This window comes from Heptranchias perlo, chromosome 12, assembly GCF_035084215.1.
Source record: "Heptranchias perlo isolate sHepPer1 chromosome 12, sHepPer1.hap1, whole genome shotgun sequence".
Classification (NCBI taxonomy): Eukaryota; Metazoa; Chordata; class Chondrichthyes; order Hexanchiformes; family Hexanchidae; genus Heptranchias; species Heptranchias perlo.
Genome location: NC_090336.1, coordinates 40,395,738 through 40,460,035, shown reverse-complemented (window position 1 = coordinate 40,460,035; position 64,298 = coordinate 40,395,738). Strand labels below are relative to the sequence as shown.

The window sequence follows — 64,298 nt, the reverse complement described above, 5'->3', positions numbered from 1 at the left end:
ATCTGTAGCTGTGGAATGCAGATGTATCGAAAAATCCTACGGTACATTTCATTAATTACTTCAATAATTTGAAAAGTTTTTTGCCCTAAATGTTCGCTATCCCAATTATAGTATTGTTGTACGCAACATGAAAGATACATTAGCAATGAGAGAGATCACAATTGGGGCTGACTGGAGACACACATCAAGGTCACAATTACAGTCAGCCTTATACTAGAGATATTTATTATAGCCCATTATTAACCATGGCACATGTAGTATATTTTCAACAGGAGAAAATTAATTATAAAGAGTACTATTGTCATATTATTTAGTTCCAAAAAATCAGAGTAAATAGGCTATGGGTGTCATTGTAAAAGCTTAGCAGTGAAAATATGATTCTCATTTCTGCTGAGTTTTTCTCCTTGCAAATATTATAAATGAAATGTATTTTTATTTTTGCAGAACAAATCCTGGAATTATCCAAACTTAACGGTCAGTCAGGGAACGGGAGAGTATGAGGCATTTTGTACTAATTCAGTGAGTTTATCAGCAGTATAAATGGTTTATTATTCACCTTGAGCATGCTATGCTGACAAATACTTAACAAATGCAAAATTTCATGCTTTAGTTAATAGGAAGTGAGAGTTCATTTATAGAGTGGTCTTTTAGTGCTTGACACAAGAAAAGGTACATGACAGTGCCAGAATCATAAAAGGGGGATAGATTTTGCTGTCAGTGGCAAATCGGCGGGAGGTGGGCAAAGAAAGAGCAACAGTCGATCCAGAGGAGTCAGCACCTTAAACCAGGAAGTACACTTACATCGAATTTATGATCCGATGCTTCCTTTTCTTTGCTGTTTCAAATTAAAGTTGTGCCTAGGTCAATAGACCCTGAAGCAAGTAAGTGAAGTTGTTATTTCAATTTTGTTTTTGTTTTAATCACTCTAACGAGGTAGCTAATATATTTGAAGAAATAATCATTTTAAAAATGGCTCCAAAGTCCAGTCATTTTATCCAATTATGATTGGATTCTAACTCCATCATGGAGGTGGGGTGGTAACAGTTTGTTTTTGTTTATTTTATGTTTAGTGGTTTATGGATATTGCTAAATTTTTCATAGTGGTTTAGTGGAGAGAACTCAAAAATAATAAGGTCTTTGTTTTCAAAAGATAAGATGACTGCGTCAATCAGAGATATCAGTTAACATGCAGAAAAGGTTAAATTTTACCAAGTGGTTGCCTCAGTGTTGCTGATAGTACTGCATCATGCAGTGCTGAGTCATACAGCCCAGTAGGTAAACACATTGAACAGTATATTATTCAGCCATCCAGATCAATGGGTAAATACACTGCAAGGTGTAGTACTGAGCCATACAGCCCAGTGGATATAATTGGTTACATTTGCAGATGATACCAAACTAGATCCAGTGGAATTGAAGGAGGCAGGCAAAAACTATAGAATGAGCTAAACAAAATATGAGAGTGGGCTAAACAATGGCAGATTAAATTTAACGGTGACACGAGTAACGTACTGCACACTGGAAGGAAAAATTGCCAACACACATACTTCATGAATAGTTTTGAAATAGGTCTGGATGAAATTGTAGAGGCCTAGGAGTCCAGGTAGGTTCAATGCTCAACATGTCCAACCAATGCAAAGCAGCAATCAACAAAACCAGTAAAATGTAGAATTACATAGCCAAAGCAATAGGAGACAATTCAGAGGTAGTCAACAACAACAACAACAACAACAACAACAACAACCTGCATTTATATAGTGCCTTTACCGTGGTGAAACATTCCAAGGCATTTCACAAAATTTGACACCAAGCCACATAAAGAGATATTAGGACAGGTGACCAAAAGCTTGGTCAAAGAGGTAGGTTTTAAGGAACGTCTTAAAGGAGGAGAGAGAGGTAGAAACATGGAGAGGTTTAGGGAGGGAATTCCAGAGCTTAGGGCCTTGGCAGCTGAAGGCACGGCTGCCAATGGTAGAGCTATTAAAATCGGGGATGCGCAAGAAGCCTGAATTGGAGGAGCGCAGAGATCTCGGGGGGGTTGTAGGGCTGGAGGAGGTCACAGAGATATGGAGGGACAAGGCCATGGAGGGATTTGAAAACAAGGATGAGAATTTTAAAATCGGGGCGTTCCCAGACCGGGAGCCAATGTAGGTCAGCGAGCACAGGGGTGATGGGTGAACAGGACTTGGTGCGAGTTAGGATACGGGCAGCAGAGTTTTGGATGAGCTCAAGTTTATGGAGGGTGGAAGATGGGAGGCTGGCCAGGAGAACATTGGAATAGTCAAGTCTAGAGGTAACAAAGGCATTGTTGAGGGTTTCAGCAGCAGAGGAGCTGAGGCAGCGGTGGACGGGAGATATTATGAAGGTGGAAGTAGACGGCATTGGTAATGGAGTGGATATGTGGGCGAAAGCTCATCTCAGGGTCAAATAGGACGGCAAGGTTGCGAAAGGCCTGGTTCATCCTCAGACAGGAAGAGGGATGGAGTCGACAATGGCTTCGGTCTTCCCAATATTTAGTTGGAGGAAATTTTTGCTCATCCAGTACTGGATGTCGGACAAGCAATCTGACAAATGAGAGACAGTGGAGGGGTCGAGGGAGGTGGTGGTGAGGTAGAGCAGGGTGTCATCAGCATACATGTGGAACTTAATGTTGTGTTTTCCTTTGATGTCACCAAGGGGCAGCCTGTAGATGAGAAATAGAAGGGGGCCGAGGATAGATCCTTGGGGGACTCCAGATGTAACAATGCGGGAGTGATAAGAGAAGCCAGTGCAGGTGATTCTCTGGCTACGACTGGATAGATAGGCATGGAACCAAGCAATGACAGTCCCACTCAGCTAGACGACGGAGGAGAGGCGTTGGAGGAGGACGGTGTGGTCAACCGTGTCAAAGGCTGCAGACAGATCGAGAAGGATGAGAAGGGATAGATTACCACAATCACAGACACATAGGATGTCATTTGTGACTTAGATAAGTCATGATCAAACTGTACCATATTCTGGTCAAACCACATCTTGAGTACTGTATGCAGTCAGGTCACCAAGAAACAAGGCAGTCATTCAAGCATTGGAGGCAGTGTAGAGAAGAACCATAAAGCTAATCCATAGTGTTAGTGGTCTGAATTATGAGGAAAGATTGAGCAGACTTGGGCTTTTCAGCCTGACAAGGGGGTATTTGAGAGGAGATATTAGAGGAAAATAAGATAATAAATGGTACATAAAAGGTTAATCTGGAATACGTCTTTAAAATAAACAGTGGGAGTAGGACAAGGGGCTACAGTAAAAGGTAATGTTAGGACTTATATCAGTAGACTCTCCTCCACACAGAAAATGATCAACACTTGGAATGAATTTCCAGGCAGTGGGGGAAACAAAAAACCCTAGAATAATTTTAGCAACAACTAAATGGAGCAATGGAGTGTAGGGTTATACTGGATGGATTAATTAAAATTGGCTGGATGGCTTTCCTCATCTATAAGTATCTTATGACCTTGTGAGTCAAAGCCCTCAATAATGATAGGTGTTATAGTCTCTGCTGGTATGGTTCTACAGCTTTGTGACTTTGATAAGTCATGAGCATGGATTTGTGAAAGGTAGGTCATGCCTGACAAATCTGATTGAATTTTTTGAAGAGGTGACTAAAGTAGTGGACAGGGGAATGTCAATGAATGTTATTTATATGGACTTCCAGAAGGCATTTGATAGGGTCCCACATAAGAAACTGTTAGCTAAGATAGAAGCCCATGGAATCGAGGGGAAAGTACAGACTTGGTTAGGAAGTTGGCTGAGCGAAAGGCGACAGACAGTAGGGATAATGGGTAGGTACTCACATTGGTAGGATGTGACTAGTGGAGTCCTGCAGGGATCTGTCTTGGGGCCTCAATTATTCACAATATTTATTAACGACTTAGATGAAGGCATAGAAAGTCTCATATCTAAGTTTGCCGATGACACAAAGATTGGTGGCATTGTAAGCAGTGTAGATGAAAACATAAAATCACAAAGCGATATTGATAGATTAGGTGAATGGGCAAAACTGTGGCAAATGGAATTCAATGTAGACAAATGTGAGGTCATCCACTTTGGATCAAAAAAGAATAGAACAGGGTACTTTCTAAATGGTAAAAAGTTAAAAACAGTGGATGTCCAAAGGGACCTAGTGGTACAGGTACATAGATCATTGAAGTGTTATGAACAGGTGCAGAAAATAATCAATAAGGCTAATGGAATGCTGGCCTTTATATCTAGAGGACTAGAGTGCAAGGGGGCAGAAGTTATGCTGCAGCTATACAAAACCCTGGTTAGACCGCACCTGGAGTACTGTGAGCAGTTCTGGCCACCTCACCTTCGGAAGGACATATTGGCCTTGGAGGGAGTGCAGCGTAGGTTTACTAGAATGATACCCAGACTTCAAGGGTTAAGTTACGAGGAGAGATTACACAAATTGGGGTTGTATACTCTGGAGTTTCGAAGGTTAAGGGGTGATCTGATCGAAGTTTATAAGATATTAAGGGGAACAGATAGGGTGGATAGAGAGAAACTATTTCCACTGGTTGGGGATTTTAGGAGTAGGGGGCACAGTCTAAAAATTAGAGCCAGACCTTTCAGGAGCAAGATTAGAAAACATTTCTACACACAAAGGGTTGTAGAAGTTTGGAACTCTCTTCCGCAAACGGCAATTGATACTAGCTCAATTGCTAAATTTAAATCTGAGATAGATAGCTTTTTGGCAACCAAAGGTATTAAGGGATATGGGCCAAAGGCAGGTATATGGAGTTAGATCACAGATCAGCCATGATCTTATCAAATGGCAGAGCAGGCACGAGGGGCTGAATGGCCTATGTTCCTATGATCAAACTGTACAGTATCCTGGTCAAACCACACCTTGGAAGCCTTGGCAGGTTGTTATGCATTTCTTGCCATCATCTCAGTCCTTTTCACATTGGCTTTCCCTGTACTAATCAGCTGGTTCTCTTTTGCTTTCTTGCTCTCCTTTGCTGGAGTCTTAGCTGTGATCTTTGCCTTTACTTGTGCGATTGTTCTCCACTATTAGTCAAACCAGTCAAACTAGTTGCGTCTCTAATCCGATGAATCTCTCTGCAAAGATCATCTCCACCTCCTCATAGTGTCTGATCTATATCTCTCTATCAGGATCTTGTATGCAATTTGGGTGTGTACAAATGCTGGTTCTATACAAATAATTCAAACCTTAACTGTGAGAATATTTAAACAATTTTACAACACCAAGTTATAGTCCAGCAATTTTATTTTAAATTCACAAGCTTTCGGAGGCTTCCTCCTTCCTCAGGTGAACGATGTGGAAGGAGGAAGCCTCCGAAAGCTTGTGAATTTAAAATAAAATTGCTGGACTATAACTTGGTGTTGTAAAATTGTTTACAATTGTCAACCCCAGTCCATCACCGGCATCTCCACATCATGTGAGAATATGTGTAATAGCTCTTTAATACCACATTCCTCAGCAGACACAAAACACCCAGAAGCTTTTAGTGCCTCATTAACAGCAGATCTTCCTGGCTGTTTATCAGTTCCAAATACATTGAAACAAAAAGCAAAAACTGGACTGACCCCATGGGCTTCCAACCCAGTATGCACATTGATGCAGATCTGCTGCTGTTTTAGTGGATTATAATATTTTACATACTTCCCTCCAACAGGCCACCAACCTCCTCTGATTAGGGTTGTCCTTAGCCCTATTACCAAGCACCTCGCACTGTAATGCTATAACAACTGTATAATTATGCATGACCTTCACTTCATCTGCAAGTAATGTTAACTGTGTACTATACCATGTATTCTTAATCAACCCATATCCTGAGAAAATATGTAAACTTTTTATACAACACTTTATAAAAAAATTTTAGAAACTATTTAACAGAACATCTCGTCACCGGAACTGACCAACAGACACCAGGATGTAGCCTGGATGATGGTGTGAAAGGCCGTCCCAGTCCGGTCTTTCCAACACGCACGGAATCTCAGCGCCACCGTGAGCTGCCCTAGAGGCTGCAACAGGGACGAGACCGCTATCCACCTCCTGGTGGACTGCCCCTTCATGCAGAAGGTGTGCAGAGAGATGTGTTGGTATCTGTCCCAGTTCATCCCCAACAGCTCAGTAATACAGGTCGCTGTGCTCTACAGGCTGTTCCCCGGGATGCACTCGGAGGCAGATATCAACTGCTGCTGGAAGACCATCAACTCGGTGAAGGAGGCTGTTTAGTCCGCCCGAAATCTGCTAGTCTTCTAGCTGAAGGATCTGTTCACAACTGAGTGTTGCCGAATGGCACACTCCAAGGTCCAGGAGTACGTGCTGCGGGACGCACTGAAGTGAAGTGCGGCCTACGCAAAGGCTTTATGGGGAAAGGCAATTTCACCTTGTAATGTACAGCATGTATTAGAAGATATGTACTGTGCTTTAAATTGTAATAATGGAATCGTATTGTGTATGATCTGTATTGCATTGTTTTATGAATTGTAATTGTGACATCTACATTGAACTGTGTGGATCCTTAAACTTTATGAAGTATATTTTGAAATTTAAAAAATTATAAAGGCTATTTTAATTCCTTGTGCTCTGATCCTGTCTTCATTGTTTTAAGAATTGTACTACTAGTTTTTTTGTGTGCTTTACTGATTCTGTTTAATTATCTTACTTGTAAATAATTGTAACTACTAGTTTTGGTCTGAATGTAATTTCTTTTTATTCGTTCATGGGATGTGTGCATCGCTGGCAAGGCTGGCATTTATTGCCCATCCCTAATTGCCTTTGAGAAGGTGGTGGTGAGCCGCCTTCTTGAACCGCTGCAGTCCGTGTGGTGACGGTTCTCCCACAGTGCTGTTAGGAAGGGAGTTCCAGGATTTTGACCCAGTGACGATGAAGGAACGGCGATATATTTCCAAGGCGGGATAGAGTGTGACTTGGAGGGGAATGTGCAGGTGGTGTTGTTCCCATGTACCTGCTGCTCTTGTCCTTCCTGGTGGTAGAGGCCGCAGGTTTGGGAGGTGCTGTCGAAGAAGCTTGGTGAGTTGCTGCAGTGCATCCTGTGGATGATACACACTGCAGCCACAGTGCGCCGGTGGTGAAGGGAGTGAATGTTTAGGGTGGTGGATGGGGTGCCAATCAAGCAGGCTGCTTTATCTTGGATGGTGTCGAGCTTCTTGAGTGTTGTTGGAGCTGCACTCATTCAGGCAAGTGGAGAGTATTCCATCACAATCCTGACTTGTGCCTTGTAGATGGTGGAAAGGCTTTGGGGAGTCAGGAGGTGAGTCACTCACCGCAGAATACCCAGCCTCTGACCTGCTCTCGTAGCCACAGTATTTAAAATGGCTGGTCCAGTTAAGTTTCTGGTCAATGGTGACCCCCAGGATGTTGATGGTGGGGGATTCGGCGATGGTAATGCCGTTGAATGTCAAGGGGAGGTGGTTAGACTCTCTCTTGTTGGAGATGGTCATTGCCTGGCACTTGTCTGGCGTGAATGTTACTTGCCACTTATAGCCCAAGCCTGGATGTTGTCCAGGTGTTGCTGCATGCGGGCTCGGACTGCTTCATTATTTGAGGGGTTGCGAATGGAACTGAACACTGTGCAATCATCAGCGAACATCCCCATTTCTGACCTTATGATGGAGGGAAGGTCATTGATGAAGCAGCTGAAGATGGTTGGGCCAAGGACACTGCCCTGAGGAACTCCTGCAGCAATGCCCTGGGACTGAGATGATTAGCCTCCAACAACCACCACCATCTTCCTTTGTGCTAGTTATGACTCCAGCCACTGGAGAGTTTTCCCCTGATTCCCATTGACTTCAATTTTACTAGGGCTCCTTGGTGCCACACTCGGTCAAATGCTGCCTTGATGTCAAGGGCAGTCACTCTCACCTCACCTCTGGAATTCAGCTCTTTTGTCCATGTTTGGACCAAGGCTGTAATGAGGTCTGGAGCCGAGTGGTCCTGGCGGAACCCAAACTGAGCATTGGTGAGCAGGTTATTGGTGAGTAAGTGCCGCTTGATAGCACTGTCTATGACACCTTCCATCACTTTGCTGATGATTGAGAGTAGGCTGATTGGCCAGATTGGATTTGTCCTGATTTTTGTGGACAGAACATACCTGGGCAATTTTCCACATTGTCGGGTAGATACCAGTGTGGTAGCTGTACTGGAACAGTTTGGCTAGAGGCGCAGCTAGTTCTGGAGCACAAGTCTTCAGCACTACAGCTGGGATGTTGTCGGGGCCCATAGCCTTTGCTGTATCCAGTGCACTCAGCCGTTTCTTGATATCACGTGAAGTGAATTGAATTGGCTGAAGACTGGCTTCTGTGATGGTGGGGATATCGGGAGGAGGCCGAGATGGATCGTCCACTCGGCACTTCTGGCTGAAGAATGGTCTGATGGGGTGGTAATTACCACCTTCAAAGTAGACTGTGAATGTTATGACACTCCATTGGTTTCTGGTGTAATATACTGCAGTTAAGGTGTAATTGCTAATCCAATGACATGCTACCCAAGCTACGGCATGCATAAAGTGTGAAGGTTTCAGTCTGTTTATGGAAACTGTCTTTTTGCTGTCAACCTGAGTTAAGTGCTGGGAGAAAACCTGAATAAACAACAACCAACAACAACAACTTGCATTTATATAGCGCCTTTAATCTAGTGAAACGTCCCACAGCGCTTCACAGGAGCGTTATCAAACAAAATTTCACACCGAGCCACATAAGGAGATATTAGGACAGGCGACCAAAAGCTTGGTCAAAGAGGTAGGTTTTAAGGAGCGACAAAGGAGGAAAGAGAGGCAGAGAGGCGGAGAGGTTTAGGGAGGGAATTAAAGAGCTTAGGGCCTAAGCACGGCCATCAATGGTAAAGCGATTAAAATCATGGATGCACAAGAGGCAAGAATTGGAGGAGCACAGAGATCTCAGAGGGTTGTAGGGCTGGAGGAGGTTACAGAGATAGGGAGGGGTAAGGCCATGGAGGGATTTGAAAACAAGGATGAGAATTTTAAAATCAAGGCGTTCCCGGACCAGGCGCCAATGCATGTCAGCAAGGGGTGATGGGAGAACGGGACTTGATGCGAGTTAGGATATGAGCAGCAGAGTTTTGGATGAGCTCAAGTTTATGAATGGTGGAAAATGGGAGGCTGGCCAGGAGACTATTGGAATAGTCCAGTCTGGAGGTAACAAAGGCATGGATGAGTGTTTCAGCAGCAGATGAGTTGAGGCAGGGGCGGAGACGGTTGATGTTATGGAGGTGGAAGTAGGCGGTCTTGGTGATGGAGTGGATCTGTGGTCGGAAGCTCATCTCAGGAAAAATAGGACAACAAGGTTGCGAACGGTCTGGTTCAGCCTCAGACAGTAGCCAGGGAGAGGGGTGGAGTTGGTGGCTAGGGAATGGAGTTTGAAGCGGGGACAAAAGACAATGGCTTCGGCCTTCCCAATATTTAGTTGGAGGAAATTTTTGCTCATCCAGTACTGGATGTCGGACAAGCAATCTGACAAATGAGAGACAGTGGAGGGGTCGAGGGAGGTGGTCGTGAGGTAGAGCTGGGTGTCGTCAGCGTACATGTGGAATCAGACGTCGTGTTTTCGGATGATGTCGCCAAGGGGCAGCATGTTGATGAGAAATAGGAGGGAGCTAAGGATAGATCCTTGGGGGACTCCAGATGTAACGGTGCGGGAGCAGGAAAAGAAGCCACTGCAGGTGATTCACTGGCTACGACTGGACAGATAAGAATGGAACCAGGCGAGCGCAGTCCCACCCAGTCAAATAGAATACAAGTAAAAAGTGGATGTAATATTGGTCGAAAGTGCTAACAAACTATTGAATAACATAGGGATTTTTTACTGCTCTAAAATGGCTTAAGTAAAATTAGCAAAAAGTGAGTAAAACTTGTTTTTCCTGATTAAGATTTTGTTCAGGTCATTAATGATGAACTTGTGCAACATTCCGTAGCTACACAATCACTAGGACTAGACAAACTAGATGCAGGGAGGATGTTCCCGATGGCTGGGGAGTCCAGAACCAGGGGTCACAGTCTCAGGATACGGGGTATGCCATTTAGAACTGAGATGAGGAGAAATTTCTTCACTCAGAGGGTGGTGAACCTGTGGAATTCTCTACCACAGAAGGCAGTGGAGGCCAAGTCATTAGATGTATTCAAGAAGGAGATAGATATATTTCTTAATGCTAAAAGGATCAAGGGATGTGGGGAAAAAGCAGGAACAGGGTCCTGAGTCAGATGATCAGCCATGATCATTTTGAATGGTGGAGCAGGCCCGAAGGGCCAAATGGCCTTCTCTTGCTCCTATTTTCTATGTTTCTATCAAATTCAAAAAGTGAGTATTTTATTCCAGGTCAGATCGAGCTTCAGTGAGTTTATGACAGAAAAGATTTGCAATTATGTAACACCTTATCGCTTCTCTCAGAAACATCTTAAACATTTCACATAGAAAAGAATTTTCATTTAGATAGCATCTGTCACATCCTCAGGACATCCTAACGTGCTTCACAGAAAATGAATTAGTTTTTGAAGTGTAGTCACTGCTGTTTGACATGCAAAAGTAGCCAATTTGCGTACAAGGCTCTTCAACAAGTACCATGGGATCTTTTACATGTACCTGACAGGGCTCCACTTTAACATCTCATTCAAAGGATGGCAGTGCCAACGTGACACTTTCATATGATGAATTGCTTTGAACTGATATGCAGAAAAGGGTGTCACTGCACAGCAAGATCCCACATCAAGTAATGAGATTAATGTCCAGTTAGTCTGTTGATTGAGGGATGAATGTTGACGAGGGCACTGGAAGAACTCCCTGATGTTCTTCTCACCATCTCATTGTTCCATTCCCAAATTCTATAGACAGTTGATCTCAAATCTGATAAATGGTCCTATTCTTCTAGCAGATTCCTGCACTATTAGTTTCACAGCTCTGCCAGCGTGTAAGATACAGTATGTGTGCAGAATGGAACAAATTAAGCAGCCTTTTCAACCCATTAACTGTTTTCACACCACTACCAGAGGATTAAATAGGCAAAAGCAAAATACTGCAGATGCTGGAAATTTGAAATAAAAACAGAAAACACTGGAAATACTCAGCAAGTCAGGCAGCATCTGTGGAGAAAGAAACAGAGTCAACAGTTCAGGTCAATGACCTTTCGTCAGAACTGGAAGAAGTGACGATTTAACAGTTTTTAAGCAAGTACAGAGCCAGGGAAAGGGAGGAGGGAGGAAGGGAAGAACAAAAGGGAAGGTCTGTGATAGGATGGTGGGTAGGAGTGATTACATGACAAAAGGGGTGATGGAGCGAGGCAAAGGGGGTGGTAATGGGAGAAGTAAAGAAACAAAAGATGTGTCTAGAGGAGGTGCAAATGGCAATAGCAAAACCATTACCATCATCTGCTGTCCAAAAAAATGGGCATGATGTGGAGATGCCGGTGATGGGCTGGGGTTGACAATTGTAAACAATTTTACAACACCAAGTTATAGTCCAACAATTTTATTTGAAAATCACAAGCTTTCGGAGGCTTCCTCCTTCCTCAGGTGAATGTCGAGAAATCCTCGAACCTTTCGCATTTATAAATCACAGAACAATACCTGGTGATTACAGATAGTTTTTCCAACTGCCCGTTGCCAAGGCAATCAAAGTGTTCAGACAGAGAGGTGTTGCCTACAGGGCCACCGAATATACAAACAACCAAAAAAAAAACAGAGAGAGAAAGGCAGAAACATAGAAACATCCGGAAGGAAGAGAAAGACAGCAAATGACCCGCTATATTAAAAACAGATAACTTTTGTTCGCTGGTGGGGTTACGTGTAGCGTGACATGAACCCAAGATCCCGGTTGAGGCCGTCCTCATGGGTACGGAACTTGGCTATCAATTTCTGCTCGACGATTTTGCGTTGTCGTGTGTCTCGAAGGCCGCCTTGGAGTACGCTTACCCGAAGGTTGGTGGCTGAATGTCCTTGACTGCTGAAGTGTTCCCCGACTGGGAGGGAACCCTCCTGTTTGGCGATTGTTGCGCGGTGTCCGTTCATCCGTTGACGCAGCGTCTGCATGGTCTCGCCAATGTACCATGCTCTGGGGCATCCTTTCCTGCAACGTATGAGGTAGACAACGTTGGCCGAGTCACAGGAGTATGAACCATGCACCTGGTGGGTGGTGTCCTCTCGTGTGATGGTGGTATCTGTGTCGATGATCTGGCATGTCTTGCAGAGGTTACCGTGGCAGGGTTGTGTGGTGTCGTGGATGCTGTTCTCCTGAAAGCTGGGTAATTTGCTGCGAACGATGGTCTGTTTGAGGTTGGGTGGCTGTTTAAAGGCGAGTAGTGGAGGTGTGGGGATGGCCATAGCGAGGTGCTCGTCGTCACTTATGACATGTTGAAGGCTGTGGAGAACATGGCGTGGTTTCTCCGCTCCGGGGAAGTACTGGACGATGAAGGGTACTCTGTTGGTTGCGTCCCGTGTTAGTCTTCTGAGGAGGTCTATGCGATTATTCGCTGTGGCCCGTCGGAACTGTCGATCGATGAGTCGAGCGTCATATCCCGTTCTTACAAGGGTGTCTTTCAGCGTCTGTAGATGTCCATCGCGTTCCTCCTCGTCTGAGCAGACCCTGTGTATTCGCAGGGCCTGTCCATAGGGGATGGCCTCTTTGACGTGGTTAGGGTGGAAGCTGGAAAAGTAGAGCATCGTGAGGTTGTCTGTGGGCTTGCGGTAGAGTGAGGTGCTGAGGTGCCCGTCTTTGATGGAGATTCGTGTGTCCAAGAAAGAAACCGATTCTGAGGAGTAGTCCATGGTGAGCTTGATGGTGGGATGGAACTTGTTGATGTTATCGTGTAGTCTCTTTAGTGATTCTTCGCCGTGGGTCCATAGAAAGAAAATGTCGTCGATGTATCTGGTGTAGCGCATTGGTTTGAGGTCCTGTGCAGTGAAGAAGTCCTGCTCGAACTTGTGCATGAAAAATGGGAGCAGTGGTCATGATCTGAAGTTATTGAAATCAATGTTGAGTCCAGCGAAACCAACGAACCCTCCGTGAGAGAACCGGTCAGCCAGACCTGCAAGCGCAAAGGATTGGTGAGCCTCGACCATACGTGTATGCGTGTGATAGGTGTCTCCAGGGTCCCCACCAACCTCTTAGTTTAGCGGGATAATGATGTGGAGATGCCGGTGATGGACTGGGGTTGACAATTGTAAACAATTTTACAACACCAAGTTATAGTCCAGCAAAAAGCTTGTGAATTTAAAATAAAATTGCTGGACTATAACTTGGTGTTGTAAAATTGTTTACAATTAGCGGGATAAAGTACTGTAATGGGTGGTGTATAACTCAATGTACTGTGTAGGACCGTTTGTATCATTATTTTCTTCGTGTTGACAGTATAATAAAACCAACATTCCAATTCAATTCAAACACTGAGTTTGTTGTTCTCTGTGCTATTCGGCTATGTGATCCATCACTGGGTGCGTTAGCATAAGTCCCGCTTTCCTGAACTCCGATCCGTGAGGTATAAGTGTTCCTTGGCTAGACCGGGGACCAGATATCTGCACTGATCAATAGGGTGAGATCAATGCCAAAACACCCTTCAGTCACAAGTTTTAACTATTTTAAAACTACTGAGGTAGAATAGTCGGTATCTATTTTCAATTTGTCTATTCACAATTCCTCAAATAATGAAGCAGTTCATGCCCACATGCAGCAAGACGGGACAAATTCCAGGCTGGAGCTGATGAGTGGCAAGTAACATTCGTGCCACACAAGTGTCAGTCAAAGACCATCTCCAACAAGACAGAGCCTAATCAACTCCCCTTGACCTTCAACGGCACCACCATCAGCAAATTCCCCAGTATCAACATCCTGGGTATCACCATTGACCAGAAATTTAATTGGACCAGCCACATAAATGCTGTGGCCACTGGAGCAGGTCAGAGGCTGGTTCACCTCCTGATACCCCAAAGCCTCTCGATCAGCTATCAGGCACAAGTCAGGAGTGTGATGGAATACACTCCATTTGCCTGGATGGGGGCAGCTGCAACAACAATCAAGAAGCTCCCCAACACCATTCCGGACAAAGCAGTTCGCTTGAACGGCATCCAATCCACTGGCTTAAACATCCACTTCCTCCACCACCAGCATACCATGGTTGAAATGTGTACTATCAACAGGATGCAATGCAGCAAGTCACCAAGGCTTCTTCGGCAGCACCTCCCAAACCCGCAACCTCCGCCACCTAGAAGGACAAAGGCAGCAGGTGCATGGGGACAACACCACCGCCAAGTTCTCCTCCATCCCAACATATATCGCTGTATCTTAGTCGTTGGGATGGAGGGGAACTCCCTACCCAACAGCATTGTAGGAGTACCTTCACCCCATGGAATGCAACAGTTTAAGAAGAATGGCCACCACCAACTTCTCAAGCACAACTAGACAATAAATGACAACGCCCATATCACAAGAACAAATTTTGAAAAATTTAATCTTTTATCAGGAAATAAAGTATTGTACTACACGAGAAGTTTAATACATTTACAATGTCATGTCATATTATTGTTGTTAGTAAAATAGTGCATGCCAATTAAATACACGAGAATTTTATTATTTTAAGACCTTGTTTTAAATCTGGGCTGCACCCCAATCGCTGGTTTAATTCTGGCTCAGTCTCACGCTGCTAAATCTCTACCTTTAGAAGATATATATTTTTAAATTCCTCACATACACCAAATTTTCTCATCTTTCCCCCACTTTTTGATGTGAACAATTGCACATATGAACCAGGATTGCTTAAAAATAACTTTAAACATTAAACCCTTACCAGCCGCACCCCATCATTCACTCGCATCTTAACGAGAACTAACTTAAGGATGCCCTCTGGTGGGTAAAGTTTTTATTTTAAAAATACTGTTTTGTGCCTATTCAAGTGGGCCCTGGGAAATGGCAAAAGTGGAAAGGTGTTCCAAGTGTCAGAGTACTTCAAGATTATGTATACTGCAGCCACCTGAAGAGCGAAGTCAGAAGAGCATACCTGACTGCACCAGAGTTAATTTTTCCATTTCACATAGCCATACTTGTCTCCTGAGTGCAGCTACCAAATATAGTGCCAGTTCCTGTGTAACTTTGTGCTACGGGCCTATATACACTAGGAAGCACTAACAAAAATAAATCATTTTTCATCCATTATGTATCATGAGATTAAGAGGTAGATTTTCAATTTGCCACCCAGATGTCAAACTGATGTTGCAGATTGGCCGCTAGTTATAAAAAGCACTCGATTTTCATTTCCATTGAAAACATGGAAACGAAAATTGGGCGGTTCCTATAACAGGCGCCAATCTACACTGCCAATTTTATGCCAAGGTGGCAAGTTGAATGTGTACCCCTAGAAGTCAGAAAATGGCATAGTTTGTTTTGATGTACAATCAAAACAAGAACTAAGGTATAGATGTCGTGCCTGGCCAAATGCAGAAGAGGCCAAGCCATTCAATTAAAATACAAGTATCTTGTCAGTTTTATTTCTATATATGCTTGATTGGAAGCTTTTTTTTTAGTTGAAATGACACATACTTGAATTTCATTGGTCCTGGTCTACCTTATTCAAATTGGGGAGTTCATCTGAAACCAGAGAGAGAGAGATACAGGGGCGGGGGGGAAGGGGTGAAATTCGACTCGGGCAGTAGCACAAAACAGGCAAGAGCCAACCAGCAGCCCGTTTTACAGCTCAGATGGAAGCCATTTGGCCCATCTTGTCTGTGCCAGCTCTCTCAAAGAGTTGTTCTCCTAGTCTCATTCTCCTGTCCTTTCCTCATACCCTTTAAATTTTTTCTTCTTCCAAATATTTATCTACTTCCCTTAATAGGCAGGTAAAGACACACCGGTTCATTGGGAGAGAGAGCTTGCTTATGAGAGTGGCCCAAGATGCTGTACTCAAGAAAAATGTGTAAAGATATGCAAAAATATAATTCCATGGCACTATTCAAAGAGGCAGGGGAGTTCTCCCACAGACCTGGTCAACATCTATTTCTCAAACACCACCACTAAAAGAGTTTAATTTGTCATTTATCTCATTGCTGTTTGTGAGACCTTGCTGTGCGCAAATTGGCCAATGCATGTCCTTACATTACAACAGTGACTACACTTAAAAAGTAATTCAGTGACTGTGAAGTTCTTTGGGACGCCCTGAGGTCGCGGAAGGCAAATGCAAGTTCTTTCTTTCTATAACAATAACCTTATTACATGTAGGACCCTCACAGAGAGCAGAAAAAGATCCAACTTCGCACTACACTTCCCACAGGTGAAAGAGCAATGTTGTAGCTCACAACATCAAACATTTCCAACATCCATGCCTAACTACTTACTAAAACCCAGAATCCTATTTTCCACTTGCACTCCCAATTTTTAAAGACCCATATATTCACATCCCATGGCTCTCTTCTTCCCTCGAAAGAGTTTTACCATTTAGGATATATTTTCACTTTTCCTTTTCTTCCTGCAATTTCTTGCATTTTTCTTCAGTTTGTATGTCCCCTAATTTGGTATCAGCAAATTTCAATATCTTGTGTCTATGCCCAAACCATTCATATAAATAGAAAAAAAATCGCAACACAGATATCTGGGGCACACCACTTTGCATATCACATTAATCCAAAAACATGCATTTATCCCTAATCTTTTTCCTGGTCCCTGGCTATTCCTCTATCTGTATGATTAGAACCCCTTTAATACCATGCGCCTTAACTGTCATAACAAATCTCTACATAGCACCTTATCAAACACCTTCTGAAAATTTATAAAGAAAACATTACATTCATTTTATCTATACACTCTGCAATTTCCTTAGAAAATTTAAATAAATTAGTCAAGCAAGGCCTGCCCTTCACAAAACTACATCGACTGTTGCTGATTAGCATATGGCTTTCTCAGTAATTTCATCCCATTCTGTGGGCTCCTAGTTTACCTAAGTAAGTTTACCCATAAAGTAGGTAAGATTAACTGGCCTACCCCTCCACTTTTTTGCAATGGAGTGTAACATTTTTCACCCTCCAACTCGTTGACATAATTCCTGGTTTCAAAAAGTGTTTAAGAGAATTATAGTTAAGTGTTTCTACTATCTCCTCCCTAAATTCCTTCAGTATTTTAGGATTCATACCATTTGGGCCTGGTGCTTTTTCTATTTTTAGTCGTATTAACTTTTTTAGTGTAGTGTCCTTTTGAATACTTGCCTCCAGTCGTGGCTTTTCCACATCTTCCTTGAGTAATCTTACAGTCTAACTTTGATCTTCCTCTGTAAAAACAGAGGCAAAGGTAAAATACATAGTAAACATTTCTGGCATTCCTTCACTCAAGTACAAAATGACCCCTTTCATCTCCAAGTGGTCCCACCATTTCTCTGGCCATTTTCACTATTTATGTGCTTATTGCTACTTTGTTTTATACTGACTGCAAGTCTTGTTTCATACTCCCTCTTAGCCTTCCTAATCTCTCTCTGTTTCCTTTCTATAACTTTTATAATTCTCATAAGTCTACTTCTGTATTATCCTCCTTATATTTATCTTACTATTCTTTTCTGAAATCTCTTTATACTGCAGCTCAACAGGGGAGTAAAATAAAGTGCATTCCCAATCAGAAACAATAAAGGAGCTTTAACTTACTGTTTCACTTTTATCTAATTACATTTGTGAACAAAACTGTAGAGTAATACATTTTAATGTTGCCTTGACACTTTCCAAATATGACTATCCTCATGGGGCCTTCTGATTTTCAGGTTTTATTTTACCTGAATTCAGGTTAAAGGTCTGTGAGAGCAAGTGCAATCAAATAAAAGCTTCTTTGGGTTAAGAATAAGGCAGGATATTCATAATCAGAAAACTTAGGATTTAAGGAAGAAATAAGAAATACATTTTGGAAAAATAGTTTTTGAAGGAACAATTACAATACTTTAAATAAATACTTACATTCAACTTCACAAAATAATAACTAGTAGTGTGCTAAGCAATGGATTGTGACTTATATTATAACACATAACCCATAGTGCTAATAAGTGCCTTTCATCTGATTTAGAATTATCATAATCAATGCCGATCAATTTCATTTAAAATAAAACATAAGTGCAAGATTAAAATCTCAAATTTAACATTTCTTACATTGTAACAGTGATTACAGCATAAAGGCTAACTTAACTCCCACTCAGATTTCTTTGGTGAGCATGGCGAGGGAAAAGAAAATGAGTTCCCAGCTTTAATTGTGCCATGAATATTATGTGTCTCCCATGGCAATTACATTTGTAGCTCTGCAATTCATTCTCAAACAAAATAATCAAAATTGTGGGACTGTCATCTATGAGAATGCTCTGTGACTCCTCACTGCAGCACCATACTCCTTTATATTAAACAGCTTGCATATGTAATGAAAGAGATATGTAGGTGACCATAATTGACAAATATACAAGGCTTGTGTCACTAGTAAAACTAATTTCACAAACTACTTATTTTCTATTATTTTGATCGGGACCATGTCTCTGAACTAGAAACGCAAACTAGTTCTATAGCAAGTTTCTCATAATTTTCCCTCACTCTAAGGGGACAGGAACTGTTGAAGAAAGGAACAACAGTTCATATAAGTTAATGGAAAGCAACAAAATTGCATTAGAAAAATTGCAAAATTACTTTATATAACAAGCATCTCTTGCCAGGAGTGAAATTTGATAAGTGATCAGGTCAGACACCCAGGAAGATCGAGATTTAAAGAATACTTTTGTCTCTCTCTGTGATCTTGCAACATTAGTATCCTAGATACAAAGAGAAAATGTTTTTTTTTTAAATATTCCAATAATTGAAGTATATCTATTGAATTTGGGATATGGATTCTATTTCTATAGCTAGCGAGAAGGAATAAGCACTGGTATTCATTGGAATTAATACACACACTGTATTAATTTTACTCAAGTCAGGAGATTTTGTGAATCAGATTTTTTAATTTTAAAGTGATAATTCAGATTCTGATTTTTGGATTTAGCAAAAGTCGTTTTTTTGGACTCCCATAACTCAACAAAAGTCAAATTCCCACAACCAAAGCTTGACCACACCAAAGTTAACATTTGAATGGGAGTAGCTAATCTGCTGATGCAGAAGCCAGTATTTGACTAGGGTCTCAAAAAGGTACATTAACTTAAAATTAATGCACATCGCTGTAAACGTGCACACCAAAATCATCTTATACACTGTATACATTTCACTTAATATTAAAGGATGACACGTCAGTCACACTGAAATGAAAGAAACTGAACATCAACAGGCAAACACATATATTGGAGCACTAGTGTGTAGTACCACAGCAGTGGTCAATGAACAGACAAATTTGCATTTATATAGCCCCTTATTGCATCCTTAAGATGTTCCAAAGCACTACAAAAGTAATTAATTGATTGTGAAGTGCAGTCACTGTTACATGGGCAAATACAGCAGACAACTTACACACAGTAAGGCCTTACAAACAGCAAATGAGACAAATGACTAGTTAATTTGCTTTCAGTGGTGGTGGCTGAGAAAGGACATTGAAAGAATTTCATGCTCTTCTTCAAATTGTACCATGGAATCTTTTACATCCACTTGAAACGTTTAATGTCACATTCAAAAAACAGCACCTCAAATAATGCCGCACTCCCTCACTAAGTGCAGTAATTGAGCCTAGATTATGTGCTCAAGTCCTGAAGTAGGGCTTCATCCCACAACCACTGACTCAAAGGTAAAAGTACTACGAAGTGAGATAAACTGACAAAGGCGTGTTTGATGAAAAGTATATGGCTTAGAGAAATTAGGGAAGAAATTGAGTTTACCGTAGTTAAAATTTAAGTTTGAACTTTTTAATGTTGAAAGGCATAAGCGCTAACTTGAGTTGGGGGAGGGAAACTGCTCCAACAACGCTAATTTGAGATGACTGCCTCAGTCAGGTCAGCACTACAATCAGAGGGTGCCAGTTGGGGGACCAACTTGTTTTTATTAGCTAGTTACATCAAAATCTCTTACAGTCCAGGGCTCAATCAAAAGGTGAAATTTGAATCTGCTCATTCAACTGTCTGTAAATCTAGACAAGTAATCCACCAAATGGCAAATTCCAGCAACAAGCCTGCCTGGTCAAGGCAAAGGTATAGAGGCAAGTGGATTTGTTGACAAAACTTGTTGCCCACATTTCCAGCCAGTTGAAACAACAGATTCAAATGTTGTGCATTCCAGGGAGCCTTGATGGGGCAGCTCCCTGGAACACAGGAAATATGAATCCACTGATTTTAATGTTTAGTGTCTCAGTTATCAGAAGCAACTTTTGTGCTTGCAGTAAGTTCCGCAGCTATCATTTAACCTTGACTAGAAACGAACATGGAAGATGTCTAAAACTGAGGAACATGGAAAGTCCAATCATTGGGAACCAGTCGGGTGGGCAGGTAGAGGCAAAGCATCAAGGAAGCAGCCCTGTCCTTCAGCAGGATTGGGTGTGACTGTACATAAACAGTGCGCTTCAATCCTACTCTCACAGACATTGGCATCTCTGATGAAGGGTACAATAACCATTGGACAATTTAGAACTAAAATGTTAATGTTTTCTTCAGTTTAATTGAAACAATCAAAGCCTAATTTCATACCGTGATGTGGAGATGCCGGTGATGGACTGGGGTTGACAATTGTAAACAATTTTACAACACCAAGTTATAGTCCAGCAATTTTATTTTAAATTCACAAGCTTTCGGAGGCTTCCTCCTTCGTCAGGTGAACGATGTGAAGGAGGAAGCCTCCGAAAGCTTGTGAATTTAAGATAAAATTGCTGGACTATAACTTGGTGTTGTAAAATTGTTTATAATTTCATACCAAATAAGACACATTCTACATTCTATTTAGTACAAACTCTTCTAAAATCGTATTTGTAAAACATAACTTCAGGAACATGGTCTCATCTTCCACCATGGCACTATGCAGTGCAAAGGTCTGAATACTGACTTTAGTAACTTCAGACCTTAACTGGCTGACCCCATTTTCCTGCCAGTTTCCTCCATCCACTGATTATTTCATTCTCTATTTTTGAGTTGTTTAACTCTTTTGCTTTTCTAATCCCTATGCACTGCCTGAGTTGACCTTTACACATCACCCAATACTTTTTCAACCACTTACTCTCTTTTAAACAAAAACTGCGCACGGGCAATTAGGCATATTACTTGTTTCTTTGTGGTTGTAGTTAGCATACCTGATTCTTAACTTTTCCTGTATTGATCTATTTCTAGCATAGTTCAGATTTGCAGTTCTTTAAAAATCCTAATTATAATAGATTGTTCAGATACAACATGTTGAACCTGCAAATTTGGGCCTACAAAGCTTTCAAATGGATGTGAATTACTTGTCATGTTATGGCATTGTACCAATTTCACACATCCTACCAAAGTGTTACATAACCCAACATACTGGCCACCAAATCTAATATTAAAACCCGAAAAACTTATGACTAACAAGTTTATACCCTGAGTCTTACTGCAGAGATACCCAATTTTTTTGAGAGCTGGGGGCCAGTTATGTGTTAAAACCAATCAGTGGGCCTCATATGATTACGTAGTGATTTGTCCCCAAAGACACAAAAGTAACAACCTCCTGCATACAAACAAAAAGGCAAGACCCCACCACACACAAAAATGAGCCTTCACTCCTCCCACCCTCATCCTCCTCTCTTCACCCTGCGCCCCCCCCCCCCACCCCCAACCATCTGAAGCCTTAAAATTTGGAAGCTCCAGCTCTTTTAAAATTCCCAGACCTGGAAGACTAGTAAAGGCTGCTCCCTGATTGGTCACAATCCATCAATCAGGGAGCAGCTTTTTCCAGCCCGCAAGCCACAGGAACTTTAAACACCACAAAGAAAGGAACCAGTGGGAGCCTTGTGGCCCAAATCAAAAGATCCCGCTGGCTACGACTTGGATAGCCCTCCTCACCGTATTGTTCAAAATAAGTTAAAATTGTTCTTGGCACAGAGACATTAAGAGTTGTAATACAATTAAAACTGCAGCAAAAAATAACCTTATACACGTAATTTATTTACATAAATCTCACACAAACCATTAGGTATTACAGAAAACAGCTATATAGGTCCACATTAAAAGTGACATTCATCAAGACTTTCCCAAAGATTCAGCTGTCCCCGTTTATTTTGCTTCAGGTTTTTTCTCTCCTGCTTCAAGTTCTGGTAGTTCAGTTGGCTCACGGTGTGCTGGGAAAACTTCCCATGGGTTGTTGAGGTCAAATTTGCGGAATTCCTGGGCAAGTTCAATAGGCTCAGCAACAACACGTTTTACCTCATCATCATAACGTACCTAGAAGGAAGAGGAATAGTTAGACAGTGGTTATAATACTTGATGGGACAGGACATTGAACACTAGGATTTTATTTGCAATTATTTCAGACTGTTTTGCCAATTGCTGATGTCCTTTTATTACAAGAGATTTTCACTCCAATACTTACTAAGATGACTTGTGCATGTGCAGGGGTGGGGGGGGGGTGGGGGGGAGGAAAGAGGAGAAGGAGGAGAGAAACAAAAAATTCAATAGATGTACACCATTAAAGAAACCAGATTATTTTATACCTCTACATAGCCTGAGAGTGGGAAGTCTTTACGAAAAGGATGGCCTTCAAATCCATAGTCTGTGAGGATTCGTCTTAGGTCTGGATGGTCAGCAAAGAATACACCGTACATATCCCAAATCTGGAACAAATAGGAGTACAAAGTGTAACTTCTTAGGCTTCATTATGAACTTGAAATAAAAAAATTGACAGCTGCAAGATTTAAATAAAAAGCATCAAAATGTTTGTGTACCCATCCAGCAGGTGCTTGTATTTTGTGCAAGATATTACGATCTTTAGTGTTAAATTTTAAACACAAATATAGTATTAAAAAAGAGCACGTCTAAGATGGTTACACTAACTTTTTCTTAAAAGTGCCAAGACGGAAACAAATTATGTAACTTGCAAAATAATGAATTATACCTCAGCTTCATTGAATGTCCTATATTTCATTCAATTTGAGTGGCCATAAGCACAATACAATAGTTTCAAATCACATTACTGTTAACCACCTGGCTATTTTGGGGAATGAAGCATCTTATAATGCAGCACAAAACAATCAGTGTTTGATTACTATCAGAAAGCCCCATATTCTTTCTTTATTGAAATCAAGAACATAAGACATGAATAGAGAAAAGGTCATTTGGCTCATCAAGTCTGCTCCTTTCACAGGCAACATACATTCACTTAATCTTGGACTCTACCCCAGGTATTGCCTGAGGCAAAGATTATATATATGTCCCCAAACCTCGAGCTAAACCCCAAAACATTTATCCATCTCCACAATTCAACTCCGGCCTGCTGACATCCACAGACAATTCTTTCTCTCCCCTCAACTGCACCACCACCCCCCACCCACCCCCCGCCACCAAACCCCGACCACTCCATCAGCATAAGAATAATTCAATCAGAACTGAAAAATAAGAAGGGAGAGATCACTTTGATAGGATTGTACCACAGACCCCCAAATAGTCAACGGGAAATTGAGGAGCAAATATGTAAGGAGATTACAGACAGCTGCAAGAAAAATAGGGTGGTAATAGTAGGGGACTTTAACTTTCCCAACATTGACTGGGACAGCCATAGCATTAGGGGCTTGGATGGAGAGAAATTTGTTGAGTGTATTCAGGAGGAATTTCTCATTCAGTATGTGGATGGCCCGACTAGAGAGGGGGCAAAACTTGACCTCCTCTTGGGAAATAAGGAAGGGTAGGTGACAGAAGTGTTAGTGAGGGATCACTTTGGGACCATAGAATCATAGAAGTTACAACATGGAAACAGGCCCTTCGGCCCAACATGTCCATGTCGCCCAGTTTATACCACTAAGCTAGTCCCAATTGCCTGCACTTGGCCCATATCCCTCTATACCCATCTTACCCATGTAACTGTCCAAATGCTTTTTAAAAGACAAAATTGTACCCGCCTCTACTACTGCCTCTGGCAGCTCGTTCCAGACACTCACCACCCTTTGAGTGAAAAAATTGCCCCTCTGGACCCTTTTGTATCTCTCCCCTCTCACCTTAAATCTATGCCCCCTCGTTATAGACTCCCCTACCTTTGGGAAAAGATTTTGACTATCTACCTTATCTATGCCCCTCATTATTTTATAGACTTCTATAAGATCACCCCTTAACCTCCTACTCTCCAGGGAAAAAAGTCCCAGTCTGTCTAACCTCTCCCTGTAAGTCAAACCATCAAGTCCCGGTAGCATCCTAGTAAATCTTTTCTGCACTCTTTCTAGTTTAATAATATCCTTTCTATAATAGGGTGACCAGAACTGTACACAGTATTCCAAGTGTGGCCTCACCAATGCCCTGTACAACTTCAACAAGACATCCCAACTCCTGCATTCAATGTTCTGACCAATGAAACCAAGCATGCCGAATGCCTTCTTCACCACCCTATTCACCTGTGACTCCACTTTCAAGGAGCTATGAACCTGTACTCCTAGATCTCTTTGTTCTATAACTCTCCCCAACGCCCTACCATTAACGGAGTAGGTCCTGGCCCGATTCGATCTACCAAAATGCATCACCTCACATTTATCTAAATTAAACTCCATCTGCCAGTCATCGGCCCACTGGCCCAATTTATCAAGATCCCGTTGCAATCCTAGATAACCTTCTTCACTGTCCACAATGCCACCAATCTTGGTGTCATCTGCAAACTTACTAACCATGCCTCCTAAATTCTCATCCAAATCATTAATATAAATAACAAATAACAGCGGACCCAGCACCGATCCCTGAGGCACACCGCTGGACACAGGCATCCAGTTTGAAAAACAACCCTCTACAACCACCCTCTGTCTTCTGTCGTCAAGCCAATTTTGTATCCAATTGGCTACCTCACCTTGGATCCCATGAGATTTAACCTTATGTAACAACCAGTGATCATAATTCCATTAGTTTTAAGATAGCTATGGAGAATGATAGGTCTGGCCCAAAAGTTAAAATTCTAAATTGGGGAAAGGCCAATTTTGATGGTATTAGACAGGAACTTTCAGAAGTTGATTGGGAGAGTCTGTTGGCAGGCAAAGGGACGTCTGGTAAGTGGGAGGCTTTCAAAAGTGTGTTAACCAGGGTTCAGGGTAAGCACATTCCTTATAAAGTGAAGGGCAAGGCTGGTAGAAGTAGGGAACCTTGGATGACTCGGGAGATTGAGGCCCGAGTCAAAAAGAAGGAGGAGGCATATGACATGCATAGGCAGCTGGGATCAAGTGGATCCCTTGAAGAGTATAGAGATTGCCGGAGTAGAGTTATGAGAGAAATCAAGAGGGCAAAAAGGGGACATGAGATTGCTTTGGCAAATAAGGCAAAGGTGAATTCAAAGAGCTTCTACAAATACATAAAGGGCAAAAGAGTAACTAGGAAGAGAGTAGGGCCTCTTAAGGATCAACAAGGTCATCTATGTGCGGAACCACAAGAGATGGGTGAGATCCTAAATGAATATTTCACATCGGTATTTACAGTTGAGAAAGGCATGGATGTTCGGGAACTTAGGGAAATAAATAGTGATGTCTTGAGGAGTGTACATATTACAGAGAGGGAGGTGCTGGAAGTCTTAAGGTAGATAAATCTCCGGGACCTGATGAAATGTATCCCAGGACATTATGGGAGGTTAGGGAGGAAATTGCGGGTCCCCTAGCAGAGATATTTGAATCATCGACAGCTACAGGTGAGGTGCCTGAAGATTGGAGGGTAGCAAATGTTGTGCCTTTGTTTAAGAAGAGTGGCAGGGAAAAGCCTGGGAACTACAGACCGATGAGCCTGACATCTGTAGTGGGTAAGTTGTTAGAGGGTATTCTGAGGGACAGGATCTACAGGCATTTGGAGAGGCAGGGACTGATTAGGAACAGTCAGCATGGTTTTGTGAGAGGAAAATCATATCTCACAAATTTGATTGAGTTTTTTGAAGGGGTAACCAAGAAGATAGATGAGGGCTGTGCAGTAGACGTGGTCTACATGGACTTTAGCAAAGCCTTTGACAAGGTACCGCATGGTAGGTTGTTACATAAGGTTAGATCTCACGGGATCCAAGGTGAGGTAGCCAATTGGATACAAAATTGGATTGATGGCAGAAGAGAGAGGGTGGTTGTAGAGGGTTGTTTTTCAAACTGGAGGCCTGTGACCAGCGGTGTGCCTCAGGGATCGGTGCTGGGTCCGCTGTTATTTGTTATTTATATTAATGATTTGGATGAGAATTTAGGAGGCATGGTTAGTAAGTTTGCAGATGACACCAAGATTGGTGGCATTGTGGACAGTGAAGAAGGTTATCTAGGATTGCAACAGGATCTTGATAAATTGGGCCAGTGGGCCGATGACTGGCAGATGGAGTTTAATTTAGATAAATGTGAGGTGATGCATTTTGGTAGATCGAATCGGGCCAGGACCTACTCCGTTAATGGTAAGGCGTTGGGGAGAGTTATAGAACAAAGAGATCTAGGAGCACAGGTTCATAGCTCCTTGAAAGTGGAGTCACAGGTGGATAGGGTGGTGAAGGCGGCATTCAGCATGCTTGGTTTCATTGGTCAGAACATTGAATACAGGAGTTGGGATGTCTTGTTGAAGTTGTACAAGACATTAGTAAGGCCACACTTGGAATACTGTGTACAGTTCTGGTCACCCTATTATAGAAAGGATATTATTAAACTAGAAAGAGTGCAGAAAAGATTTACTAGGATGCTACCGGGACTTGATGGTTTGACTTATAGGGAGAGGTTGGATAGACTGAGACTTTTTTCCCTGGAGAGTAGGAGGTTTAGGGGTGATCTTATAGAAGTCTATAAAATAATGAGGGGCATAGATAAGGTACATAGTCAAAATCTTTTCCCAAAGGTAGGGGAGTCTATAACGAGGGGGCATAGATTTAAGGTGAGAGGGGAGAGATACAAAAGGGTCCAGAGGGGCAATTTTTTCACTCAAAGGGTGGTGAGTGTCTGGAACGAGCTGCCAGAGGCAGTAGTAGAGGCGGGTACAATTTTGTCTTTTTAAAAGCATTTGGACAGTTACATGGGTAAGATGGGTATAGAGGGATATGGGCCAAGTGCAGGCAATTGGGACTAGCTTAGTGGTATAAACTGGGCGACATGGACATGTTGGGCCGAAGGGCCTGTTTCCATGTTGTAAACTTCTATGATTCTATCCTAGTCGCTATGTATGCAACCTTCAAAAGAAACACAAGTTGCTGGAAATACATAGTAGCTCAGTGAGCATCTGAAAAAGATAGATAAGCTAATATTTTGGGTAGAACCCTTTATCAGAACAGATTAAGAGTTCCAAGGAATGGGCGGACACATGGCAGATGAAATTTAATGCAGAGAAGTGTGAAGTGATACATTTTGGCAGGAAGAATGAGGAGAGCTAATATAAACTAAATGGTACCATTCTAAAGGGGGTGCAGGAACAAAGATACCTGGGGGTATATGTGCACAAATCTTTGACGGTGGCAGGACAGTTGAGAAAGCGGTTAAAAAGCATATGGGATCCTGAGCTTTATAAATAGAGGCATAGAGTACAAAAGCAAGTAAGTTATGTTGAACCTTTATAAAACACTGGCTCAGCCACAACTGGAGCAGTGTGTCTAATGCTGGGCACCACACTTTAGGAAGGATATTAAGGCCTTGGACAGGATGCAGAAAAGATTTACTAGAATGGTTCCAGGGATGACGGACTTCAGTTATGTGGATAGACTGGAGAAGCTGGGGTTGTTCTCCTTAGAGCAGAAATGATTGAGAGGAGATTTGATGGAGGTGTTTAAAATCATGAAGGATTTCCATAAAGTAAATAAAGAAAGACTGTTCCCATTGGCAGAAGGGTCGAGAACCAAAGGACACAGATTTAAAGTGATTGGCAAAAGAACCAAAGGCGACATGAAGAACTTTTTTTACGCAGTAAGTAGTTATGATCTGGAATGCACTGCCTGAAAGGGTGGTGGAAGCAGATTCAATCGTGGTTTTCCAAAAGGAATTGGATAAATACTTGGGAGGGAAAAAAATTGCAGGGCTACGGGGAAAGAGCAGGGGAATGGACTAACTGGATTGCTCTTACAAAGAGCCGACACGGGCTCGATGGTCTCCTTCTGTGGCTGTAACCATTCTATGATTCTATAAGTGAAACGTATGCTACCTTTGCCTTTCAGATGTTGACTGACTCAGTAGTTATTTCCAGTTTTTCCTTCCATCTCTAACCTTGCTCACAACCAGAAACTTAGTGCCTTTTTTAAAAATTGAGTTAAATCAACAGAGCATATTCTTAGCAAAAGCAGTTTTTGTTCCACATATTTATAATGTTGCTGTGCCTTCTTGCTCACTGAACACCCAACTATATCTGCACTCTCCGACCTCCAGTATTTAATCTCCCTTTCCATTGATTCAATTTTCTTCTGCTCTCTAACCCTGCTTCACCTTGAAGACTGTACTTGGTATTGACTTCCCTGGAGATCAACTAATAAAAAGAAACGGGCATGACATTTCCTCCAATTGCTTCAGCTCACCTCTCTCTCATACCAGTTTGAAGCCTTGAACACAGGTACTAAGGAATCCAGTGGCGTCAACTCATCAGTATAAGTCTTCACACGGATACGAGAGTTAAACCGCAGTGAAAGTAGGTTATATACAACCTGAGGGAAAGGTAACAGAAAATATTTTAAAATGAAACCTTGACTACAATATCAGCACATTATGAACCTACGGACCAAGCAATGCGAGACTCTTCCACAATTTGTCCATGTTTCCAAAACTATGCTGCAGGTTAACGCATATATTTTGTAACACATTTATGCTAACATGTGGAATCAGGCAACTGGCAGTTTGTAAGTTATTGTTTTCAGGGGGATTTTTTTTTTTAAAAAAGTGATTAAGTCCACACTTTGTTTTCCAGCACAAATAATAAGAGATTCTATGTGGAAAACTCATTATGCACAAGACAAGGTACATTAATCCTCTTCTCTCATCACCAGTGTTAGCAAATAGAAGTGAAAGAGCTTGGTGTTTACGCCATCTTTTAAAAAATATATTATTGCTGCACCAAAATAGCTCTGCAAACAAAAATAATCCTTCCATGTAAAATCTAACATTTAATATTTGCAAAGTAATTCCAAAATTGCTACTACATATGTGCACATTTTGAAAATTGCTATAAATGTAATATTTTATGGCACAATTGTGCAATTGCACTATTTCTCTCTCCCCTGACACCCTTCCCCATTACCTCAAATCTAAATTGACGAGACGGGACATCCACTGCAGTCTGGTCAGCAAGTGATTTGAACTGGGCATTGGTGTGATCCCGCAGGAATGTCAGCACTGGTATTATGCCATCTGGATGGATAAAAACCTCCAACTCATTGAAACATGTCACCTGTTTAACAAAGACAAGGCATTTACTCATGTGGGACCCAACACCCATGATGTATTGACATACAGGGTTGGTCTGAATAATAGCATTACAGGATATTCTACTGGGCAAGCAAAACAATTTAATGGGCAAAATTCTTTTTCCATTTCATTTTATCATTGTTACTTTCTTCATCAGTTATGTTGGCACCACACGGAGGCCAAAAAAGCCAAATTGACGGAATTGGGAAGAAGAGGTCTTTACAGCTTTGCAAACATAATAATTTGGTGTTTGTACAAAATTTCTTAGTGAGGTATCTTATACAAAATTGCTTGGATGAGACATCTTATGTGTTATTTTAGGTGATGTTTGCCTCCTACTTATTAACCATTTTAGTAATGGCACAGTACTAGATTCCAATACAGGTATCAGAAAACTATTTATTAGACCAAATGACAAGGTTAGAAATTTCCTAGTAAAAACCTAATTTCACATTCCCCAATCCAATACTTGACCACACAATACTCAGACATTTAACTGATTTATTAAACTCAGTAGCCCAATTTATGTCAAAGTACCAGTCAAATTGCTGACAGTCTTACCTGCACCTGTTGGATATATTTGGGAAGAATTTCAGCAACATATTCCCCAAACACAGACAGCTGGTTGCGCTGTAGTTTATTCTCTGGTCGGACAGTAGCTGCAAGGTAAAGTAAATCATTGCTAAGTAAACTTCATTCATCCATTTTCTATCTTATTTCCTCCTATTAAGAAAGCTCATACTTCTAGGAGCATTTTGTGCTCCTTCCGTGGTGAATGTCAATGTAATAGGTTAGAAATTTTTACAATTGATCTCAGCATCAATAAACGGTGTGGCTACTGGAGCAGGTCAGAAGATGGGTATTCTGCGGCGAATGGCTCACCTCCTGACTTCACAAAGCCTCTCCACCACCTACAACACACAACTCAAGAATGTGATGGATTATTCTCCACTTGCCTGGAAGGGTACAGCTGCAACAACAGTAAAGAAGCTAGACAACATCTAGGAAAAAGCAATCCGCATGATCAGCACACGATCCACTGGCTTAAACATCTACTCCCTTCATCACCGGTGTATCGTGGCTGCAGTGTGCACTATCTACAGGATGCACAGTAGTAAGTAGTCAGGGCTGCTTCAGCAGCAGCTCCCAAACCCGCAACTTTTACCACTTAGAAGGACAAGGGCAGCAGGTGCATGGGAACACCATCACCGCCAAGTTCCCCTCCAAGTGACACATCATCCTGACTTGGACATATATTGTCATTCCTTCATTTTTGCTGGGTCAAAATCCTGGAACTCCCAAACTAACAGCATTGTCAGAGTATCTTCGCCACATGGACTGCAGTGGTTCCAGAAGGCTACTCACCAGCACCTTCTCAAGGGAACTAAGGATTGCCAGCAATATACACATCCCAAAGAATGATGTAAAGAAAACCTCTCAAGGTGAGTATTTCACAGGTTAGATAAGGTAAATCTCCATCAATTCTGCACCAAGAACATGCTTTAACTATAATTTCAAGAAGTATCCCCTATTACACTCAGTGGTATTTCCATTTTCCACACCAGCCTTTAAACGTGAAGCCTGTGGCTACTTAGAATAGCACAGAAACAGACCATTTGGCCCAACAGGTCCATGCCAGTGTTTATGCTCCACACGAGCCTCCTCCCTCCCTACTTCATCCAACCCTATCAGCATATCCTTCTATTACTTTCTCCCTCATGTGTTTATCTAGCTTCCCTTAAATGCATCTATGCTAGTCACCTCAACTACTCCTTGTGGTAGCGAGTTCCACTCTCTAGGTAAAGAAGTTTCTTCTGAATTCCCTATTGAATTTATTAGTGATGATCTTACGTTTATGGCCCCTAGTTCTGGTCTTCCCCGCAAGTGGAAACATCTTCTCTACGTCTATCCTATCAAATCCTTTCAACTACCTCCTCTATAAAAGTGCTAATTTATGTGAAAGGCTCTCAGTGTCATACATGGAGTAGCATATTATTAAATCAAACATATAATTAAAATACGGCTTGGCATTTACTTACGTCGGGTCTCAGAAACGGATCCCTCAAACCTGGTCTGCGACACTCGAACACTACGGCCAGGAGCTATAATGAAAACACAAGAGTAAGACTTTACACCTCTTCCGTATAAATAAAACAAACAACAATTCAATAACATTTAACATAGTGTATCCCTGCATTTTACAAAATCCTAAATACTGTAGGTTACATTTCAAATAAATATGGGGAGATCGTGACAGGAATCAAAAATTAGCTTGATGAAGTAAAACAGGTAATTCTAAAAAAAGGAAGTAAAAAGCTATAATTAATCTGAATTACAAACAGAAAATGTAAATAAATAGCAAATCAATCAGCAAAGAGAAGGGTTAATATTTTGAGTGTGTACCTTTTTGTCAGAAGGGAAAACTTAAAGATATGAGCTCCTTAATAAGACTGTCAGCCTTGGCTCATCTGAGACAAAAAGGTCATAGGTTCAAGCCCCAATCCAGGAATTTAGTGCAAAATCTAGGCTGACACTGCAGTGCAGTATTGAGGGATTGCTGCATTGTCAGACGTGCTGTCTTTCAGATAAGATGTTAAACCAAAGCCCTGCTTGCCTGCATAGCTGGATATAAAAGATTCCATGGCACTATACAAAGAAGAGCTGGGGAGTTGTCCCAGTATCCTGGCCAACATTTATCCCTCAACCTACACCATCAAAACATATTAACTGGTCACTTTATTATTGCTGTTTGTGGGATGTTGCTGTGCACATATTGGCTGCCATGTTTGCCTACAAAACAATGACCATATTTCAAAAGTAATTTATTGGCTCTAAAGTGCTTTGGAACATCCTGAAGACATAAAGACACCATATAAATGCAAGGGGAACAAAACAAAGGAAGAGGAAAAGAGAACAGGTAAAACTTCCTGATTTCTTTTATCTGTTCCCCTCATAACAATACTCATTCAAACTATATGTTTAAAAAAACTCATTTAAAACCAAGCCAGTAAATAATTTCATAAGAAACACTTGGAATTTTCCTTTATCTATATTGCATAGAGACTAAATCCATACCAAGCTATACAGAATTGTAAGCTGGTTAAACGCACTGGTTCAATGTTTCACTAAACAGAAACAAAAGACTGTAAAGTGGGTCTGAGACACTAACAGTATCCAAAGAATCCAATGGCCCTGCAGTTTCTCATTTGTAAACCTGCATTCAAATTGGATTCAATTCAGGCAGAAATGTACAGGCAGAAACTGCTTAAATCTATAAAAGACTATACTAACTGGTATGAGGCTAAACAAACAGGTCATTTTGTTCCTTAAAAAAAACTGTCTGAACATATATAACTCACATTTACATTGCATTCCTCACGAAAAAGAACATCTCTCAGAACTTTACAAGGGGATAAGAATGGCAAGGAGGAGGAATTAAAGAGGAAAACTGAAGGCACAGCCAAAGAGGTAGGTTTATAGGTGGCTTTTGAACACAGAGCAAGAGGTTGCCAGGCAAAAATGATTCTGGAAGTCAGTGACAAATCGACCTCCAACGGTGGACCAGGAGTCAGGCAATAATCAAAAATCAAAGGAAGAGAGGGTGCAGGTTGAGGCATATGGCTGAAGAAAATCCTTGCAATAAGGTGCAGCAACATAGTGGAGGGATTTAAAAATGAAAAGGAGAAACATGAAGTGGTTTTGCTGGAGCACAGATCGTCAGGCAAGAATGGTGGGGTGTTTGGTCCATCATACTTAATGGAAGCTTCAGAGTTGTGAATTAGTCAAAGTTTGTGAATGATAGGCACAGAACATTTGAGAAATCATTCCTCCAGGCAATGAAGGTGTTAATAAGGGCTGTAACAGCAGATGGGTTTGCAATGCGAGATGCATTTATATAGCACCTTTCACAACCTCATGACATCCCAAAGCGCTTCACAGCCAATTAAGTATTTTTCAAGTGATGTCACTGTTATAATACGTAGCAGCCAATTTCCGCACAGTAAAGATCCAACAAACAGCAATGAGATTAATGACCAGATAATCTGTTTTTGTGATGTTGGTTGAATGACAAATATTGGCCAGGACACCAGGAGAAACCCCTGCTCTTCTTCAAATGGTGCCATGAAATAGTTTACGTCCACCTGAGAGGGCAGACAGAGCTTTGGTTTAACATCTCAACCGAAAGGCAGCACCTAGAACAGTGCAGCACTCACTCGGTACTTGAGCGAAGTGTCAGGCTAGATTATGTGCTCAAGCCGCAGGAATGGAGATTAAATCCACAACCTTCTGACTCAGAGGCGAGTGCTAACATTAAGTCAAGGTTTACACCTGATAAATAACAGCTCCTTCATCGCTCATTTGCACTATTATCTTATAGAAGCAAAACAATTAAATCTAAATAGCAAATGAAAATAAAACAGTTCAGCTATTTACAAACTTCCTGAACCAAATCATCCCTGATCACACATTGCACGAAATCCCCATCTTGTAATGCAGACCAAAACAGACAATGAGAATCTTAAATCAATTATGGATAGAAACTCCAACAGTCTTCAAAAGGTGCCTCCACTAGGATTATTTATTTTCAAAAACAGCTTAATTTATCATCACCATTTCCCCCCAAACAACATTCTCCCTCCCTTTTGTTCTGAAGCCACTGCTGGGATAGTCCACAGGTTCTCCATGAAGCCTGAAGCCTTGACATTGTCAGCTGGCTACCTGACCGTGGAGGCATCGAAGCGAATTGATAACCTGTCCTCGTTCGACATCAAAACACATATTTCGACCAGGGGGTTGTTGGGCAGTGACCAGTATGGTGAACTCTTGACCAGTTTCCCCCTGACCCTCTCCTCCCGCCTCCCTCGGCGGGTCCGGGGGGGGAACCAGTCAGCCCCAGTCACCGTGAGAAGGTCAAACAGCGGCGCTCGCACACACACATCCCCGCGGCGCGGCACGACAGGACTCGGCTCGGCTCCCCGCCCCGCCCCGCCCCGCTCACACAAACCGCAGGCCCAGCGCTGCCCGCCTCAGGCTGCAGCCCCGCTCCCGACCATCAAATTCCTCACCCGGGTTCCGGAAACTGCTCTGAAACCCGGCGCGAGCCAACCTCACCAGCCCGGCCGCCATGGCAATGAAACCGGAAACAGCCGGTGCGTCCGCTCTCTAATCCCTTCCGGCAGCGTGCCCGGCCTAACTCTCCCCCCCCGCTCCTCCTTTTCTCTGTTACCCTCCCATTGAGCGCAGCATCGACCAGGGCGGCCGCACGCTTCGAGACAGAATCTTAAGAATTAAGGTAAAGACTGACATTTTGGTCTGTTTGACACAGAGGAATATTAGTTGGGACCCTCGTTAATTGGCGTTTAAATTCAGCACGGAGTGCGAGGGGCGCGTCCTCTGACTCTGATCCACGGAGTGTGTCTCGGCCCCGGGTTGTTGTTTTTTTCCCCCTGAGATCGCGCTCAGTCCCTGTTATTGTTTAGGGTTTTCCTCAAATCCCTTTCACCCCCCCTCCCCCAACCCTCATCCCCCCTCTCCCATCTCTCATCACCCCCCCCTCCCCCCCTCCCCCAACCCCACCATCCCTCCCTCCCCCCTCCCCCAACCCCACCATCCCTCATCCGCACCATCCCTCATCCCCCCTCCCCCCCCATCACCCCCCCTCCCCCCCCCCTCACCCCCCCATCACCCCCCCCTCCCCCCTCACCCCCCCCATCACCCCCCCCTCCCCCTCCCCCCCCCCATCACCCCCCCTCCCCCTCCCCCCCCCCATCACCCCCCCTCCCCCTCCCCCCCCCCATCACCCCCCTCCCCCCCCCCTCACTCCCCCCCCCCCCCATCACTCCCCCCCCCCCCCCCCATCACCCCCCCTCCCATCACCCCCCCTCCCATCACCCCATCTCCCTCATCCCCCTCCCTCCTTTTTTAGTTTGAAATGAGCCGAAGTCAAAATCTAACGTTCAAAAAAAAAGCCTCCAAATTCTGAAATAAGAACAGAATATGCTGTAAATTTCCAGTAATTTTAATTGACTTTTTGCAGGATTTGCTGAAATTGTTCGGACGATTACTGAAAATAATTTTTAAACATTCTGATGCTACTGATTACACTCGTATAATATAATTTAAAACTCAATGTATATTTTGAATGCACTAACTTTTAGCTGCAAAAATAATAATTAATTCATCTCTTAATGTTTTATATATATGAAGGATATACTAAGCCTTGTTTGTCGTAGTCAGGTTTTGTGGGTTGACAGTCTGCTCAATTTGACAAATTAGAAGTCAGCATAAAATAAATGAACTCATGTTTCATTTCTGGAGGAGCATTATTCTTGTGTTGTACCATGGTGATAGCACACCAAATCTACACATTGAAGAGGCTGACCTTTTAGTATCATCACTCACATATTGAAATGCAAAGTTTATTGGGTTCTTATTTAATATCTTCATGGGGTCATGATGGAGTCAATATATCCTTCATTTTTCATTACTATTTTACCACCATTCTGCATAACATAATATTACATATCATCTGCCATTCAATTTGATGTATTTTTACCTAGTCTCTGTAGATATGCTTGAATTTCATCCTATTACATAAATTATCCTTTCCTCATCTTAAAATCTCAAATTATCTGGTAATCAAATTATGATTTGAATCCATCTGATTTACTGTATATTAATTTTATTTGATACACCTGTTAAATAGAGTTAATGGTGTTGCAGCACCACGATTCATGCTTTCCTCTTGACATTTACAGCATATGTACCATCACTTTATGACTGTTTCTTCACTACATGACCGTTCCTTATGTTTAATACCAATATGCTTAGCTCAAATTTTTGTGCTCAAATTTGATCCAAGTTAAAGGCATTTATATTCAAGCAAGATTATGCAGCCTTGTATTATTGGTGTGATATACAATGTTCATGATTTTGTGTTTGTTTTTTTTTGGACAGATACAGGTTAGCAAAAGGGATTACTAACTTTATATTTCTACTGATCTAGTAACATAGTGATGTTTCTCAATATATAATTAAAAAAACACAAAGAAAATTGTAAGTGACATATGCTTTTAAAATGAAATTGTTCCCATAGGTTCTGATTTTACTAGTTGCGATATGGAGCCAAGTGGCGATACAGGAGGTGCAACCATTGCAGGTGCAACAGAGGAGAGTTACTTCATGAGCTACACTTTTACGGACAGATTACACTCTGTACGAGTTGCTCAGAGTATTATGGATCTGTGCCTTGAAGACAGGCTGTTTGCAGACGTTACCATCTCTGTGGATGGTAAAGAGTTCCAGCTCCACCGGCTGGTGCTTTCTGCTCAGAGCTGCTTCTTTCGTTCTATGTTCACCTCTAATTTAAAGGAAGCTCATAATGATGTTATAGAACTCAAAGATGTGAATGCAAGCGTTTTCCAGCTCCTTGTGGACTATATCTACCGGGGGACTGTAAAATTGAGAGTGGAGGACCTCCAGGAGACGTACGAGGTGGCGGATATGTACCAGTTGACCTCACTTTTTGAAGAGTGCTCTCGGTTTCTGGCTCGGACAGTTGACATCAGGAACTGTTTACAGGTCATGTGGTTAGCGGATCAGCACAGTGACCAGAAACTGTACACAGCGGCTAAACAATGTGCAAAAACACACCTGTCACAACTTCACAAAACAGAAGATTTTGTGAAACTACCTGTAAGATTGCTCACAGACATCATTAAAGGTACGTGTTTATCTTTGTTGATTTTTCTTGATGGAGGGGGAGAAAAAACATTTTTAATTCTATCCAATAAGGGAACTTCTGGAAAGAGATTACTTGCAAGTGAACTGTACAAGGCCCCTTGTGCTATCCAAATTCTTAGCTAAGATAGTTTTACCTTTGGAAGGAACATTCCTTGACGTCGCAGATAACTCTGTAGACGTTCTAAAAGAATGTATGACCTCTGCTACATTAAGAAATGTTTATTCCTCTTTCTCCTATAGCAGTTAAACTTTATATCCACTCTTCTAGGCAATATTGGCCATGGAGAAAATGAAGAACCCAAAAGTGTCCATTTTAAATTTAAGGTCAGTTGCAAAAAGTCAAAGGTGTAGTCCTTCCAGACTTTAGCTCTTGCTAAATACCTGTTGCAAAATTCCCATTCAAATGGGAACTCTAGTTTTGTACACATAGCCCATGTCTCTGTATGAGAGGATCAGCTCCACAGAAAGGATTATTATAACTTACCTGAATCCATTAACTATAAAAATAATAATTATGCTTTTTTGGGAAAGAAGAGACTCATATAGTAGAAGAGGAAAGTGCATGAACGTCAAAGGAAAGTAAGACATTTTATATATTCCATTAAATTTTTCATAGAATCATGCAACACTGAAGAAGGCCATTCAGCACATCATGCCCTCTTTGAAAGAGCTATCAAATTAGTCTCACTCCCCTACCTTCCCCTTCCCCATAGCCCTGCAATTTTTTTATTTTCAAGTATATATCCAATTCCCTTTTGAAAGTTACTATTGAATCTGCTTCCATCACCCTTTCAAGCAGTGAGTTCCAGATCATAACAACTTGCTGCATAAAAAAAAATTCTCCTCATCAACCCCCACCTCTAGCTATTTTGCCAATTACCTTAAATCTGTGTCCTCTGGTAGACCCCTGCCAGTGGAAACAGTTTCTCCTTATTTACCCCATCAAAACCCTTGATAATTTTGAACACCTCTATTAAATCTCCCTTCTCTGCTCTAAAGAGAACTATCCCAGTTTCTCTAGTCTCTCCACATAACTGAAGTCCCTCATCCCTGGTATCATCCTGGCATAGTTACTCTGCACCTTCCCCAAGACCTTGAATGTATCAGTATGCTTCCCTGCTGTACTATCATAGCATCTATACATTGTCTAAATAATTTAACATCATCATATGTAGAAAACTATGAATATTTTGCTTGGAAGTCTTTCTAGGAAGGAATTGACTTAATTTATATGAATTGTGCTCACAATCAGCATCTCTGAGACTAGCAAAGAGAACATTTTTGATAAAGGTATGATTGTGATGGATAATTAGTTTAAAATATACTATCACTGTTTATTTATTCCATGACCCAATGTTCTTCCTCCCCCCCACCTTCTAATTTTTTTCTCACATTTTGCCAATTGATATCACTTATGGCCACTTCTCCAGATGACCTGGCTTACTTCCAACAGTATTTTTCTGGTTTGCAGTGGTTTTTTGTTGGTGCCTGGAATCAAACTAGTGTTGGAAGCTCAAGTCCTCAGATGTTAGTGAGGAGGACTTTGCAGGGTTAGCTGGGCTTGGTTTGCCTTTGATGTATCCGGTGCCCAGTGGTCCGATGCCGGGTGATCCGTCCGGTTTTATTCTTATGACTTTTTGTAGTGGGATTGTACAACTGAATGGCTTGCTAGGCCATTTCAGAGGGCAGTTAAGAATCAACCACATTGGAACGTTGCCAATAAATGTAGTGTTAGAGCATGTTGCACCAATTGAATTTGATCCCATACCAGTCTAACTCCAGTGAAAAGCCTGTCATTAGAGGTCAAAACCTAGAATGACACAAAGTTTGGAACGACCAGGAAGTTGTCGACACTTAGGTTCACTAATGTCCTCTAGGGAAGGAAAACTGCTGTCCTTACCCGGTCTGGCCTATATGTGACTCCAGACCCACAGCAATGTGGTTGATTCTTAATTGCTCTCTGAAATGGCCTAGCAAGCCACTCAGTTGTAAAATCTCGCTACGAAAAGTCATAATAAGAATAAAACCAGACGGACCACCCGGCATCGGATCACAAGGCACCGGACACGACAAAGGCAAACCAAGCCCAATCGACCCTGCAAAGTCCTCCTCACGAACATCTGGGGACTTGTGCCAAAATTGGGAAAGCTGTCCCGCAGACTAGTCAAGCAACAGCCTGACGTAGCCATGCACACAGAATCATATCTTTCAGCCAACGTCCCAGACTCTTCCATCACCATCCCTGGGTATGTCCTGTCCCACCTGCAGGACAGACCCACCAGAGGTGGCGTACAGTAATATACAGTCAGGAGGGAGTGGCCCTGGGAGTCCTCAACATTGACTCCGGACCCCATGAAATCTCATGACATCAGGTCAAATATGGGCAAGGAAACCTCCTGCTGATTACCACCTACTGCCCTCCCTCAGCTGATGAATCAGTCCTCCTCCATGTTGAGCACCACTTGGAGGAAGCACTGAGGGTAGCAAGGGCACAGAATGTACTCTGGGTGGGGGACTTCAATGTCCATCACCAAGAGTGGCTCGGTAGCACCACAACTGACCGAGCTGGCCAAGTCCTGAAGGACATAGCTGCCAGACTGGGCCTGCGGCAGGTGGTGAGCAAACCAACACGAGGGAAAAACCTACTTGACCTCGTCCTCACCAATCTACCTGTCGTAGATGCATCTGTCCATGACAGTATTGTTGGAGTGACTACCGCACAGTCCTCACGGAGACAAAGTCCTATCTTCACACTGAGGACACCATCCAACCTGTTGTGTGGCACTACCACCGTGCTAAATGGGATAGGTTCAGAACAGATCTAGCAGCTCAAAACTGGGCATCCATGAGGCGCTGTGGGCCATCAGCAGCAGCAGATTTGTATTCCAGCACAATCTGTAACCTCGTGGCCCGGCATATTCCTCACTCTACCATTACCAACAAGCAGGGGGAATCCACCCTGCTTCAATGAGGAGTGTAGAAGAGCATGCCGGGACCAGCACCACGTGTACCTAAAAATGAGGTCCCAACCTGGTGAAGCTACAACAGAGGACTACATGCATGCTAAACAGGGGAAGCAACATGCTATAGACAGAGCTAAACGATTCCACAACCAGCGGATCAGATCAAAGCTCTGCAGTCCTGCCACATCCAGTCATGAATGGTGGTGGACAGTTAAACAACTAACTGGGGGAGGAGGCTCTGTAAACATCCCCACCCTCAATGTTGGCAGAATCCAGCACATGAGTGCAAAAGACAAGGCTGAAGCGTTTGCGACCATCTTCAGCCAGAAGTGCCGAGTAGATGATCCATCTTGGCCTCCTCCCGAGATCCCCACCATCACAGAAGCCAGTCTTCAGCCAATTCGATTCACTCCACGTGATATCAAGAAACGGCTGAGTGCACTGGATACAACAAAGGCTATGGGCCCCGACAACATCCTGGCTGTAATTGCTGAAGGCTTGTGCTCCAGAACTAACTGTGCCTCTAGCCAAGCTGTTCCAGTACAGCTACAACACTGGCATCTACCCGACAATGTGGAAAATTGCTCAGGTATGTCCTGTCCACAAAAAGCAGGACAAATCCAATCTGGCCAATTACCGCCCCATCAGCCTATACTCAATCATCAGCAAAGTGATGGAAAGTGTCGTCGACAGTGCTATCAAGCGGCACTTACTCACCAATAACCTGCTCACCGATGCTCAGTTTGGGTTCCGCCAGGACCACTCGGCTCCAGACCTCATTACAGCCTTGGTCCAAACATGGACAAAAAAGGTCAATTCCAGAGATGAGGTGAGAGTGACTGCCCTTGACATCAAGGCAGCATTTGACAGAGTGTTACACCAAAGAGCCCTAGTAAAATTGAAGTCAATGGGAATCAAGGTAAAACTCTCCAGTGGCTGCATACCTAGCACAAAGGAAGATGGTAGTAGTTGTTGGAGGCCAATCATCTCAGCCCCAGGACATTGCTGCAGGAGATCCTCAGGACAGTGTCCTGTGCCCAACCATCTTCAGCTGCTACATCAATGACCTTCCCTCCATCATAAGGTCAGAAATGGGGATGTTCGCTGATGATTGCACAGTGTTCAGTTCCATTCGCAACCCCTCAGATAATGAAGCAGTCTGTGCCTGCATGCGGCAAAACCTGGACAACATCCAGGCTTGGGCTGATAAGTGGCAAGTAACATTCGCGCCAGACAAGTGCCAGGCAATGACCACCTCCAACAAGAGAGAATCTAACTACCTCTCCTTGATATTCAATGGCATTACCATTGCCAAATCCCCCACCATCAACATCCTGGGGATCACCGTTGACCAGAAACTTAACTGGACCAGCCATATAAATACTGTGGCTAAGAGAGCAGGTCAGAGGCTGGGTATTCTGCGGCGAGTGACTCACCTCCTGACTCCCCAAAGCCTTTCCACCATCTACAAGGCACAAGTCAGGAGTGTGATGGAATACTCTGCACTTGCCTGGATGAGTGCAGCTCCAACAACACTCAAGAAGCTTGACACCATCCAGGACAAAGCAGCCTACTTGATTGGCACCCCATCCACCACCCTAAATATTCACTCCTTCCACCTTCGGCGCACAGTGGCTGCAGTGTGTACCATCCACAGGATGCACTGCAGCAACTCGCCAAGGCTTCTTCGACAGCACCTCCCAAACCCCGACCTCTACCACCTAGAAGGACAAGGGCAGCAGATACATGGGAACAACACCACCTGCATGTTCCCCTCCAAGTCACACACTATCCCGCCTTGGAAATATATCGCTGTTCCTTCATCGTCGCTGGGTCAAAATCCTGGAACTCCCTACCTAACAGCACTGTGGGAGAACCTTCACCACACGGACTGCAGCGGTTCAAGAAGGCAGCTCATCACCACCTTCTCAAGGGCAATTAGGGATGGGCAATAAATGCTGGCCTCGCCAGTGACACCCACATCCTATGAATGAATTTTTTTTTAAATTATTCTTTTAATGAAAAAGATTAATGGTCTGCTAACAAGAGCACTTAGCTTTGAAAAGTGGAATATCTCAGAATATAATTTTATTCGTGGGTCATTCATTATTGAAAAATGTGATTTTTTTTTTGTTAAAAGGAAATTTTACCCGACAGATTTTAAACTCTGTCAATGCACAGCTACAGTACAGTATAGTAAAAGCCAGGTAGTTAATCACCATTGCATGATATGGAGACAAATCAGGGTGAAGCCCAGTAAACAAAACCAATTAAGGCAGTTTCAACTAGGATTTTGCTTGTTAGACTGGGAAAAATCTAACCAATTTAGTTCATATAGTGAGTTGAAAAGAAACATTCTATTCCTATTAATACATTTTTAAAGGAGAAAAGCAAAGGCCTTTTGGATTCTTAATGAGGGAGCAGAGTTTCTCTTAGAAATTTTTGTAACCAATAAATACCCGTTAAGAGTATTTTAAGGTTGAATATAAGCCAGAGCTCAACTTTTCTCTATAGCAATGGTTATATTAACTATTGTTACTGAACTGAGAGCAATTATCTTTTAAGAATCCAGACACCGTCTCCCCCATACACCCTGTCAGAGAAATGGACCCACCATGGTTTCCATGAAAGAATGTAATAGAACTTATTTCAATGTGAATAGTGCTTCCTATAACTGATATTTTGAACTGGTGATTATTCTATTGCACTAACTTAAATGAATTTCTTACCTTGAAAATACAAGAAATTGGTAAGAGATTAATCAACATTAGTGTAATGAAGTAACCACCAGTTCAAAATGTCAGTTGAAGAGAGCACAAGTCATTCACATTGAGGTAAGATCCGTAACTTTCTTCCATGGACCTATTTCCCTGACGGTGTATGAGAGACAGTGGGGATGATATTTTCTTCTCCAGCATAATCGGGCAAGCAGTGGACAGGGCAACTGATGTCAGCGAGGCCCAATCGATTTTCGTAGTTAGGCCCCGTTAGCATTGAATAGGTGAGCTGCTAGCGTTAATTGCACTTTTTTTATATTCGTTCATGGGATGTGGGCGTCGCTGGTGAGGCCGGCATTTATTGCCCATCCCTAATTGCCTTGAGAAGGTGGTGGTGAGCCGTCTTCTTGAACCGCTGCAGTCCATGTGGTGACGTTTCTCCCACAGTGCGTTAGGAAGGGCGTTCCAGGATTTTGACCCAGCGACGATGAAGGAATGGCGATATATTTCCAAGTCGGGATGGTGTGTGACTTGGAGGGAAACGTGCAGGTGGTGTTGTTCCCATGTGCCTGCTGCTCTTGTCCTTCTAGGTGGTAGAGGTCGGGGTTTGGGAGGTGCTGTCGAAGAAGCTTGGCAAGTTGCTGCAGTGCATCCTGTGGATGGTACACACTGCAGCCACAGTGCGCCGGTGGTGAAGGGAGTGAATGTTTAGGATGGTGGATGGGGTGCCAATGAGCGGGCTGCTTTATCTTGGATGGTGTCGAGCTTCTTGAGTGTTGTTGGAGCTGCACTCATCCAAGCAAGTGGAGAGTATTCCATCACACTCCTGACTTGTGCCTTGTAGATGGTGGAAAGGCTTTGGGGAGTCAGGAGGTGAGTCACTTGCCGCAGAATACCCAGCCTCTGACCTGCTCTCATAGCCACAGTATTTATATGGCTGGTCCAGTTAAGTTTCTGGTCAATGGTGATCCCCAGGATGTTGATGGTGGGGGATTCGGTGATGGTAATGCCGTTGAATGTCAAGGGGAGGTGGTTAGACTCTCTCTTGTTGGAGATGGTCATTGCCTGGCACTTATCTGGCGCGAATGTTACTTGCCACTTATCAGCCCAAGCCTGGATGTTGTCCAGGTTATGCTTCATGCGGGCTCGGACTGCTTCATTATTTGAGGGGTTGCGAATGGAACTGAACACTGTGCAATCATCAGCGAACATCCCCATTTCTGACCTTATGATGGAGGGAAGGTCATTGATGAAGCAGCTGAAGATGGTTGGGCCTAGGTCACTGACTTGAGGAACTCCAGCGGCAATGTCCTGGGGCTGAGATGATTGGCCTCCAACAACCACTACCATCTTCCTTTGCGCTAGGTATGACTCCAGCCATTGGAGAGTTTTCTCCCTGATTCCCATTGACTTCAATTTTACTGGGGCTCCTTGGTGCCACACACGGTCAAATGCTGCCTTGATGTCAAGGGCAGTCACTCTCACCTCACCTCTGGAATTCAACTCTTTTGTCCATGTTTGGACCAAGGCTGTAATGAGGTCTGGAGCTGAGTGGTCCTGGCGGAACCCAAACTGAGCATCGGTGAGCAGGTTATTGGTGAGTAAGTGCCGCTTGATAGCACTGTCGACAACACCTTCCATCACTTTGCTGATGATTGAGAGTAGACTGATGGGGCGGTAATTGGCCGGATTGGATTTGTCCTGCTTTTTGTGGACAGGACATACCTGGGCAATTTTCCATATTGTCGGGTAGATGCCAGTGTTGTAGCTGTACTGAAACAGATAGCTTGCCATTTAAGAGGGCAGGAAATCCAGCAATGCAGACATTGATCATGAGCCTGTAGCAGCACCTTAAAGGAGAGAGCTGGAACGATCAGATGGATCAATGGAACAGCTTATTTCAGCATCAGAGAAATTTAAAGAGCACACCCAGCAGCAAAGAGTTGAAGTTGAGGAAGCTTTAATGCCCAAAACTCTCAAAATAATCAAAAAAAAAATGAGTACCAGCTCTCACTTACTGCAGCTAATGATCCCTTTAAGTAGTGCTAGAAATGGTCGCCTCCTGGTCAGTGCGGCCCATGATTTGTGGGCGGGTTGAGGAGGCAGTGGTGGAATGCTGATTTGCATGAAAATCGCGTTGAGGTCTTAACTGCATCATCTGACTCCTATTTCAATATTTTAATTAGGTCTCACCTGTTTCCAGCGGGAACGCTGGCTGCCTAAATCAAGGTCCACTGAAAAATTGAAACAGGCAGACCTCCAGCTTAAGTTGGCGGGACTTTTTACAGGCATAAACGGGGCAGTAGTGAGACAGAAATCAGCCCGTCTGGATTCTTGCCATACAATGCTAGGAAACTAAAAAAGAACCTTTTCTTTTGTGATACTGCAGATGGTGTTCCCAGCTCTCAGAAGCCTGCCAAAGCTATAGAAACTTGGATAGACCATAACAAGGAAGAGCGAGCACAATACTCTGAGAACCTGACATCCAGTTTAAAGGTACTGTACCTCAAAACTAGCCAGTGTAAATGCCCCACTAATACATTCTCTGAAAGTAAAGTTTCCTACTAGTGTGAAACAGAACAATTCCTATAGAATATTGCTATTTGCAAATTTTGGCTGTACCCATATTGGAAATGCACTAATCCAAACTGTTACAGTTTACACAATGAGAATCACTGATCAGATGACTTAAATTATCGGCATGATGTGGAGATGCCGGTGATGGACTGGGGTTGACAATTGTAAACAATTTTACAACACCAAGTTATAGTCCAGCAATTTTATTTTAAATTCACAAGCTTTCGGAGGCTTCCCCCTTCACATCGTTCACCTGACGAAGGGGGAAGCCTCCGAAAGCTTGTGAATTTAAAATAAAATTGCTGGACTATAACTTGGTGTTGTAAAGTTTTTAAATTATAGGGATAATAATACAACATTCTTTCATGGATAAATCATATTTTGGGCTTCAGGACATCACTAAGAGTTCCTCAAGGAAGCATCCTCAGCCCAACCATCTGCATCTGCTTCGTCAGTGACCTTCCTTCTATCATAAGGTCAGGAGTGGGGCTGTTCACTAATGATTCCTCGGTGTTCAGTCCCATTCACAACTCCTCCGATAATGGAACAGCCATGTCAATCTACTGTAGAACCTGGATAATATCCAGGCTTGGGCAGACAAGTGGCAGGTAACATTTAGGCCACATAATTGCCAGGAAATTACTATCTTGAACAACAAAAAACCCAGCCATCTTCCCTTGACCTTTAATGTCACAACCATCGCCAAATTCCCCACTATCTTGGAGGGGTGGGAAGAGATCACCATTGACCAGAAGCCCAACTGGTCCAGTCATATCAACACAATGGCTACAAGAGCAGGGTAGAGGTTGGGAACTACTAAATGCATCACTCCGATTGCTCCAGATATCAAAATTCTTGTATTATTTTCCTTATTGGGACCACAAAAAAAATCCTCCAACAGTTTGAAAATACAAATAATTTTGCCCACTATTCATCCCTTCTGCAGTTAAATTTTAAGGTTTAAAATTTATTTGTCTAACTAATCAAAACTGCTATTGTCAGAAATTGTAGATAATTCACTCAAGTTTTGGAGGACACCTTATTAGACTTCATTGTGCAGAAGGGATAGCACTGTTGTTTTGCTGCGTCAGTTACTGATGTGGTGGGTTTGCTGGTTTTACTTGTACACAAAAAGTAACCAAAAGTAAGAGACATTTTTGGTTTACACTCACCTCAGAATAAAAGGTACTTCTAGTGATAAACAGAAAAATGATTCAACATGCCGTACTAGGCGCTTAAATCATCCTGTCTAAAGAAGAAAGGCTATTGGAGTTAGCCCAATAATATAGCTGTGTAGCTTACTGTATTGTTTTTAGAATAGTCATTTGAAGAAATACTGCCATTTTTGTTTATCAGTGTTGTAATTTTTTATGTCTCAAGCAGGAAATTGGCGAGATTGTTCATATTTATCTGATTGGAAAGGAAGACACTCGAACACACTCACTGGCAGTTTCTTTGCACTGTGATGTTGATGCCATCAGTGTCAGTGGGCAGAATAGATTGCGCCAGCAGATCACGGCTGCATGCAAGCATGGCAGTGACCTGTATGTTGTGGGTGGCCCCATCCCACGACGGATGTGGAAGTGTAACATGGAGACAATGGACTGGGAACAATGCGCGTCACTGCCAAGAGATCGTCTTCAGCACACGCTGGTATCTGTCCCAAGTGAGGACGCCATTTATTCACTGGGTGGGAAAACCTTACAGGATACTCTCTCCAGCGCTATCATTTATTATGTGGTCTGTGATAATGTGTGGATAGAAACCAATCAGCTGGACACTGCAGTATCTTGTGCTGCCGGTGTTAACCTTAATGGAACCATCTATCTTCTGGGTGGGGAGGAGAATGACCTGGACTTCTTTACCAAACCATCTCGTCTCATCCAGTGTTTTGACACACGCTCCAGAACATGCCGCTTAAAGTCGTACCTCCTCCCCTTTGCAGGCCGTATGCATGCTGCTATTCACAAGGACCTGATTTTTATTGTAGCCGAGGGGGACTCTTTGGTATGTTACAATCCACTGCTTGACAGCTTCACCAGACTGCGCTTCCCAGAGGTTTGGAGTCGTGTACCCTCCCTCTGGAAGATTGCTAGTTGCAATGGATGTATCTATGTTTTCAGAGACAAGTGTAAAAAGGGTGATGCCAATACATTAAAATTGAACCCAGCCACATCTGTAGTCTCAGTGATAAGTGGAATTGAGATATTGCTGACTAATTGGCAGTTTGTTTTGGCATGATTCTAACTGAATACTGAAATTAAACTGGCAGTAAAGTAATTGCAGGACAGTTTTGTATTGTGAAAGTTTGTAATGGTTTAATGTCACAATTTAATTCACTGTCAAACCATAATTGTATCATCTATTTTTCCAAAAGCCGACAGTGATCAAATATAACAGACCAATATAAGATTTAACTGCAGTTTTTAGGTATTTAGTTCATTGGCCGCAGTAGAATTATTATTTTTAAACTACTGCAGTTGATAAAACTTCAATACTTTTGGTTTGATTTGATGTACAGTAAGGCATTAATTGACCTAAACATAATTTAATAAATGCCTCACCAACTATTTCAACCCATCTTTATTTGAGACTGAGACAGAACTAGGAAGGACAGGAAAAGAAGAACCACATAATTCTACATAAGGGTGACAGTGTTATGTTCAAAAATATTTTTCAATGAAGTATGCGATGTTACTTTTATTGTAACATTATGATGTCAGTTCCTTTTATGAAAAAAAAAGATTAACCACAAAGAAATAATGTATTTCTTCTGCAATATGTGCTTTAACAAATGTATTCTTATTGTTTTAAACATAATCAGGGAAGGTTTCCTCTGTGCCCCTATATATGTAAATAAACTCATTCTTTATAAATAGGTTTCCGATTTTATTGCACATAGTATACAGGGGAAATTGTCCACAATATGATTTCGTTGAAATATGTTGCTGAAAGTGGCCTCCTGGAACAGTACACTGGTGTATTAGTATACTGTGCCACTGAGTAGTTGTCTGCTGGTTTGCACCCGTAAGACCCACACTACAAGTTTACAATTTCTACCAGGAACTCCTCAAGAAGGAAGAGAAAATCTTAGGACTGTGCCACTCTTGTTCACCTAGTGGTATTAACAGACCTAAAAGCAGGTTACCTACCTACCCACCCTGTCCAGTAGTAGTTCATGGCACAGGGCAAGATGTAGGAGACAACAAGTAGCTAACAAAATTGTGGAAGGAGATTAGTTGCTAATATAATTATCATCAGCATTGCTAGTTACAAGAGATGAAAATTGCAATAGCTCAACATTTAAATTGTTAGGAAATAGTCCCCTCAAGTCCAGTAGACAACTCAATGTAATATATTGTAGGATTTCTGTGACTAATGCTTTTACATAGCATGTTAGCAGCCTTTGGTGGTGGTAATGGAATACTTTGTGGCTATTATATATTACCCTCACAAAATAGGGATATTTAGACACCATTCTTTTAGGGTTTCTTTTAAGAATAAGAGCTAGACTTTCAACTTACCACCTGAAAATCGGGCGGTTTCTACAATGGGCGGCTAATCCACGTCAGGTTTATGTCCAGGTGTCAGGTTGAAATTCTACCCTGCCATGTTTTGATCCATCTAGTAGGAAAGTAAGCAATACACTGTTGATTATATTTAACCTTCACTAGCTGCTTTGTTCTCTACACAAAAGGGTTATTTGGATAAAAGTTTTTTTTTTACAAATGTAACAAGAGTTAAATGTTAAAGAAAAACCTTAGTAAAATAGCAAATTCAATGCTGTCTCAACATTTTCTAACCAAGTTACCAGTAGTACATCATATGATTCTCAACCCTTTCGGAGTGGCAAAGTTTCAATCCTATCTCGAGCTGATATCCAAACTCTGCTACACTTTATGGAGCAAGTAAATAAACCACTTCATCTCAGTAGATGTTTTGCTAATATATTTATCACCATCAATGCAAGAGTTGGGGCACTAGCACCAAAAAAAATGACTGTGAAAGCTGCCGGATTGTTGTGAAAACCCAACTGGTTCACTAATGTCCTTCAGGGAAGAGGACCTGCCACCCCTGTCCAGTCCTATACAATGTGATTGCTTCTTAATGCCCTTAGGTGGCCTAGCAAGCCACTCAATTGTCAGGGCAACTAGGGATGATCAAAAATGCACCCATGCCAACATCACCCAATCCCAGCAACAAATTTTTTAAAAGTGGGGCAGAGAAAGATGGATCAACAGTGCCACCAATCTTAATCACAAAAAGGCTTCTGCAGCTAGAACAAAGTGACATTGGAGCAATCTGGATCCAAAACACACCACTGTCAATCTGAAAGACAGGAGGCAGGGCATCAATGCAAAGTGTTGAAATGAACACAATTATATTTATTTTACTTCCAAATTAATTGCATATCAAGTTCAACCAACAAATATGGACCTTGTCATACTCTTGACTTTGGTTTAAGACTTTTCAAAATTCTGGATACAATGAGCAGACTTTTCATTGGAATCATATCAGTAAATAAATTGTAGCTACAAGAATACCATTCAGATAACTTGCAACTCTAAATGTTGCTGAAATAAATGCTTTGATAAATGTTCAAAAAATGGTGTTGCTTCAACATGGTAATAAGTCTGTATGATTGTTAGTTTAAATGCCTTTGTTGCTAATAATACAAAGATTTATATAACTGGCAGTTGCTCTGAGATGCCGCATCTGCCAAAAATTGTGAGATTCCTTAATGTAATTTCTCTTCACATGTAATTGGTTGCAGAATCATCTTGATTCTCATTTGATGTAAATGCACTGGCTCAGTGATCGCACTCTCGCCTCTGCGTGAGAAAGTTATGGGTTCAAGTTCAGATCAGAGACTTGTGCACATAATCTAGGCTGATACTTCAGTGCAGTACTGAGGGAGTGCTGCACTGTCGAAGGTTCCGTCTTTTGGATAAAACTAAACCGAGGCCCCATCAGCATTCACAGGTGGACATAAAAGATCCCATGGCACTATTCAAAAAGGGGCAGAAGAGTTCTCCCAGTAGTCCGGATCAGTATTTGTCCTTCAGCCAACATCACTAAAACAGACTATAGATTATCTGGTCATTATCTCATTGCTGTTTGTGGGACTTTGATATGTGCAAATTGACTGCCGCGTTTCTCTTGATTACAACCATGACAACATTTCAAATAGACTTCATTGGCTGTAAAGCTCTTTGGGACTTCCCAAAGTCATGAAAGATGCTATATAAATGCAAGTTCATTCGTTAATATTTTACAACAGTTGTAACCATGATTGCTATTTTGTTATTTGGTGTATTAATAGTTTCATACCATAACCCCCAGATTAAATGTACAATGTAATCATGAAGTATGAAGGAAGTGCCTTGTTTTTTTTATTAAGCCAGTTTCCCTATGCACTTTGTGAAATAATCAGTTATTTCAATCACATTTTTAAAATTATGCCATTTGATGGGAGTTGCCACGATTTTTCTAGATATACTTGTAAAACCTATTACAGTATTCTGCGTATGACAAATCAGTGCTAATTGCAAAAAGTCTCACTATCCAAATTAAATTGAATATTGCTTTCAAGGAGATAGTATTCTTGTTAGTCTAAATCTATAATTAAAATATACATCCAAGATATCTAAACTTCTTGGACAGAGTCCTATTGGACAATTGTAACATATGTAAGTTATGTAGCTTTGACGTTAATGCTTCTGTTTTACTTCAATGAAACATATCCATTATTAGGGATGGGCAATAAATGCCGGCCTTGCCAGTGACGCCCACATCCTATGAACGAATTTTTAAAAATTATTTGATGGTATAGTTCTGCTGCACATCATTCTCTTCTACATATCACTTGCTTGTTAAAAGCTAAGATGTTGTCAAGCAAAAAAAAGAACTTTTTTTTCCCACTGTTAGTTTCAAACTGACTTTCATCAAAGTAAAGGACTGGATGATGTTTAAAGGCATTTAAAATAGTTTAGGATGTTTCTTAAATGAGTCTAAATGAGCCCACAGTGGGGAAAAATATATTTGTGAAATACTGACAAAAAGGAAGTATATTCATAACTAATTAAAAAAATATCTTGGAAATATGAGAACTAGTAATGTATTATATTAATGAAGCTTAAAAACCTTGTTGTTTACTGTGGATAGTTCATTTGCCTAACCAAGTGAAAAAGAAATACTCATTTATAAAACATGACTACATTAAAGATGGTGAAATAATGCATCAGTGCTAACGAGCATGAGCAGACATCATCAAATATAACAGCTGCTATATATCCCCTTCCCATTTGGAAGCAGTAGTTGCGTAAGGGAGAAAATGAGCTGCTACTTGCTCCATTGACCAGGGTATGATTCAAATAGGTACTTTTTTTTATTACAAAGAGTACATTGATTTTGTACCGAAAATAAATGTATACAAATTAAAAGGATGTATTGTAAAGTGTTAGTGCTCCTGCACCAGTGTCTTGAGACTTCCAAAATAATGATGCAATAATTATTGTACATGAGACAACTTATATAATGCAAACAATTTTCACAGTAGAGACAGAAAAATCATTTGCTATTGTTTGAGCAAATCTGTGCTTTCTAGATGTATAAGACATCATATAATGACAATAGGTATATGAAAGTCACAGTTCATTTTTGTTCAACTACTCTTTGGCAAGCCTTGCTCAAAAAACTTGCCAGTGGGAATCAGCAATCACTTCCAAAAATATGTTTTAAGCTGCAGAATATTACTTAAAAGTTACCAAAAATAAAGACAATGCAGTAGAGGTTTGATTCCTCAGTTTTCAATCTTAGATATTGTTTTTTGGAAGCAGCACTGGGGAGGAACCTAATTGAGAGAAATCCCTAGATTGTAGTTGCATGCCTCTAGGAGATGGCTAAAAGTTGGTGGTGGTCTGAGAGGAGCCCAGCCATCTGTCCTGCCCTGTCAGCTGCAACAGGTGTGTGGAGCAGCAGGTACTGAAAAAGTGAAAAAAGACTGTAACTAACAAATCTTCAGTGATAAGACTCACCTCTGACTCAGGTCATGGGTTCAATCCCACTCCAGGATTTGAGCACATAATGTAGGCTCACACTTCAGTGTAGTACTGCATCGTCAGAGGTGCTATCTTTCGGATGAGATGTTAAACCAAGGCCGTCCACCCTCTCAGATGGGCATAAACGATCCCGTGGTACTATTCATAGTGGGGGTTTTCCCGGTACCCTGGCCCACATTTATCCCTCAACTAACACCCTCAAAACAGATTAACTGTTCATTATTTACCCACAAAGCCATCAGTGAAGCTTTTAATTTTAAATCTGGATAAAATCTATTTAGCTGTTCCCATGAAGTTTTCACTAACATAAAACCAAAGAAGTTTACAGCACAGAAACCATTCTGCTAAAGCAATCCAAAATTAATCCCACTGCTCTACTCTGTCCCCATCTATAACTGCTTCAAATGTTTATCTACCTGTTTCTTAAGGGATGCTATGATCTCTGCCTCAATTGCTCCCTGTAATTCCATGCTACAACCTTCTGCTTAAAGAAATTTCTCCCAATCTCATTACTCTGATTATTTTAAATGGTGAGTCCTTGTTATTGGTTTGTCTGTTAACAGGATAATTTAGTAAGTAAAGTACAAGTAAAAGGTTCTGTGCATGCAACTTGTTAATTGGTTCAGACACATGTATCGAAACATTTACTGCAGCAAAATATTATCAAACCTCGAAAGCAGTGTTGTCAGGAACAATGGATGTTTGGGATTCTCATTTTGTAAAAATTTCACATTATAACAATAGAATCCTTGATTTCCATGAAAACTTTTCAATTAAATTTTTGACATAACCACAAAATGTATATATACTTGTAAGTCAACTACTCTGAGAATTTCATGTATGAAAGTAGTTAATTTGGCAAAACATTTTGAAAAATTAATTTTATATATATTTACTGTACTGTTAGTTTGGGGGAGTGAGCGCTGCAATGGATCCTTTTCATGTCTAAAACCTGAGGTACAAATCCAGTTCAGACTAATGGGATTAAAGTCTCTTTGTTGCCTGCAAGGGTCCTATGTGAAATGAGTTTGGACAGTCTCAACTTAGAAGCTAGTGGACATGGTCCACAGCACAAAACTGACCCTACTTTGGCACTAAGTTGACAATCTAACTCAGCAGTCTTGGAGGCACTGGGCAGATATAAGATTTGTAAATCATTGAAGTTACTGATGGCAACAGTAGATAGTTAACGGACCACCAAAAAATTAACTTCACTGAAAATCCCTAAGGATGCTCAAAATTAGTATTAAAATTAAATGGCTATTGATTAAAGTATGTGAAGTTATTCGATTGATTATCTGGCTAGAGTTCGAGGATCTGATCATTCACTAATTTGCATAACTCCTCCCTGATGGAAAATAGACTTTAACTAATTGTCTTACTTTTGAGTAATACCATGTATAAATGATTAAATGTTTCAAAGAACTCTCCCAAATGTCTACATTGATGTGTACGGTGCCAGTTACCAAAAAGAAAATCAAAATTGGTGTTGCCTATATTTGCAATACAGGAAATAGCTAATTTTACTAAATTCAATTAAATGATCTACAAATGTAAAATTATTTATTTATAATATTACAAGTGAAGTACATTTTATACATTAACATAACATAACCCCATTTTGTTCATGGGTATATATTAGGATTAACTGTGCAAGCCCATACTTCAAGTAGGGAGCCTCACTTGCAGAGAGCACAGGTTGGAATTCCCTGCAAAAATGGCCCCTTGCTGGAAGCATGGGTTCAGCCAACATTTACAATCACGTAAGTAACAAAAAAATTGTTTTACTGTTTTTGTTAGGTGACTGGAGACGTCAAAGTGTCCCTGTATAACAAGTGATCTGAAAAAATGTGCAATATCCTTTTACCGACCCAAGATATCTCTTACAGCACTTTGAAAACGCTGCTGTACACCGTTTACGAATGACACTTAGTTCAGAAAGCTGATATTGCATTGAATTTTTACTGAAATGAACACAAAGGACATCAATTTGCTAGCGTCCCTGAAAATCTTGCAAAAATTTGCTTTGACACTCTGTCTTCCTATAAATAGCAAACGTCGCAACAAAATAAAAGTTGAAAATGGACTGATAGTTATATCAGCCCAACAGTACCACAATCTCTCCAATTCTGCACAAACATAAACAAACATATCAACTGATGACCCTGAAAGCTGGTGAGCACAGAAAGTTGGCACCTTACTGTAATCATCATGTTCTGTCCAATTGCCACTGTCAAACAGTTAGAATCACTTAAAGGCATTAGCATTTATATGTCCACAAATGTACTGCTTTACTACTTGAAAGCTGCAGTGCTTCTTGTTTCACATGAGATATCTGGATCCTCCGAGAACAGTTCACAATAATAGTTCTTCAGAATTTTAAACTGGCCATTACGAATAATAATGTGAGGTCTGATAGAAGCAATATGATCACATGCCTTCTTTGGACTCCAGCGATGCAGCTGAAGGAAAGGAAATTTAGGAACAAACAGTTGAAAAGGAATGTTTGTTAAGGACTATTATATTTCACTTAACATAAGATTAGACTGCATAAAGTAACTTGCAATATTTTATAGCTCAGCTGATTTAAATCACACCACAACAGACACTGAATGAGAACACAAATTATAAACATCAACAAAAATTTAACTTAAAAAGGGTTGATCAAACATCAAACACATATTGCTATTAGGAAAACAATTGAAAGCATTCAATGCACTGGATTATGCTGAAACAGCCAAACAGAGGAAGATTAGGTAGCAGAGCGCAATGTTAGAATAATGGTGTGGGAGGGCAGGTTTCAAGATGATGGGAGCACTGGAACCAGTTTTGTAACAAGCGGTAGCTGTAGAGATAAAGTGGGTATGAGTGCAGGTTCAGTGGAGATACAATCGATAAAGTTACCTTAGAGAATATGGGAGAGGGATTATTTTGAAGGGTCATAACATTCCAAGAATAATGAGTTCAAGGGGCAGACTTCAGTGCAGATATGAGGTTAATACGGATGCAAAGGAAAGAATAAGACAAAATCGAAGGAAAAATAGTACTGAGGAATATGAATGGTCACAGTTGCAACGTTCATATGTAAATACACAAAGCATTAGAAATAATAGAACTAGAGGTGCGAATTAGAATGGAAGAATAGGGCGTTATAGCCTTAATGGAAACTTGGCTGCAGCCAGGAAACTATATATTCCTGGCTATAACAGGGGGAGAAAAAAGGGTGGCTTCATTAATCAACATTTCAACTATAGAAAAGGAAACATTTTTATTGCTTAATTAATCTCCAGTGGTGTTGCACATGGGGGAGTCAAGACCAAGTGCAGTAGTCAGATCAAGCAGGTAATAGAAGGGGGAAGGTGGCAGATGAGGGGGAGGAGGGCGGAAGGTATAATGAGAGGAGTATACAACACAAAATGGCAAGGAATGAAAAGGGGAATGGAGGGGTAGGGGTAAAGGCCAATCCATAATGTTTCTTTTCACTTTTTATTCACTGTTAGCACAATACAATCAAACCTCTAATGCAAAGTAGTTATATCAAGGATTTGGATTTATTAGCGACTATCTTATATTTACGGCCCCTAGTTTTGGACTACCCCACAAATGAAAACATCTTCTCTACGTCTACCTTATTGAACCCTTTCAGAATCTTAAAGACCTATTTTAGGTCAGACCAAACAAGCATGATGCTAAATAGATTAACAAGATTAGACAAAGATACATAAGCAAAACAGACTGTTAAAAACATCACAGATCTACAATAGATATTCTCAGACTCGGCATCACTAGTCACTCCTATAAGTGGATCTTATGTCCTCTACGGTCTGGAGAGCTCCCTTGTTGCCCAGTATCTATTTAAATGATAGTGTTGTCTGCGGCCTTCATTATGTGTAAATGGATACAGTGATGGTAGAACATGTTGAGAAGGCTGTTAAAAAAGCATATGGGAACGTGAGCTTTATTAATGGAGACATAGAGTACAAAAGCAAGGAAGTTATACTAAATCTTTATAAAACATTGGTTAGGCCTCAGCTGGAGTATTGTTTTCAATTCTGTGCACCACACTTTAGGAAGGATGTCAAGGCCTTAGAGAGGGTGCTTAAGAGATTTACTAGAATGGTACCAGGGATGAGGGACTTCAATTATGTTGAGAGACTGGAGAAGCTGGGGTTGTTCTCCTTAGAACAGAGAAGTTTAAGGGGAGATTAAGGGGAGGTGTTCAAAATCATGAACGGTTTTGATAGAGTAAATAAGGAGAAAGGGTTTCCAGTGGCGTAAGGGTCGGTAACCAAAGGACACAGATTTAAGGTGATTGATAAAAGAGCTAGAGGCGACATGAGGAAACATTGTTTTATGCAGCGAATTGTAATGATCTGGAATGCACTGCCTGAAAGGGTGGTGGAAGCAGAGTCAATAGTAACTTTCAAAAGGGAATTGGATAAATACTTAAAGGGTAAAAATTTACAGAGCTATGGGGAAAGAGCAGGGGAATGGGGCTAATTGGATTGCTCTTTCAAAGAGCCGACATAGGCACGATAGGCCAAATAGCCTCCACCTGTGCTGTACCTACTATGATACTATAAGGAGTACAGACTATTGTGGTTTGATCTCCCAACTTTAAAGGAATATTTCAAGATAAAACTCTAAAATAACCGTTTCCCTACAGATGTGAATGTGCTGTGTAACCCAAAGGGTAAATGATTTGGAATACACCAAACTTCAGAAAGCTTAGACACAAATAAAGAGACAAATACATTTCTGAGATTTGTAGGTTCACATATTCCACTTTTTGCCCTTATCCCAACTTGTCTAAATCTGAATTGGGCAGTGAAAGTTCTCAATGTTAAGAGTTTCAAAGTGTACTAATTAAAATAATTTTTACTGAACTCTATTTTAATATACTAGCACTAGGCAACATACATGAATTAAATACGCTGCCACCATAGTGGCACTGCGTGACCGTCCAGCCTTACAGTGCACATAGACACTGCTTCCATTTTTACGATGTTTAGTAACAAAATCAACACCCTTTATCAGGTCTTCTAATTTTGGTACTCCAAGTATATCGACTGTGCTGAGACGCAACTGTTCCACGCCAAATGACTCCCATTCCTGAAACACAAACTCAATTAGGAAATGGGCAGATTTAATTTGAAAGCACACAAAGGAGTGTTACACCTCAAACAGTGTAGTATTTCTCAATACAAGCTCCACTTCCTGTTAGTTGACAGTGTGTAATCCCAAGATAGAATCAATGTTGTAAAGCAATCTCGCTTCTGATCACAAGGCAAAGCCATACAACAGATGTAACAGCAGCGCCAAGGCAGGACATGAACTTGGGTAGTAATATTCCAATGAGAAAGCTCAGAACTGGCTGACAAATCTACATTTATTTATTTTTTAAAACTGCTTAGTTCATCGAAACCATTCCAACATGTATCAACCTCCAGCTTTTTTTTTGCAGCATACGCAGAATAAATCTTGAAAGTCTCATCATTTGATACTGTACATTTGCTTTCTTCAAATGATAGTTATGTAAATTAAATGCATTTACAGAAAGTGATGACAATAGCAAAAAATACAAAACAGAGAACTGGTGCTGCATTGTGCCACACCGTACTTCCGCTGAACTGTTGCTGGGTTTTCTTTCATATATAACAGACAGGTGCTTTTGGCAAAACAAGTAGAAGCGAGCATTCACATGAATACAAAACATTCAACAGGGTGCAATTTGTGTTACTGTATTCAAGTAGAAATTTCAAATTGCACCATATTTTCACCTTGAGTGACAATACTAATAACGTGGCTATGGGTTCCTTCTCCACAACATGGTCCTGTTTCTACAACAAAGCCAGTAACACAAATCCCATCTGGCTACAGGTTCTGCATTCATCAAATAATTTTTCTACATTTTATTCTCACTTCAGTCAGCTCGCAGGTCAATAAAAACAAATATAAAATAGATGCTAAGGAGCAAGTTAGAAGGTAATAACAACAGGGCAACAGCATGAGCACTTAGTGCCCAAGCCAAAGAAGGAAAGAGAATCAGCCTGCATTCAGCTTCTTGATTACTGTAGAGTGACAGGGTTGGGCTTGGGTGTAATACCCATCATGATGAAGTAGCCTTCCAAGACACACTGTCTAAGCTCACGCGTGGAGTATAGCCACTTGGGTGCTGGAGGACAGTCAGCACTAATGGAATTGCAGCTCAGCAAGGGTCAACTTTCAGGAGAGGAGAGAAAATTGGGAATGGCAGCAACCACATCAAGATGTCACACAACATCAAAAAGCAGAACTGCAAAGCTTGAGCAGTTTCCTGCTGAAATTATTACCTTGTAACTCTCCTTATTTCATTTGACACATGATATCGTTCAGCCACATTTCCGAGTGCTGCATGGAAATGACATACAGTAGGGATAAAATATGAAAATGGCTGATGACACTGGACCTGAGTAAAAGCACTGCACAATACTAGCATTACTACACTGTGCTTCTTCACAAATTACAATGACTATAAAAGAAAGATTACTGCTTAATCACAAAGTTCAAGTGTATTTTTAGTCTGCTGTTAAACCTTCCAGCTCGACACCTAAGTAATTGTGCTCCAACTTCCTCATCCCCCACCCCAGTCCCCTGAGTTTCACTTTGAAAGATAGGTTAACTACTGGAAAATCTCCCTATTTATTAGATTTCATTTTGCCACTCACCTCGGCTGTGTTTACAAAGAATTTGGTTTCGTAGTCTTCATTCATGGTTATCACTCCTCGCACATTCTCTTTTCTTATTAACTGAAAGTCCAAACACACTAAGAATTATTAACGGATGTAAAGCAGAGGGTAGGAGTAAATGGAAGTTTCTCCAATTGCCTAGTGTGCCCCAGGCTTGCATGAACAAACAAATTGGACATTAGCACTGAGGAAATATCAACATTTCCTAATAATACCAAATTTGAGGTATGACAAACTGTGAAGAATGAGAGAGAATGCAGAAGACCAGAGACAGGTTAGGGGACTGTGCAGCTATGTGGCAAATGCAGTTCAAACAGAACTAGTATAATTTGGGGAAAATGAAAATAAAGTGCAATGGTAAAATTCTCAAATGGAGTAGAGGGTACAGGTACACAGGTCTTTAAAAGCAAGATTGGAGGTGGAAAAAGCTATAAGGCAAATGGGATTGTAGGTCTTATATATACATCATATGCAAAAGCAAGGAAGTGATAACAAGACATTGGTTAGCATTTGGAGTACTGAATGTGATTCTGAGCACCCCATTGTAGAAAGGAAATTGGAGCCATGGAAGAAGTACAATGTAGAATTGTAGAATTAGTAGATTGATACCAGAGATGAAAGGATATAGTTACGATGATAGACTTGGAAAACAAGGTATTCGCTGAGCAGGGAATGTTAAGGGGGTGATCTAATAAAATATTTTAACATTACAAAAGGATTTGAGCAGGGGAAAAGATAATCAGTGAATCAGTAACAAGGGGACAAAAAAACCTCCTAGTGGAGATTAGAAGTTCAGAAGCTTTTTCCATGCAAAAGATAATTAGGATATAGATATCACTATGGAATGCTAGCAAAGCAGTCAATCATAACATTTAAGAGGGAATCAGACATCAAGAAAAATATTAAAGGGTACAGGGAAAATATAAGAGTCAAGACCTCTGATATGCAGCTAGCACTGGCCCAGGTACAATGAGCCAATTAGTGTTCGTGTGCCAAAATTACTAAAATTTAAAAGTGCTCTCATTCTTCTTTCACGAGCAATGAATATATTCTTGGCACATTTTAACAATTGTACAATTAGAATTTGTTCCACCTTACAATAAAAACTGCTGTTCTCCTGATGGTTCAGTTGGTAATAGAGTATATGCCTGAGCCATATATACCATGAAGATCCCATGTTTGATTTCCAGTCTGTGCCGAGCTAGCTGACCTCAGCCAGGGTGGTAGAAGGGATGTTAAAATTGGTCTCCCTGCCCCTGAGAGGGCAAATCAGTTAGAGTTTCCACTTGATCAATTTTTACTGACTGCTGCTAGAAAGTACATGCCTGTGTTTGTGCATCAAGTGAGGACAGGATCCAATGTGGCAATGATGTTTTCTGTGCTCGAATAGTCCGCCAACACAAGCTGTCCAGCTCACACAACGTGTCCTGATGCTATCCAGCTCCACCTCTGCCAATTGATTCCATGATCACCCTTGTGATCACATTGCTCTTCTGATGTCAAGATGTGGAAGAACCAGAACTTTCTCCAACTGACCAAAGCCACTTTGCTCAGTGCCCAATTTCACCCCCCTCCCTGGCTGCTCACTCAGTCTGAATCTGACAGTGCAAAACCCTGATGTTCTATTTGATCCTGAGCTGAGCTTCAAACCCCATAACACATCCATCAAGACCACCTATTTTGTCCTTTACAATCTGCCTACCTCTGCCCTTACTTCTCCCCCATTGCTGCTGAAACCGTCATCCATGCCTTTATCATCTCCAAGCTTGAATTCTCAACACTCCCCTTGCCAGCTTCTTGAGGTGCATGCTATGTAAAGTCTAACTTGCTCAAATTCGACTGCCCAGATTCTGTCCTGCACGAAGTCCCACTTCCCCATGACCCACTGAAACAGAAACAGAAAATGCTGGAAACACTCAACAGGTCAGGCAGCATCTGTGGAGAGAGAAAGGTACAATTAACACTTCAGAACCAGGAGGTATTACAGATGAACAGTTTATAAGAAGCCACGGAAAAGGGGCTGGGAGAAAAAGAAAAAAAAATAAGTGATTATACGTAGGCCAAGACTAACAGAACAGAAGTAATAATGGTATGACAAAAGGAGGTAATAAAAAGTGAGATTAAAGAAATAAAAGATGTGACACCAGGGATGCGGACCAGCCTCAGGCCTTGGGGGATCCCTATCCAAAGCACCAGTCCACAATCTCTGCCATCCCTGAAAGCATTGGTGCACCCAACATACATTACCAGCACTTGCTGGCCAAGAGAAAATGGAAGCTGTGGTTAAGGTCTGCTGTTGTTAAAATCAATGTTAAGGCCAGAGGGCTGTCATATTCCTAGTAGAAAGATGAGGTGCTGATCTACAGCTTGAGTTGAGCTTCATTGGAACACCGCAGGAGACCAAGGACGGAGTGGGACGGAGAACTAAAGCGGCAAGCGACCAGAAGCTCAGGGTCGCAGAGATGCAGCAAAGCGATCACCCAATCTGCATTTGGTTTCCTTGGTGTAGAGGAGACTACATTGTGAGCAGCGAATACAGTATACTGGGTTGCAAAAAGTACAAGTAAATTACTGTCCTGCCCAGAAGTGTTTGGGGTCTAGACGATGGTATGACAGGAACAGAAAGGGCAGGTGTTGCATCTCCTGCACTTGCATGGGAAGGTGCTGGGGGAATGAAAGCAGGCATTAGGGATGGTGGAGGAGTGAATCACCCGAGACATTAAACCTTTCTCTCTCCAGATGCTGCCTGACCTGGTGAGTGCTTCCTGCCCTTTCCGTTTTGATTCCAGATTTCCAGCATCTACCGTATTTTGCTTATTCCCCTCCATTACCCCTGCCTTTGTGAACCTTCAAGAATTCAAAATCCTTCTCTATAAATCCCTCCATGGGATCTGCTCCTCTCATGCTACTGCTCAATGTCCACAAAGCACCATAGAACATTCCACTACATTAAAAGAGCGATATAAATCTAAATTGTTGGGAGAAATGGGGCAAATTTATCAATCTGCTGTACCCAGGGTTCTTCCAACAGGTACTGATGACGACCCAACTCCACCCCCACCCCCACGATTTGAACCTGATGGAGCATAATATTTTTTTATCCATAATCTCTAAATGAGACAGAAACTGATATAAGGATGAAGATATTACTTAGATTTCTGTTACAAGATTTATAAAAGCCAGAATATTTTAAGCACTGCTTTTGCCTAAATCACACGGATGAGATTTGATCGCACGGTCACCGTTGTGCTGTCTGATTGCTCTTCCTACAACACCAGGTTATAGTCCAACAGTTTTATTTGAAAATCACAAGCTTTCGGAGGCTTTCCTCCTTCGTCAGGTGAGCGTCGGATTCCTTGAAAATTACCGCATATCTAGTCATAGATATGCGGTAATTTTCAAGGAATCCCACACTCACCTGACGAAGGAGGAAAGCCTCCGAAAGCTTGTGATTTTCAAATAAAACTGTTGGACTATAACCTGGTGTTGTGAGATTCCTTACATTTGTCAACCCCAGTCCATCACCGGCATCTCCACATCATGATTGCTCTTCCAGCATTGGGAGATGAATGATTTGAACCTGAGTCAGGCTGTCAGAGGTTTTATAAGAGGAGGGAATTACTTTAGGATCAAAGAAACTGGACCTAATGGTCTCCTCCCCCCATCATCTCGGTGAACATCTGGCCACCGGGCTCAGCCGGTAAAGTAAACCCGACATCACAGGCAGCCCGGGCCGGGCCGGGGGGGGGGGGGGGGGGACGGCCCGTGTTTCCCCCTCCTCCCTCCATCCCTCCATCCTCCCTCCTCCTCCAGCCGGGAACTGAAACCTTCCGGAGAGGAAAATTCAAAACCAGTCGGAGCGCAGAGTCTGGACCATCGGCCCCTCCTCCTCCTCCTACCTCCTCGGTGAGCGAGCGGAAGGGTAGCGCCCCTATGATGACGGTCTGGTCGATCCGGTCATACCAGTGCCGGCCCCACACCTTCGACATGAAGATGTTGTAGCCCAGGCTGGGGTAGAACACGGCTCGCGCGAACATCGCCGCCATCACCAAACTGCCGTATCCGGTCCGCCTCCCCCCACCCCCCCCAACACACTCCGCCCGCCACTTCCGGTCCGTCACGTTAAAATGTCCCCCCCCCCTCCTCCTCCAGTTGCTCCGGCAACGCTCCCGCACCCCCCCCTCGCTGGACTCAGTAACTGTGGAAGTTCCAGTCTGTGTTGTGTCCGTTTGGAATGTGACATGACAACTGTAGTGTGTGTGTTGCTGCAAATTTTATGAATAAAGTATATTTTTTTTGGAAAAAAATGAAGGGGCCTAACTTATGTACTTTATGTGTCTTGCAAATTGTGTATGCTTGAAATGTGATATGCCAACTGTAGTGCATGTATGGTTGCAAATTTTATGAATAAAGTATATTTTTTGAAAACTAAACTGTGGCAGTTCCATTTATCCACAGGCAGAGGATGTGAAAGTTGCGGCCTGTGAGGGTCAGGGTACCTGGCCGCTGTTGGAATTCACCAATTCACGTCATCTGAAATATAAACAAAAAAATGTTGGCAATACACAACCGTTCAGAGAGCATGTATAAAGAGAAGAGACCCTTCTTCAGACCTGATGCCAACTTAGAAAACTCGAGAAGCGGACAGACAGCACCAAAAAGAACCTGACTTCTCAGAAACAGCACTGAAGAAAACAGGCCCAGGAGAACCTGAATTATTAAGAGAGTTGGGTAATATCAGAACTGCTCAGAAAAAAAATAAGTTGCATTTGTATAGCGCCTTTCATGACCTCAGAACATCTCACAGTTACTTTTGAAGTGTAGCCGCTGTTGTGATGTAGGCCAAGCCCCACAAACAGCAATGAGATGAATAACCAGTAAGTCTGTTTCTGTGGTGCTGGTTGAGGGTCAAATGTTAGCCAGTACACCAGGTAAATTCCCCTGATTGTCTTCAAATACTAAATGGGATTTTTACATTCACCTGAGCAAGCAGACAGAGCCTTAATATAACATCTCTGACATTGCAGCACTATCCACTATTGCACTAAA

General features: G+C 41.8%; 3 protein-coding genes across 4 annotated transcripts; 1 reads left to right on the top strand and 2 right to left on the bottom strand.

The window, feature by feature from the left end:
* Positions 1-22,039: 22,039 nt before the first annotated feature.
* On the bottom strand, positions 22,040-34,634 carry ndufs3 (NADH:ubiquinone oxidoreductase core subunit S3). Its single transcript, XM_067994034.1, has 7 exons — positions 34,527-34,634; positions 31,500-31,562; positions 30,022-30,119; positions 29,294-29,443; positions 28,578-28,703; positions 22,606-22,725; positions 22,040-22,336 (listed from the first exon to the last, which is right to left on the bottom strand). The coding sequence occupies exons 1-7, from the start codon at positions 34,585-34,587 to the stop codon at positions 22,169-22,171; spliced, it is 786 nt and encodes a 261-aa protein (XP_067850135.1). The 5' UTR covers positions 34,588-34,634; the 3' UTR covers positions 22,040-22,168.
* A 35-nt stretch (positions 34,635-34,669) lies between these two features.
* On the top strand, positions 34,670-50,831 carry kbtbd4 (kelch repeat and BTB (POZ) domain containing 4). Of its 2 annotated transcripts, none has more exons than XM_067994033.1 (4): positions 34,670-34,753; positions 36,557-37,183; positions 45,273-45,379; positions 46,844-50,831. In XM_067994033.1, exons 2-4 carry the CDS (start codon positions 36,580-36,582, stop codon positions 47,699-47,701), a joined length of 1,569 nt encoding a protein of 522 aa, XP_067850134.1. In that variant the 5' UTR covers positions 34,670-34,753; positions 36,557-36,579; the 3' UTR covers positions 47,702-50,831. The 2 variants fall into 2 exon arrangements, with proteins under 2 accessions (XP_067850134.1, XP_067850133.1); XM_067994032.1 differs by having other exon boundaries at positions 46,841-50,831.
* Positions 50,832-54,067: 3,236 nt separating this feature from the next.
* Positions 54,068-63,330, bottom strand: ptpmt1 (protein tyrosine phosphatase mitochondrial 1). The gene is made up of 4 exons (XM_067994031.1): positions 63,149-63,330; positions 59,229-59,309; positions 57,442-57,633; positions 54,068-54,983 (listed from the first exon to the last, which is right to left on the bottom strand). The coding sequence occupies exons 1-4, from the start codon at positions 63,293-63,295 to the stop codon at positions 54,816-54,818; spliced, it is 588 nt and encodes a 195-aa protein (XP_067850132.1). The 5' UTR covers positions 63,296-63,330; the 3' UTR covers positions 54,068-54,815.
* Positions 63,331-64,298: the final 968 nt, after the last annotated feature.

Coding starts and splice junctions, on each gene's coding strand:
- ndufs3 (XM_067994034.1), bottom strand. CDS start 34,587: ATGGCGGCCGGGCTGGTGAGGTTGGCTCGCGCCGGGTTTCAGAGCAGT. Junction 30,120..31,499: donor ATCCGTTTCTGAGACCCGAC/GTAAGTAAATGC, acceptor TTTACCTTGCAG/CTACTGTCCGACCAGAGAAT. Junction 28,704..29,293: donor CTCGTCAATTTAGATTTGAG/GTAATGGGGAAG, acceptor CCTTTCCCTCAG/GTTGTATATAACCTACTTTC.
- kbtbd4 (XM_067994032.1), top strand. CDS start 36,580: ATGGAGCCAAGTGGCGATACAGGAGGTGCAACCATTGCAGGTGCAACA. Junction 37,184..45,272: donor GCTCACAGACATCATTAAAG/GTACGTGTTTAT, acceptor GTGATACTGCAG/ATGGTGTTCCCAGCTCTCAG. Junction 45,380..46,840: donor ACCTGACATCCAGTTTAAAG/GTACTGTACCTC, acceptor TTATGTCTCAAG/CAGGAAATTGGCGAGATTGT.
- ptpmt1 (XM_067994031.1), bottom strand. CDS start 63,295: ATGGCGGCGATGTTCGCGCGAGCCGTGTTCTACCCCAGCCTGGGCTAC. Junction 59,310..63,148: donor TCCGCTCGCTCACCGAGGAG/GTAGGAGGAGGA, acceptor TTGGACTTTCAG/TTAATAAGAAAAGAGAATGT. Junction 57,634..59,228: donor TCTTTGTAAACACAGCCGAG/GTGAGTGGCAAA, acceptor TTTGTGTTTCAG/GAATGGGAGTCATTTGGCGT.